This window comes from Lytechinus variegatus, chromosome 3, assembly GCF_018143015.1.
Source record: "Lytechinus variegatus isolate NC3 chromosome 3, Lvar_3.0, whole genome shotgun sequence".
NCBI lineage: Eukaryota > Metazoa > Echinodermata > Echinoidea > Temnopleuroida > Toxopneustidae > Lytechinus > Lytechinus variegatus.
The window spans coordinates 32,179,036-32,246,250 of NC_054742.1; the positions used below are offsets into that span (position 1 = coordinate 32,179,036).

Genomic DNA, 67,215 nt, shown 5'->3' on the forward strand with positions numbered 1-67,215 from the left:
AGTTTAATGAACTAGACCAATAAACTTTCAAAGTTATGATGGTAATTCAACAGATATCCCCGATTCGGCCAAAGTTCATTGACCCTAAATGACCTTTGACCTTAATCATAAGACCTGAAACTTGCACAAAATTTTCAGTGATGCTTGATTACTATTATGTCCAAGTTTCATGAATCAGATCCATAAACTTTCAAAGTTATGATGGGAATTCAACAGATATCCCCAATTCGGTCAAAGTTCATTGACCCTAAATGACCTTTGACCTTGGTCATGTGACGTGAAACTCATGCAGGATGTTAAGTGATACTTGATTAACCTTATGTCCAAGTTTCATGAACTAGGTCCATATATTTTCTAAGTTATGATGACATTTCAAAAACTTAACCTCAGGTTAAGATTTCGATGTTGATTCCTCCAACATGGTCTAAGTTCATTGACCCTAAATGACCTTTGACCTTGGTCATGTGACATGAAAGTCTAATAGGATATTTAGTAATACTTGATTAACCTTATAGCCAAGTTTTATTAACTAGGTCCATATACTTTCTAAGTTATGACGTCATTTAAAAAACTTAACCTCAGGTTAAGATTTGATGTTGACGCCGCCGCCGCCGTCGGAAAAGCGGCGCCTATAGTCTCACTTTGCTTCGCAGGTGAGACAAAAACTTGGTGAAAAATGCTGGAGATGTCTGATATAAACTTTTGTTCAGATTCAGTTATGTCCTCAGATCCTCCAGCTGGCACAAAAAGGGTAAAGGTTGTGCTTACTAAGTGTTGAAATTTAAATTCGGGTGGCAAAATTGTTACCAAATGCTTGAATGTATCCGTTTTCTTTCAACTGACTAAAAAAGCAAACAGATTTCTGCGAGCTTTACACAAATTGGACAGTGCTCACTGCACTCAAGTGTAACATTCTGTCAAAACTTTTATTTTCATTGGATTGATGAGACCCAAAACCAAGAACATAAGTGAACAAATACCCACATGTTGTATATTTTTTAATTCCCGGGGCTTTTTCAAAGTGTAAACTTTTTTTTGATACACACTCTACATCGGGGTTCTGTTGCAGATGTTTTGAATAAAAAAAATATATCAATTACAAGTCTGTAATACGAGCATGCAATTGATTGAAAATCCAAGTTGCGATTGATTTATTTAGGAGGTTTGATCACGAACCTTTCAGCAACGGCCCTATCCCCTATCACTTTCACCCTCCTTCTCTTCTCGTCTCTCTCTCTCTTGCTCTCTCCCTATCTCATCCCTGTCCAATCCAAAATGTATCTCGTCTGAATCCAGGTCAAACCTACGCTCTTACATGTATGATACAAGGCAAATCTGTTTCTGGTAACGCCCGTTGGAACTCTGCAAGACAGCATCAACAGATCATGATTTACCCCAAATAAATCATTAATAACTTTGCCTTTTTGTTTTGTTTTTATTGTTATTGGTTTGTTCAGAAGGTACGGATTTTGGGTTGTTTACTTATTTATTTTTCTAGTGGAATACGTCATGACAAATTCCTTCATACAATAAAGTAATTTCAGGACGAGGGAGGGGCAGATTATATTAACCTGATAACATTTCACTTTACTTTCACTGCTAAGCACCACCAACAACAAACATCACATAAAGACATTTATAATCTACGGTATTCTACATACATGTACTTTATTTCAATATCTTACAAAATGGGCAATTGGGGTGTCCAACAAATGATAAATGATAAGACTTGTGTCCCTTCTTCAAATAATTTCAGCAACAAACGCAAATAGAAATGAAAATATTAATGCCACATGAGAATGCTCCAGTCCCATGATTTTTATACTGTGATTATTTGTGACTATATAGGATAGCATACCTAGTTGTGTGTTCCGACAATCAATTTTAAACACCATTTGGAAAAGGTAACAGGGAAAGTTTCATCAATTTTTAGTACAAAGTGTTATCATTATAGGAAACAAAATTGAACAAGATTTTAACTTTTGAGTTCATATTTTTGTGTAATTCAAAAACTTGTGTGATTTCGAAACTGTTTCAAATCTCTAAGTATCTGACCCCCCCCCCCCCCCATCCTACAAGAAATGGTTGGATATACATCAGTGTTCCATGACAGTGACTGGTGGAAGAGCACAACTTCCTATGTTACAACCCTCTTGACACAAATAAAAATGATTAGTGAATTTGAAATCACTTTCTAGGAGCTTCATGAAGCAATACCTTGATGATAAACTATCGCTGTCTGCAATCATGAAAATAAATGCATCAGAGACTTGGTAAAATGAAGGCAAAAGAAAATATAGCGGTAACAAGACTGTGTAGCAATGTTTGAATGTTAATTTCACAAGACAAACAAAAAGGGTTTACAACAGATGTACATGTATATCTTCAGTTTGAGCTAGCTTATTTTGCACCATAAATAACATGGAAAGTTTCAATGATATTGATTTTAACACAAACAGTTATATAAGAAACAAGAATATTATTGAACAAGGCTCTTTCTAGTATCAAATAAATAGCTTTCTCTATCTACAAAACATGTTTATTAAAAAAAAAGAAAAAGAATATTCATGTCACATATATCGATTCGATAGTGATGCTGAACCCTGTAACACAAATATTTGTGATGAATTGCAAGATTAAAAGAACAATTCTGACTTGCCATTGTCATATTGTCATTGATTGCGAACCTTTGTGTTACAGGGCCAATTATCTCTGCACTTATTATACAACATTATATTTTCAATAAGTAGAGTTCAGAGCTACATTTTGAATAATCGATTGTGTACAGAACTGTCATCCTCGCTATGACTCTACCATTTTAAAAATCCCATTACCAGAAGAAAATCCTATGCTTGTCTGTTGTGTACTTTCCCACAGTATCTCAAGGATCGCAAATTTTTTTTCTTTTGTGGTAATTATTATCATTATTTCAGTATTAAAATGCTTTTAATACTAGAATTATATAATTCAGGTTAGCTGCAAAGTGCCAGGGGACTTTTTTATGCAATTGCTTCATGGTGGATCTACCTAAAATATGACTGTTTCCATGTATAGATGTCTTTTTAATAGGAAACTATATTTTACTAAGGGAAATTGTGTGGGGGTTTTTTCGCTGAAAATTTGTTACAGTTCAAAAGAACCATAGGAACCAATTCCCTTTACTATTAATCTGTGAAAATAAACTTTATCAACTTACAAAATATTTAAAAGGTGTGACTTCCTTTTCAAATGATTCTACAATTTGAGAATCATTAAAGGTAATAAGAAAAATTTTTTAATTCATTTTCATAAGAGTGTAACCGACCAGCAATCCAAGATACTGGTGACCTTAGATTCTTGCTCAAATTCAAAATGATTTCATTTTATAATCACATGAAGAATTGCCATTTTTTCTATGAACATACAAAGTTGTGCAAATCATCATTAAGCATAGTGCATTTGCAAAACACACAAGACAAACTAAAAACAAGATGTGAATTCAGAATCATATAAATTTCAGTACAAATGCCATATAAACATACACTTAATCATTTACAATATGCTAAGATTCAACAGACAGTTCTGGGAGATTTCATCCCCCCCCCCTCTCTCTCTTTCTCATTTTTAATTGTTTAAGCTTTAGTGTTACTCTATAAAGACTGCCATCACTTACAAGGACCATAACAAATCACTTAACCAGTTAACCATTCATCTGACACTTTTATCCTGATACAGGTTAGAATAATCTGCAACATTCCAAATGACTATCACATGGTTAAGCAAGCATTCATATGAAATGCAAAGAGGACTTGAAGAAGCAGGACTAGCATTTTTATGGACAATAAATCTGAGAACCAGTGGAAAGCCTAGAACGGAAACGACATGTCAGATGTTTAATCCAAAAAAAGTCTTTTTGATCCAACAGCTACCATAGAAGTGCTTCTCAGATGATCAAAATCAAGAAAAGCTGTTAGATCTGACAACTTGTCAGACAACATACTCCCTTGGTATACCTGCCCAACAATAGTTTGCAGTTATACATCCAAATAATCCCTGCAGGCATAATTTAATTTGGGTGAACCACCACATTCTATTCACAGACGTATGGATAGAACCATTGACTGGGTTTCACAAGGGTGGGCTTGAAAACTGTTGGTTGAACTCATGGTCTATGCAGATTTCATGTATGAATTTCATGTCCAATGCTGATGTGCGTTTATCACTGATGCGCCAATTTAACGCATGTTACCATAGTTGAGCATGCTATTTTGTTCATGAGTCCACTGTTCATAACAGTGAAATCAAAATAGCATGCTCAACCTTGGCAACAAGCATCAATAGCACAATGTGATAAAACATCCATCAGAAGTAAATTTTTTTAGGTACGCAGTAAATTAGACAGAATTTATACAAGAAATCTGCATGAACCATGAGTTCAACCTACGGTTTCCATAACTACCTTTGTAAATTCAGGCCAATGTGTCATGAAAATCACCAGCATGGGACACCATAGCATTCCTGCTTGTGCAGGAGGAAAATGTGATCAGGTTGGCATATATCCTTATTTACAATATTCAAGACTTGTTGCCAGTAATTTCACATGCTGCTTCATCAAGTCCTATTTAGGCAGTTTTAGATTTGCAATGCAGCTATTATGACATGGTTATTTGGCAATAACAGTTTATTCCTTGCCTTACAAATGTGCGGTATTTTGGCCAGATAAATATATTGCAGATATAGTGTCCCTAAACAATGTTTTTTTCTTTTTAAGTAGGAAAAAACAATTTTTTAATTTTTGTGACTTTTTCAAGATGCTCCTTATTCAAAATTCCTCTGAAAATGATGGATACTAATAACACTACGAATAATCATATCTGAAAAAACCCTTCATAGATGCCAGTTATTCTATAAGTGATTGTTTTTTTTGTACTGAGAAAACTAGACTAGTAAAATCTGTTTAATTAAACATAATAGGATTGAAGGTTTTAAGTGAAGTATCCCTGTATCATAAAAGAAAACAGCATGTACGACATACATGAAGTAGATCAGAAAGGAAACTTTTTTTCTTTTGAGATGAAATCAAATTTATACACTTGGGTACATGCTTCAGAAGTTACTAAAATTAGACCAAATTTTGTTCATAAATGTGATTTCATGTACAAAATAAATATAAAGCTGAGATACAAAAATGTATGATTTTATTTTTTCTTTCAAAAAGCTCTTGTGGTCTTAATATTGACAAAAATGTTGGTAAAAAACAAAAAAAAAAGGAATTAAGAAACAAAGACAGACATATAAATTGAAAGAATAATAAAATACAAGAAAATATAATAAAAAAATGCAGAACCAATATGATTTATATAGTGATTGAAACAGGGAACATACGTACCAAGTTTTATACCAAACTTGCGGTTAAAAGCCCAAGACCTACAGGAACAGATGAATAAGTCACCTCAGGAACCCCATCCATAGCTAATCCTTTGAAGTGTTTTAATATTTTAAGGTAAAAATATGGCTACATTGATATAGATAGGACTAACAAGTATTTGGTTTGACTGTTGTACCTTCAGATGGGAAAAAAAATTCTATGTAATCTACAGAACTTGTATAAATGTATAACATCGCAACTCGTGAAATGTCAACTTATTGCCTTCAAATTTGCTCTAAAAATCATGGAAGAATGTCACAAGTACATTCTTAAAAGAAATCATATCCAAATTTTTTTTTTTTGTAAATCAAAGACATGAAATGCAATTATGATGAGATCCTTTGTGATATAGGTATACTGTGCAAAATGTAAAGTCCTGTCCTGCCCCCCCCCCCCAACTTCCTAGCCAATTTACAATTGTTTCAGTGTTTGGCATGAAAATGTGATCTTACTTTTTATCTTTTGCTTTCCCACCAGTTTAGGATCAAGGAGAAAAAAATAAGTCCAGTGTCATATCATCTAGGTGCGAGGGGGGGGGTCTGGATCGAATTGTATATTAGGGTAACTTCTACAGAAATTTTGAGTTTAGTTGGCTGTTTAGCACAGCCATAATAAAGGATACTGTACCATTAATCGCAGACTTACCAATAATGTCAGATTTTATGCAACCATAGCCTTAATAGGATAGTGACAGTATAAGAAATAGGAATACTTTGACATTACAATGTCTGCATTTTTTCATGCATTCAAGTATGAATTGAAAATTAAATAGAAATAAATATCATGGATTTGAATCATATCCTTGGCAATGAGTGCTTGAATAGAGTTCATAAAACATTAATGCTATGTTAAAATGCCTATCAACTATGAAAATAAATTCTAAAATGGCTTTTGCTGTTCATTTCATTACACAAAAGTGAATTAAACAATAATTTCCTACAGATAATTAATACTGGGTATTGTCGTTGGGTGTATTGAACTCTCACATTTCCAAAGCCAAAATCTTCATCATAATAATCAACTCATCCATGAAAAAAACTACAATTCAAGTAAAAGAATTTGCATAATCACATTAAACCAGAAATGTCATCTTGTTGATGATTGCCTTGGTTTACATAAGAGATGAAGTTATGATGCTGAATGGTGTAGAATTTGCACCTTGCATTGCCTGAATGATCCTTCAACGTTGCATATTTTCTTCATGTCAACTTGGAATAGAGAAGCACTAAAACCACCTTCGATGATGTGAAGTATGGCAATCTGTTACTGCAGAGTAAGCATTCTTGGATCCTTAAAACGAATGTCATTGGTTATGGATATGTATGTACTCATCTCCTTACACGATCATCAGTTGTACTGCCAGAATACATAGTTTGGTAGTGAACAATACCGCAATCTCAACCATCATTCGGCAGCTTCTTACATTATCTTTCACTTCCATGATCCCACGCAGGCCATGGATTCAATTCAACAGGAAGTCCTTTCCACCGCAAACAAAAGTTCCAGACATACATCCTTCTTTTCATTTATCTACATATCAAAAAAATTCAAGAAGATCCTATTCACAGAGAGAGTAAATACCACAGCGTCACAAAAGTCTATATCACATGGAGTGTCTATTTTGCACAGGTATGCTGTCAGTTCTGCTTAAGTCTCTTCCGTGGCAGGCCCATGAAAGGCGGACTTTGTGAGGTGGCCAGCGCTCGGAAAGCATCAGCAACCAGCCCTGGATGACTGTGCACCATTGTTTTCCATCCATTGGTATCCATTACCTCTGTCGCATGGCTGTTGAAAGGGACAAAGAAATATGCAAGATGAAACAAGTGTGCAAGATCAAAAAATGGGAGGGGAAATAAAAAAAATCAGTAATACAGACAGTAAGCTACATGGACTTTGAAATATGAAATAGTAAGAGTTTGTTACAGAGAGAAACCAACTGAAGAGCATTGCAGATCACACTACGTATGTCCAGGCCAATAAGTTTTCCTTCTCTCAACATCAAATAGCAGATTGTCGATCATTAAAATAATGTTCATTTTATTTTCATAGTGTCATTTGTATTTCTATTTGCAATGCTGCATAAATGTAGAAGAGTTTATATAAGCCAGAGGACTACAGACAAATAATTCCACTGACCTGATTATCTTGTCATAATATGCTAACACCATTGTTATGTAGTTTGCAACATATTGAAAAGAAATGTCTTACACACTTCATAAGACCATTGAGAGTCCCAAATTTATGAGCATAGGTCAAAAACAATGTGCAAGCAATTTTCATCCTAAATATTCCCTCCCCCTGATGTATTACCAAATTATATAGTTCAAAGCTAACATGAAATTCTATAGACCACTTCAAATTTACTTACACAAACATTAATAATACAAACCTATTTGTGTAATCGATGGCTACAGCTTTAAGTTGATCTGCACTATGAAGGTCTGCTAAAACCAGGATATCTGCAACATTGTCTATCGTTAAATTGGTACATAATGCCTCTTCGCACATAACCTTCAGCCGATCTAATGCATACTGCACAAAACAAAAATAAGGTTCATGGTTAATTCCCCTTGATGGTCATAATACACATTTAAATAAATACTGTAAAAAATATTGTTGATTTGTATTTTCCTTTTCAATGTCCTTAATCAGCCATTTCATAGTGCAAATAATATTATACGGAGTACGAGTAACCATGAAATATAACACAATATTACATAGGTTATGTAGATTCGAATCAGTGATAGGTCAATACTAGTACTAGTCAATACGCCATCACGTGACCATAGCTGCGAGGATCGCATTTGTTATATTCCAGGTTTTGACGTCACCTCAGGGAATATACTGCTTGTAATTTCAATTGCGGCGTTATATTCACTAAGGTGACGTCACTCGCTGCATACAAGTTGCGTAACAAGGTAGTTTATTTGATGTACGCGCTAATGTTAATGCGTCGAGTGCATGAAGAACGCGCTTGATGTATTTTTGTTTAAATCTATTATGACGTAGATGATTCAGAGCTGTAGCAAGAATTTCAAGTTTGAGCCAGATGATAAATGCAATTTCTAATGGCGAATCCACATATACTATATAATATAACAGATATTGCCTGGTCTATCGTTTTAATAAATAACATTTCAACTCCCCTCCGAAGCTATATTTTTCCCTCGGGATAATATTTTCCCTCAGCGCTGCGCACTTCGGGCAAAATATAATCCCTTGGGAAAAATATAACTCCGTCGGGGAGAGGAAATGTTATATTCAAACTCTAGGTAGGCAATATCTGTATAATATTGTGACAGAAATTACATTTGCCTCTGCATTGGTTCACATACAATCTTTACTTTTTTTTTTCAGATATACATGTACAATGTATCCATAAAAGCATGGCATGACGGTTTTCATGCAGGCATAGTCTAAAAAATTATAGTCAATAACTTGATTCAGTTCCTGGATAGGAAATGATTTAATATATTTGGTGAGGTGTAGAAATCCAAGCAGCCTCAAGGAAATGGTCTTGATCATGTTTCTTTTGATTTGTGTTATGATCATAACCTTTATTGGTACATCATTGAACCTTCTAAAGTGGTTGAAATTCCCTATGTGAAATAGCAGTAACAGCCATCTGATTTATTTTATGAAAACCCAATTACATTGATAAATGGAGGACCATGTTCCTTACTTGCTCAAGTGGGACATTCAATAACTTTCAATTTGGACAGTTAGTTGCCTTTATGTAGGACATCTTGCCTACCTTGTCTGCTGCTGCTAGTAACTCATCAGCCATTTTCTCAAGGTTGGGAGCCTTGCCTGTGTAGATGAACCTTAAAATTTCCTTCATAACACTGTGTTCAACATCCGTGATTTCCACCCTTCCGTGTCTCTTCTCTTCCATTTCATGCTCAAACATAGCATTGAAGACTGGAGATCTCGCTGCAGTTAGAAAATGGAAAAGGAAATTTAGAATAGAGAGGCACATGTTATAGAAAATCAAAAAGTCTTAGTCTTGGAGAAACAAAATTTGAACATACATGTACATTTCTTTGGCTTCCTGGACAACCTGGAATTCTATAAAATGATCACTCAAGAGTCTGTATGTATCAATGACAAAATATGTGCCAAAGGATTCTGGAAGATATTGTGCAATTGCTGAGAAAAAAAACAAAAAAGGAAATACATTTCCCCAAATTGCCAGGTCTTTTTCCAAGGAATAATAATACACTATCCCACATGTGCTTATCTCTGTTAGCAATCTTCAGTGTGATTGTTTTTCAGCTTAGAGTTCATGCTTTCACAAATTTCAGTTTATTGAAATGTACCAGATCTAGATCTGGGATGATAGAGTAACGATTAATGTTGGTTTTCTAGACTTTCTCATGAAATCAGTCTTTACTGCAACTACTTTGTAGGAATTTCATTCATCTTTTAACAAGTCAAGGTCATACAAATAAAATGTATACATTATCAATGGGGGGCATGTAAACAAATATTTACAGGAGGGCGTTTCATAAAGCTGTTCGTAAGTTAAGAGCGACTTTACAAATGGCTGGTGAACTTCTTTCACGTGCCAAACCATCGCCAATGAATATACCATTTACCACAAGAAAGAATCACCAGTCGTTCTTAAAGTAGCTCTTCCTAAAGAGTTTTATGAAACACCCACCTGGTATTAGTGTAACAATACATATGTTGAGAACACAAGATATATTATTCACTCACATCCCCCAAAATGTGATCCCAGATATGAGAAACAGTTTGAGAGAAAACTATTGATAAATACAACATATCTACGCTATTACAACAGCAACCTTACAAACTATGTAAATTAACACTCACAGTAATCATTTGAAGGAGTTTCAGTATCAATGCCCTTAATGGAAAGGTTGGAAAATGTTAACCTTTTGCAAGTTTTCATCCAAGTGCTTGAAATATAGTCCTGAGCAGAATCTAACATCACTTTCAATGATCACGGCCATAACTTTGCAATTATGGTAACTACCATTGCAACAGGGCTCAGTAACCAATCAAAATCATGGTTTCCAGTGAATCAAAGATCTCTTCCTTTATTCACAATGTACTACGACTCTATTTGGGATCTTAATGAGCAGATCAAAATGAAAGAAGACTAGAAATTTGATGTGTCCAAGGACACAGATGCCCCCGCTTAACGTAATCAGAAATTCATTCAATATGATTGAACTTAATTCGTGCAGAACCCAATATGCATATATATATATATAATGAACAAATTTAGACCTCTGACCTTAAGACTCACCCTTTTCATAATAATCTCTGACAGAATACAGTCAGGTCACATCAAATGACCTGACTGTATTTTGATGTCATCTACCCAGACACCAAACATTTTTAATATCTGGTGAATATTTCCAAAATTATCATGCAGAAACCAACTTGCACATATGAGCTGTGACCTTTGACCTGCGGACTCGGACTCCGAATTTGAACTTGGCCTGTATTTCAGTGTCATCTACCTATACACCACAAAGTTTTTTAATCCGTTGAATAATTCATAAGTTATCATACAGAAACCAACACGCATATTTAATGAGTTGTGACCTTTGACCTGCAGACTCCGAATTCGAATTTAGCCTGCATTTTGATGTCATCTACCTACAAACCAACATTTTTTTAAATCCATGAAATATTGTTTAATATTTTTAGAGTTATCGAGCGGAAACCAAGTGGGGGACGGACGGACACGGGCAACACTTAATGCCCCCTCCGGACTTTGTCTGCAGGGGCATAAAAATCATATAATCAAGTACCAGTTTAACAATCCATAATGAATGTGTTCTTCACCAATAAAGCAACACCATTCCAGTAGCTGGTAACCTTGATTGTAACTTGCAGGAGATTATATGAAACAAGGCAGAGGGGGTATAAACAATAATTACCATACCTGCAAGAATTGCTGTGTGAGCTTTGAACTCTTGACCGTTGACACACAGAGTGACATCACTAAATGCTGCCCTCTCTAGTAACGCACTGAGGTCGTCTGCTAATCTGCATTCCGGTACCTTGAGTTGCGATTGGTTAGACTGTCCATAGACATTTACTGTATCTGCGACAACACTCACCTGAATGGTAAAGAAATAAATTAATCACAAAGATGAATGAAAATGAGACATTAAAATCTATTTCCTATCATCTGTACAAGAAAATTAAATGATATATTAATTAACAGAAAGGTGAGATATAATTTAAGCACTTTCTTAACAGATAAAATGCTAAAATCCTATGGTTTGGAGCTGCATGTACGACTACATATTCATTCGCAGCAGAAAGCCAGGAATGATTTTGTTGCTTGACAATACAAGGGAACTTTCAATAAAATATCATTATTGCTTTTCACTCACCACTATTATGATCTAATTCCTGTAACTGAATTCCTCAGAACAAATATGTCAGAGAAAATGACAGACAAAACACTTCATGAAAAAGTCAAGTAGCATGAGATTTCAATACTATAAATCTACAGAAAGTCTTCCATGCATATTTTATGGTAAATATACTGATATCAATAACAATAGTAGCAGTTAATTTCTGATTTTAATTTTTCTGTAAGTTAGCAAAGGTTGTTAAGATAGAAATATTTGAAGCTACATTGCAGAAATATAAATTATGCCTGTCATCTTGATATGAAAATGTAGACATTTCATTTTTTAAATTAAGTTCACTTTATCAACATCTTATTTTAATGAAAACAATTTACCTCACAGAAGAGGGTAAGTTTATCATCTGGAAGTAAACCGTTGGCCTCATCCATCAAGAAATCTCTCCTTATGAATTTCTTGAATCCCCAATCCTTGCCCTGGACAAATTTGTATGCTCGTTGGCTCTCTGAAAATATAATGATTAATTTCTTATTTAAAAAAGAGCTCATTTTGACATGTATGACTAAATATCCTACATGTACATAGAATGCTTCATACACTGTAGCATCAAATACAAGAATGTTTGATTTGCAAAGTGATGCGAAACTGAATGTTTCCTTTTAACCATGTTTTATTTATATTTTACAAACATATATGGTATTGGTTTAAAGTCTGCAGTTATACACTTTCCAAAATGAAAATTATGTATTCTTTGCTGTTTTGAATATCACATTTTGTTATTTAGTGGTATGTATAATATAAACCACATGATGAAACAAATTTAATTGCGATAATCTGAGACAAGGGGAATGCCTCTGGCCGTCTCACCTGCATCACGCGGTTCAATATAGCAGCAGTACTGACTTTGAACACTACTCTAACTCGCACAAGATGTTCAGTGATACATGGTTACTCTTATGTCCACTTTTTATGAACTAGACCAATAAACTTACAGAGATATGATGGTTATTCAACAAAAAAACCCAACATGGCCAAAGTTCATTGACCTTACATGACCTTTGACCTTGATAATGTGACCTGAAACTCGAACAGGATGTTCAGTGATACTTGATTACTCTTATGTACAAGTTTCATGAATCAGATCCATAAACTTTCAAAGTTATGATGGTAATTCAACAGATATACCCTATTCGGCCAAAGTTCATTGACCTTTGACCTTGGTCATGTGACCTGAAACGCGCACAGGATGTTCAGTGATACTTGATTACTCTAATGTCCAAGTTTAATGAACTAGACCAATAAACTTTCAAAGTTATGATGGTAATTCAACAGAAACCCCCGATTCGGCCAAAGTTCATTGACCCTAAATGACCTTTGACCTTAATCATGAGACCTGAAACTTGCACAAAATTTTCAGTGATGCATGATTACTATTATGTCCAAGTTTCATGAATCAGATCCATAAACTTTCAAAGTTATAATGGGAATTCAACAGATATCCCAATTCGGCCAAAGTTCATTGACCCTAAATGACCTTTGACCTTGGTCATGTGACGTGAAACTCATGCAGGATGTTTAGTGATACTTGATTAAGCTTATGTCCAAGTTTCATGAACTAGGTCCATATATTTTCTAAGTTATGATGACATTTCAAAAACTTAACCTCAGGTTAAGATTTCGATGTTGATTCCTCCAACATGGTCTAAGTTCATTGACCCTAAATGACCTTTGACCTTGGTCATGTGACATGAAACTCTAATAGGATGTTCAGTAATACTTGATTAACCTTATGGCCAAGTTTTATTAACTAGGTCCATATACTTTCTAAGTTATGACGTCATTTCAAAAACTTAACCTCAGGTTAAGATTTGATGTTGACGCCGCCGCCGCCGCCGTCGGAAAAGTGGCGCCTATAGTCTCACTTTGCTTCGCAGGTGAGACAAAAATCAGAAGTTTCCACTAAATACACTTGGCAAAAAAAGTTCTTGGACACTTATAAAAGTTAACATTCCATATAGATATTTGATTAAAGGCAAATTATTGTATGTCAACATGACCAGACAATATTCCTCTTCCAGTATGACATGAAATTTTCATGTGAACAGTCATGCATTGGTGGTTAAATGCTTTTAACAATTGCAATGTCAGTAAAAGAAAATTGCAAGAAAATGATCAGTCATTCTTTCAGTCATGAAAGTTTATGTGGCAAAAATTTCCATTAAAGGATAAAAGCAAACTTAAAGTCAAACACCACTCTAAAAGAGAAGAGAAAGTTATCCACCTTGGATGCATCACTATTCCACTGGAATTTTAAGTCATCGACTAACTCTGACTTAAAATTCCAGTGGAATAGTGATGCATCCAAGGTGGATAACTTTCTCTTATCTTTTAGAGTGATATTTGACTTTAAATTTGCTATTATCGTTTAATGGATATTCACGCCACATAAACTTTCACAACTGAAAGAATGACTGATCATTTTCTTGCAATTTTCTTTTACTGACATTGCTACTGCTTAATGCCTGTAACCAGCCATGCACTGACTGATCCATTTCTTGCAATTTTCTTTTACTGACATTGCTATTGTTTAAAGCATTTAACCAGCCATGCATGACTGTTCACATGAAAATTTCATGTCATACTGGAAGAGGAATATTGTCTGGTCATGTTGACATACAATAATTTGCCTTTAATCAAATATCTAAGTGGAATATTTTAACTTTTATAAGTGTCCAAGAAATTTTGTTGCAGAGTGTATATACACAGAAGTATGCAGACAAAGCTTTGCGAACACATGCTAAACACTGCAAACAAGTTGAAAGGCAGATTTTCCGCTTGTACAGGATTTTGTTCTTGTTGTTTATATTGGGTATTGCCACGATTTTCAATGTATTTTGGGATTTCAAATTGTTTGGTAGAAAAATTTCAAATTTTATATTCTTCATGAATGATGAATGATGTTTTGCAACTTTCTGTATTGCGGAAAACTGGGGACTTTACATTGGGTTAGTGATAGTCCATGGAATTAACAGAAAAGGATTTCTTTTTCATACAAATACCCTAATTTTTTCATATTCCTTCATATCCCAATTCTCAACATACATGTACAAACAGATGAATATCAATGATCATTCAGATTGATCACTCCAATGAACCTCCCTTTCATTATCAATTACATTGAAGTATCATTTTCTTGTTCAAAATCTGATTGACGTCCAATTTGAATTGAACCAATCTGTCTTTACCTGTCATTTTCTGTATTTTTTTAAAAGAAAACATTTTGTCAAAAAGTTGAATATACATGTACCCTACCAGCACATTAAGCTTTACTCACAGTAGAACATTAAAGGGAGCATCTGCCCTGTGGATTAAGGAAGCACAGGCATACCAGTTTGAATTCAGTACAGGTTTTATCAAATTAATGCATGCATAAAACAATGTAATGCAAAATACCTGTGATAACAGAGGATATAATCAGAGAAAGAGAAAATAATCCTGAGATTTTCCACAAATACTATTACAATAATTGTGATGGACTCACCCATGGCTTTTGTTTCTTCCCTCTTTGCATTGAGTATAGAAAACTTAAACTTGGCCCTGACTTCAGCTTTATTACAGGACACGAGGAGGAGATAGAGAGACAGATAATCCTTGCTCTCTTCATCAAGGCCCTTAGGATTCACACGCAAACACCTGCAAACAAGGAAGAGAGAAGCAGAAGTACAAAATGAGAAAACGAGATGGGTAAATGATGAGAAAAAGAGACAGAGAGGAAGAAAAGGGGGGGATCAGTAAGGATGAAGAAAGATGGACAGAGAGGAAATACACAGACACACAAAAATTGAGAAGTCGGATATCTTATTGAATTTTAGATTTAATGGTTAAAATGTACACCGAATATTGACAGTTTTGACTTCTGATTTTATTTTGATTACAAATTCTTTATTTTTCTTTCAATTTCAAATTTATACATGTAACACATGGAAGTTGGATGTGAGAGGGACAATATCATTATTAGGTGGTCTGTCTTTGACAGATCACCTCTTAATTTCGTCAGAATTTTCTTATTTCTTACTTTCTTTATTTTTACGGATTTTCTTGTCGCCAACTTTTCTCCAAATCGGCTGAATCAATTTTGCTGATTTTTTCGTCATACATAGGATCTGTCATGGACACGTCAAAATAAGCTTTTCAAGGTCATTAGGTCATGATGACGTCATCTAGGCGCCATTTTGTAAAATCACATTATCAATCATATTTCCATTATTAATTATCAAAAATCAATCAAATTAACATCACATCAACTTCAGGTCAAGGGTCATCCGGTCATGTCATCAAAGGTCACCTGAAGGTCACGACGCGCGCGTCAAAATTTCAAAATGCTCAAAATCACTTTTTGACCAAACGAGAGTATGTTTCAGGTCATTTTAAGCATTTCAAAATTTTGCGCGCGCGCTTCCTCGCGTAACGCCTTAACGCAACGCAGAAACACCGTTTTTTTTACATCATTGCATTGATAATAAAATTCTGAACAATTTGATACCTTGATCAACCTTCTACGATCATTAATAACGAAATTAACACCCGTTAAAGTTTGCAGCACGTGTGCGCGCGAGCTCTCACTATAGGCCATATATGGGCAAAAACATGCCTATTGCAAATTCACTGTAGCTCTTTAAATAGTCCGTTGACCCCATTTTTTTTTATATATATCGATAGAGTATGAGTTGTAGATTTGATTTCATGTCACCATTGTCCCTCAATTAGATCATGACGTCATCAAAATGGCGCCTAAACTAAAAATTTCATTTTTTCAAAAATGACGTCATCAAATTTATGCAAATTTGGTTGTAACTTCTCGAATATACATCATTTTTCGCCCAGATTTCGATATGTTGTAGTTTAGAATGTACTCTTTCTCCTCAGTAAACATGAATATTCGTTTTGAGAAACGCATCATTGCGTAAAACAGCGATGAAAAGAGGCATGTCATTTTTCCTCATTTTGCGTGTAATCTCTATGGGACATGACTTTTTCTCAAAACCAGATTCGACATTCCTCTATTTCGTGAGCCATATCTCCATTTTTTCTTGTCAGTTTTCTTTAAGCTTTTAGTATGTTGTAGCTGAGATTCTGGGCTATCGCAAGTGTGCCCTTCATTTTTTGATCAGATGCCGGGATCATGCCCGTATTTCACTTGCAAAATTGGACTTGTAATTCTCAAAATTGCTTACGTGTATTCTCTATGGGGAATATCGTGGCTTTGACTGCTTTCTAAAGGGCGCGGGTTCGAGTCCTGGGGTGAACAAGATGAATTTTTTTTTCACTTTTTTTTTTCTTTTTGCCACTTCTTACATGATCCTTTATGATAATTTAAAGGTATAAAAGTTTAAATTTAGCAAGATAAAACAGATTATAATTACTTTTTTTCATATCACATGTATTTTGCGTGTAATCTCTATAGGACATGACCTTTTCTCAAAACTAGATTCGACATTCCTCTATTTCGTGAGCCATATCTCCATTTTTTCTTGTCAGTTTTCCCTGAGCTTTGAGTATGTTGTAGCTGAGATTCTAAGCTTTCGCAAGTGTGCCCACCATTTTTTGATCAGATGCCAGGATCATGCCTGTATTTCGCTTGCAAAATTGGACTTGTAATTCTCAAAATTGCTTACGTGTATTCTCTATGGGGAATATCGTGGCTTTGACTGCTTTCTAAAGGGCGCGGGTTCGAGTCCTGGGGTGAACAAGATGAATTTTTTTTCACTTTTTTTTTCTTTTTGCCGCTTCTTACATGATCCTTTATGATAATTTAAAGGTATAAAAGTTTAAATTTAGCAAGATAAAACAGATTATAATTACTTTTTTCATATCACATGTATTTTGCGTGTAATCTCTATGGGACATGACCTTTTCTCAAAACTAGATTCGACATTCCTCTATTTCGTGAGCTATATCTCCATTGTTTCTTGTCAGTTTTCCCTGAGCTTTTAGTATGTTGTAGCCGAGATTCTAAGCTTTCGAAAATATGCCCTCCATTTTTTGATCAGATGCCGGGATCATGCCCGTATTTCGCTTGCAAAATTGGAATTGTAATTCTCAAATTTGCTTACGTGTAATCTCTATGTGGAATATCCTGGCTCAATGGATTACGCATTTGACTTGCTTTCTCGGGGGCGCAGGTTCGAATCCTGGGGTAAACAAGATGATTTTTTTTCCATTTTTTTTCTTTTTACCATCTCGTACAAGATCCTTTATGATAATTTAAAGGTACGAAAGTTAAAATTTAGCAAGATAAAACAGATTATAATTACTTTTTTTCATATCACATGTATTGTCATACATCAAAGAGACCCTTTTACAGTGCTTTATCATCTCCCGTCTTTCACAAGCATTCTATCCATAATCAACATTCAGTTGTCATCATGAAGATCACATTGATCTGCATGAACATGGTAATAGTGATCATGATGGCAATAATAAAGACAGACCACCTAATTCGTCCGCATGACGAATTAAATTCTAGTATTTTAATTGTAATTGTTAGCATTTCATTGATTTATTTTTCGCACCTATGTTTGTCGCCAACTTTTCTCCGAATCGGCTGAATCAATTTTGCTGAATTTTTCGTCATACATAGGATCTGTCATGGACACGTCAGAATAAGCTTTTCAAGGTCATCAGGTCATGATGACGTCATCTAGGCGCCATTTTGTAAAATCACATTATCAATCATATCTCCATTATCAATTTTCAAAAATCAATCAAATTAACATCATACCAACTTAAGGTCAAGGGTCATCAAGTCATGACATCAAAGGTCACCTGGAGGTCACGACGCGCGCGTACGCGCGCGTCAAAATTTTAAAATGCTCAAAATCACTTTTTGACCAAAGTAGAGTACGTTGTAGGTCATTCTAAGCATTTCAAAAATTTGCGCGCGCACACATGTGCGCGCGCGTTTCCGCGCGTAATGCCTTAACGCAGTGCAAAAACACCGTTTTTTTTACATCATTGCATCGATAATATAATTTTGAACAATTTGATACCCAATTTAGCTCTCTATGACCAATGATAACGAAATTAACACCCGTTAAAGTTTGCAGCACGTGTGCGCGCGAGCTCTCACTATATGCCGTATATGGGCAAAAACATGCCTATTGAAAAATCACTATAGCTCTTTAAATAGTCCATTGACCCCCAATTTTTTTTTCATATATCGATAGAGTATGAGTTGTAGATTTGATTTCATGTCATCAATGTCCCTAAATTATATCGTGACGTCATCAAAATGGCGCCTAAACTAAAAATTTCATTTTTTCAAAAATGACGTCATCAAATTTATGCAAATTTGGTTGTAACTTCTCGAATATAGATCGTTTTTCGCCCAGATTTCGATATGTTGTAGTTTAGAATGTACTCTTTCTCCTTAGTAAACATAAATATTCGTTTTGAGAAACGCATCATTGCGTAAAACAGCGATGAAAAGAGGCATGTCATTTTTCCTCATTTTGCGTGTAATCTCTATGGGACATGACTTTTTCTCAAAACCAGATTCGACATTCCTCTATTTCGTGAGCCATATCTCCATTTTTTCTTGTCAGTTTTCTTTAAGCTTTTAGTATGTTGTAGCTGAGATTCTAAGCTTTCGGAAATGTGCCCTTCATTTTTTTATCAGATGCCGAGATCATGCCCGTATTTCACTTGAAAAATTGGACTTGTAATTCTCAAAATTGCTTACGTGTATTCTCTATGGGGAATATCGTGGCTTTGACTGCTTTCTAAAGGGCGCGGGTTCGAGTCCTGGGGTGAACAAGATGAATTTTTTTTTCACTTTTTTTTTCTTTTTGCCACTTCTTACATGATCCTTTATGATAATTTAAAGGTATAAAAGTTAAAATTTAGCAAGATAAAACAGATTATAATTACTTTTTTCATATCACATGTATTGTCATACATCAAAGAGACCCTTTTACAGTGCTTTATCATCTCCCGTCTTTCACAAGCATTCTATCCATAATCAACATTCAGTTGTCATCATGAAGATCACATTGATCTGCATGAACATGGTAATAGTGATCATGATGGCAATAATAAAGACAGACCACCTAATTCGTCCGCATGACGAATTAAATTCTAGTTAGGTGGTCTGTCATTTATGACAGATCACCTCTTAATTTCGTCAGAATTTTCTTATTAGGTGGTCTGTCATTTATGACAGATCACCTCTTAATTTCGTCAGAATTTTCTTTTTATTTATTTATTTATTTTTACGGATTTTCTTGTCGCCAAGTTATCTCAAAATGGACTCAGTCAATTTCATTGAATTTCATGTCATCTATAGGATCTGTCATGGACACGTCAAAATAAGCTTTTCAAGGTCATCAGGTCATGATGACGTCATCTAGGCGCCATTTTGTAAAATCACATTATCAATCATATCTCCATTATCAATTATCAAAAATCGATCAAATTAACATCACACTAATTTCAGGTCAAGGGTCATCTAATCATGTCATCAAAGGTCACCTGAATGTCACGACGCACGCGTACGCGCGCGTCAAAATTTCAAAATGCTCAAAATCACTTTTTGACCAAACGAGAGTACGTTTCAGGTCATTCTAAGCATTTCAAAATTTTGCGGGCGCGCACGCATGCGCGCGCGTTTCCGCGCGTAACGCCTTAACGCAACGCAGAAACACCGTTTTTTTTACATCATTTCATTGATAATAAAATTCTGAACAATTTGATACCTTGATCAACCTTCTACGACCATTAATAACGAAATTAACACCCGTTAAAGTTTGCAGCACGTGTGCGCGCGAGCTCTCACTACAGGCCATATATGGGCAAAAACATGCCTATTGAAAATTCACTGTAGCTCTTTAAATAGTCCGTTGACCCCCAATTTTTTTTTGATATATCGATAGAGTATGAGTTGTAGATTTGATTTAATGTCACCATTGTCCCTAAATTATATCGTGACGTCATCAAAATGGCGCCTAAACTAAAAATTTCATTTTTTCAAAAATGACGTCATCAAATTTATGCAAATTTGGTTGTAACTTCTCGAATATAGATCATTTTTCGCCCATATTTCGATATGATGTAGTTTAGAATATACTCTTTCTCCTCAGTAAACATAAATTTTCGTTTTGAGAAACGCATCATTGCGTAAAACAGCGATGAAAAGAGGCATGTCATTTTTCCTCATTTTGCGTGTAATCTCTATGGGACATGACTTTTTCTCAAAACTAGATTCGACATTCCTCTATTTCGTGAGCCATATCTCCATTTTTTCTTGTCGGTTTTCCCTGAGCTTTTAGTATGTTGTAGCTGAGATTCTAAGCTTTCGGAAATGTGCCCTTCATTTTTTGATCAGATGCCGGGATCATGCCCGTATTTCACTTGCAAAATTGGACTTGTAATTCTCAAAATTGCTTACGTGTATTCTCTATGGGGAATATCGTGGCTTTGACTGCTTTCTAAAGGGCGCGGGTTCGAGTCCTGGGGTGAACAAGATGATTTTTTTTCAGTTTTTTTTTTCTTTTTGCCACTTCTTACATGATCCTTTATGATATTTAAAAGGTATAAATGTTTAAATTTAGCAAGATAAAACAGATTATAATTGATTTTTTTCATATCACATGTGTTTTGCGTGTAATCTGTATGGGACATGACTTTTTCTCAAAACTAGATTCGACATTCCTCTATTTCGTGAGCCATATCTCCATTGTTTCTTGTCAGTTTTCCCTGAGCTTTTAGTATGTTGTAGCCGAGATTCTAAGCTTTCGAAAATGTGCCCTCCATTTTTTGATCAGATGCCGGGATCATGCTCGTATTTCGCTTGCAAAATTGGAATTCTCAAAATTGCTTACGTGTATTCTCTATGGGGAATATCGTGGCTCAATGGATAACGCATTTGAATCGCTTTCACAGGGGCGCAGGTTCGAGTCCTGGGGTAAACAATATTTTTTTTTCATTTTTTTTCTTTTTACCACCTCGTACATGATCCTTCGTGATAATTTAATGGTATAAAATTTAAAATTTCGCAAGATAAAACAGATTATAATTACTTTGTTTCATATCACATGTATTGTCATACATGAAAGAGACCCTTTTAACAGTGCTTTATCATCTCCCGTCTTTCACAAGTATTCCATCCATAATGAATATTCCGTCGTCATCATGAAGATCATATTGATCTGCATGAATATATGTCTGTCTATCTACCTACTCTGTATATGTATCTGTCTATCTCTCTGTCTAATATAACATATTTATCTGTTTAGATATGTATATCTATCTATCGTTCTATATATCCATCAATCTATCTGCCTGTCTCTATCTATCTTTCCATATGTATGTCTGTCTGGCTATCTATCTATATCAATCTATTTGTCTCTATCTATCTATCTATTTATCTATCTATATGTCTGTCTGTCTATCTATGTTTTATTAATATAACCACCTATCATTTATCTCTCAATCGATCACTTGATCCATCCATCGCTCCATCCACCACTCCATCCACCACTCCATCCATCTATATATATAATCATCTATCTTGTATGTATCTGATTGAAGATGTATGTTTGACGATTGTCATCATCACATCAATAATCACATTTAGCAATGGTCAAAACTTATTCTTAGGATGTCTACGATCAAGATTATCAATGATATCTATATGATTTATTTCATACATCAGCCGACACTGAATGACAAATCATGACAGACCACCTAATTCGTCCGCATGACGAATTAAATTCTAGTTATTTTTATTTATTTATTTATTTTTACGGATTTTCTTGTCGCCAAGTTATCTCAAAATGGATTTATTCAATTTCATTGAATTTCATGTCATCCATAGGATCTATCATGGACACGTCAAAATAAGCTTTTCAAGGTCATCAGGTCATGATGACGTCATCTAGGCGCCATTTTGTAAAATCACATTATCAATCATATCTCCATTATCAATTATCAAAAATCAATTTAATTAACATCACATCAACTTCAGGTCAAAGGTCATCAGGTCATGTCATCAAAGGTCACCTGGAGGTCACGACGCACGCGTACGCGCGCGTCAAAATTTCAAAATGCTCAAAATCACTTTTTGACCAAACGAGAGTACGTTTCAGGTCATTTTAAGCATTTCAAAAATTTGCGCGCGCGCAAATATGCGCGCGCGTTTCCGCGCGTTACACCTTAACGAAAGTCAGAAACACCATTTTTTTTTACATCATTTCATTGATAATAAGATTCTGAACAATTTGATACCTTGATCAACCTTCTACGACCATTAATAACGAAATTAACACCCGTTAAAGTTTGCAGCACGTGTGCGCGCGAGCTCTCACTATAGGCCATATATGGGCAAAAACATGCCTATTGAAAATTCACTGTAGCTCTTTAAATAGTCCGTTGACCCCCAATTTTTTTTTCATATATCGATAGAGTATGAGTTGTAGATTTGATTTCATGTCACCATTGTCCCTAAATTATATCGTGACGTCATCAAAATGGCGCCTAAACTAAAAATTTCATTTTTTCAAAAATGACGTCATCAAATTTATGCAAATTTGGTTGTAACTTCTCGAATATAGATCATTTTTCGCCCAGATTTCGATATGTTGTAGTTTAGAATGTATTCTTTCTATTCAGTATACATGGATTTTCGTTTTGAGAAACGCATCATTGCGTAAAACAGCGATGAAAAGAGGCATGTCATTTTTCCTCATTTTGCGTGTAATCTCTATGGGACATGACTTTTTCTCAAAACTAGATTCGACATTCCTCTATTTCGTGAGCCATATCTCCATTGTTTCTTGTCAGTTTTCCCTGAGCTTTTAGTATGTTGTAGCTGAGATTCTAAGCTTTCGGAATGTGCCCACCATTTTTTGATCAGATGCCGGGATCATGCCTGTATTTCACTTGCAAAATTGGACTTGTAATTCTCAAAATTGCTTACGTGTATTCTCTATGGGGAATATCGTGGCTTTGACTGCTTTCTAAAGGGCGCGGGTTCGAGTCCTGGGGTGAACAAGATGAAAATTTTTTTTCACTTTTTTTTTCTTTTTGCCGCTTCTTACATGATCCTTTATGATAATTTAAAGGTATAAAAGTTTAAATTTAGCAAGATAAAACAGATTATAATTACTTTTTTCATATCACATGTATTTTGCGTGTAATCTCTAGGGGACATGACCTTTTCTCAAAACTAGATTCGACATTCCTCTATTTCGTGAGCTATATCTCCATTGTTTCTTGTCAGTTTTCCCTGAGCTTTTAGTATGTTGTAGCCGAGATTCTAAGCTTTCGAAAATATGCCCTCACTTTTTTGATCAGATGCCGGGATCATGCCCGTATTTCGCTTGTAAAATTGGAATTGTAATTCTCAAATTTGCTTACGTGTAATCTCTATGGGGAATATGCTAGCTCAATGGATAACGCATTTGACGTGTTCGTCCGTATTGCTGACGTGTAGGTCCGTGTTGCTGACGTGGTGGTCCGTGTAGCTGACGTGTAGGTCCGTGTTGCTGACGTATTGGTCCGTGTTGACGACGTGCTCTGCCGGCATGATCCGTGTAGATCCGTGTGAAGCTGCCGTGTTGATGCCGTGTTCACAGTCATCTGGGGCAAAACTATCCCGGACCTCCCCGGATCATGCCGGCATTGCCGTGTTGATCCGTGAGGTATAATCATCTATCTTGTATGTATCTGTTTGAAGATGTATGTCTGACGATTGTCATCACCACATCAATAATCACATTTAGTAATGGTCAAAACTTATTCTTAGGATGTCTACGATCAAGATTATCAATGATATCTAAATGATTTATTTCATACATCAGCCGACACTGAATGACAAATCATGACAGACCACCTAATTCGTCCGCATGACGAATTAAATTCTAGTATTTTAATTATTGTTAGCATTTCATTGATTTATTTTTCGCACCTATGTTGTCGCCAACTTTTCTCCGAATCGGCTGAATCAATTTTGCTGAATTTTTCGTCATTAATAGGATCTGTCATGGACACGTCAAAATAAGCTTTTCAAGGTCATCAGGTCATGATGACGTCATCTAGGCGCCATTTTGTAAAATCACATTATCAATCATATCTCCATTATCAATTATCAAAAATTAACAATATTCACATCACATCAAGTTCAGGTCAAAAGTCATCAGGTCATGTCATCAAAGGTCACCTGGAGGTCACGACGCGCGCGTACGCGCGCGTCAAAATTAAAAAATGCTCAAAATCACTTTTTGACCAAACAAGAGTACGTTTCAGGTCATTCTAAGCATTTCAAAAATTTGCGCGCGCACACGCATGCGCGCGCGTTTCCGCGCGTAATGCCCTAACGCAGTGCAAAAACACTGTTTTTTTTACATCATTGCATTGATAATATAATTTTGAACAATTTGATACCCAATTTAGCTCTCTATGACCAATAATAACGAAATTAACACCCGTTAAAGTTTGAAGCACGTGTGCGCGCGAGCTCTCACTATAGGCCATATATGGGTAAAAACATGCCTATTACAAATTCACTGTAGCTCTTTAAATAGTCCATTGACCCCCATTTTTTTTTTCATATATCAATAGAGTATGAGTTGTAGATATGATTTCATGTCACCATTGTCCCTAAATTATATCATGACGTCATCAAAATGGCGCCTAAACTAAAAATTTCATTTTCTCAAAAATGACGTTATCAAATTTATGCAAATTTGGTTGTAACTTCTCGAATATAGATCGATTTTCGCCCAGATTTTCATATGTAGTAGATTATAATGTACTCTTTCTCCTTAATACACATGAATTTTCGTTTAGAGAAATGCATCATTGCGTAAAACAGCGATGAAAAGAGGCATGTCATTTTTCCTCATTTTGCGTGTAATCTCTATGGGACATGACTTTTTCTCAAAACTAGATTCGACATTCCTCTATTTCGTGAGCCATATCTCCATTTTTTCGTGTCGGTTTTCCCTGAGATTTTAGTATGTTGTAGCTGAGATTCTAAGCTTTCGGAAGTGTGCCCTCCATTTTTTGATCAGATGCCGGGATCATGCCTGTATTTCGCTTGCAAAATTGGACTTGTAATTCTCAAATTTGCTTACGTGTAAAGTCTACGGGAAATATGCTAGCTCAATATCTGTTATAAATCTATCTATCCATATATATGTCTATCTGTCTATCTACCTACTCTGTATATGTATCTGTCTATCTATCTCTCTCTCTGTCTAATATAACATATTTATCTGTTTAGATATGTATATCTATCTATCGTTCTATATATCCATCAATCTATCTGCCTGTCTCTATCTATCTTTCCATATGTATGTCTGTCTGGCTATCTATCTATATCAATCTATTTGTCTCTATCTATCTATCTATTTATCTATCTATATGTCTGTCTGTCTGTCTATCTATGTTTTATTAATATAACCACCTATCATTTATCTCTCAATCGATCACTTGATCCATCCATCGCTCCATCCACCACTCCATCCATCTATATATATAATCATCTATCTTGTATGTATCTGTTTGAAGATGTATGTCTGACGATTGTCATCACCACATCAATAATCACATTTAGCAATGGTCAAAACTTATTCTTAGGATGTCTACGATCAAGATTATCAATGATATCTAAATGATTTATTTCATACATCAGCCGACACTGAATGACAAATCATGACAGACCACCTAATTCGTCCGCATGACGAATTAAATTCTAGTTATTACTTATTATTTGCGCTTTTCCCATTAGGCCCAAAGAGCTTACAATGAATTAATTAAATGTAATATTTCAAAAACTACGAAAAAAAAAGTACGAAAGAGTTTAGTTTTTAATGATTTTTTGAAAATTGCTAATGGAGACTGTCTAATTATTAGTGGCAGGTCGTTCGAGAATTCCACGATATAATAACAAAACAATTAAGTAGGAAATTAATCAATATGACAGGGGAGCATTCCAAGCAATATTGACTGCCACAGAGGTTTTGAACTACATGCAGACAAAATTGTCTTTCACAAAACAGCCTAATCTCTCAAAACCTGAAAAAAGTGATACTGATTAGGGTTGTCACAAGGGTATTTTTTGTAGTGGTTTAAAGGGATGGTCCAGGCTGGAGATATTTCTATCTCAATAAAAAACAGTAAAATTCAGAGCAAAATGCTGAAAATTTGATCAAATTCGGATATAACAAAGTAATTGAATTTTAAAGATTTGCATTATCCCGGTGAAACTGTTCTACATATACATGTAGGCATGTCTTTATGAATATTCTTTAATTGGGCTGATGGTGTCATATCCCCACTTTTTCTGTTGTATTTTACAACATGAAATTTTCCCACCAAGAACTAAAACAATTGGATTGGAAACTGATTATTTGTGCATTAGTTATTTATTGCCACAATTTATTTCATCATAATGGAGACACATCATTAATACACATGTATGAAAAAATGAAACATTTATGATTTCTGAAAAGGAGAGTGGGGATGTGACATCATCAGCCCACCTAATGAATATTCATGACGATGAGCATATAACTGTTTTCACAAAATATTGATGAACTTTAAAATTCAATAACTTTGTCATTTGTAATCGGGTTTTGATGAAATTTTCAGCATTTTGCTCTGCGAATTTTACTCTCTTTTTAGATATTTTCATCCCGGACTATCCCTTTAAAATCTTGATCATCTTGCCATGGGGGTTCATGGTAGTGAAATCTAGTTGTGTTTTTGTAAGGAATATCATTCTGATTCCATTTGAATGTCAATAAGGAAATTAATCAAAACCAGTCAGTTCTGTGCAATAGTCCACTGAACACTGGACAGAATTTTCTAATAGTAGACAGTTCTGACACCGACCACTATGACAAAAAATTTTTACTGTCATGCCTTCATTAAACATGGTTGTTGTTTGGTCGGATTGGTCCTAATTATATTTTTTTCAACATCGGCCTTTTTAATGGATTTTCCGGCATGCAACTAATAATAAAGTTCTTCAAGCTTTGCTTTAATGTATAAATGATAAAATGATAGTACTGCAACACTAGAGAAGATTAATTTGTTTCCTAGCTCACCATTTTAGCTTGTCATTAGCACCTGATGAAAATGTTGAACTCTTGAGCACTTCTCCCATCTCTTCTCTACAGAAGCTAAAGTTGTTAATTGTCCACATGTATGAGAACTTTACAACCTTCACCTACAGGTTAAAAAATACATATTCAAAAGGGGTGTTACATATTAGTTACATATAATGTACATGTACATGTAGTTATTGAAGACTATAAAACTTGAGGTCAGATTGGGAGAAGAGAAATGGAAATGGTGTTTAATATCAGAAACAAAAATTCACATACACCAGGCAAATATATAGCTAAATCTGCCACATCTGTCCAACATGTTGGTACTGAACAAAAGAGGATATATGTTCTATTATGTAATATGTAGGCCTACATGTGCATTTATCACTAGAAATCATAATTTTTCTGCTAAAACCCTGATATTTTGGTAAAATTTAAATGAGATTTACACCAATATTACATGTCTAAACAAGTTTTGCTCATATTTTCACATCATGAGCACAAATATTTAATTTAATGGGGTCATTTAACAAACTGAGAAATAACAAGATTCAAATTATAATATAATTCCTATTCTTTGGCATCACAAGGAAAAATTTTCATTACATCTTGAGACAATTTTGCATAAAATACATACAATTTGTCACGAAAATCACATGCGTGACCAAAAAACATGAATAAAGGACAAGTCGACCCCAACAAAAAGTTGATTTGAATAAAAACAGAAAAATCCAACAGGCATAACACTGAAAATTTCATCAAAATCAGATGTAAAATAAGATGAGTTATGACATTTTAAAGTTTTGGTTAATTTCACAAAACAGTTATATGCACATCCTGGCTGGTATGCAAATGAGGAGACTACGACATCATCCACTCACTATTTCTTTTGTATTTTATTATGTCAAATATGAAATATTCTAATTTTATCCTCATTGGCAAGTGATACAATGATTAATTCCTCCCTGAACATGTGGCATTAGTACTATATGTTTAAGTTAAGTTGCTCCTTTGTCAAATCTATAATAAATGAAATATTGTATAACTCAAACAATAAAAAACAAAATAAATAGTGAGTGATGGACATCATCGACTGACCCACCTAGTTGTGCATATCACTGTTTTGTGAAAAATAAGCTAAACTTTAAAATGTCATAACTTTCTTATTTTACATCCAATTTTGATGAAATTTCAGCACTATGCTAGTTTGATTTTTCTCTATTTATTCAAGTCAGCATTTTTCTGGGGTGTTTTTTCAGTTTTGGACGTGGGCCGCACGTGCACTCATTAAGGGTATCAAAAAACACTGATTTTCAAAAATACTGTATGGGTGGTTTTGAAAGACTGGTCAATGGTCAATCGCGGTGTCAAACATATTTAGGGTATTTTTTTCCCCTAGCTTTTTCCTACTCGTTTCTAAAGTGTTCAGGTTCTTCCCGATTGTGGTATTTTAACCCTAACTGCACTGGGGGTATGCAATACCCATGAATATAGTTTTGTCTATAGAGCAAGAAGACAAAACTTGTTTAGGGGCCAAAAGGAGTTAATGAAGGTCACAAAAACTTCTTTAGGGGGTTATTTTGCACACAGAGAAAAACTCATTTAGGGGGTGTTTGGAAATAATTTGGCAATGCATGTGTACAGTAATGCATTTGACTGCCCCCCCCCCCCCCCGGCGCTTTTACATGTACATGTACATACTAATATTTGAGTCCATTGTGATGCGAGCTAAAGAATGTACCGGTAAATAGCCTTTAAAAGGGGTAGATACATGTTTATATTACATGTATGCAAACTTTGACCTCATAATCATGTCCTCTAGAAGTAAATTCTGAATAAGCATTACAATGACCATAATACAGTAATTAGTTTTAGAATCACTAAAAAACTGTAATAACCATTAAAATCACCAAAATACAGTAGGGGAAGACGGGGTAAGTTGTGACACTTTTTGCATTTTGCATGTTAGAATTGATATGAATAATAATATTGTATAAATAAATAACCTTGCCTTTAAATTTGATTCTTGGGTAATATTTTTCATTTATATTTTCAGTTTAGGCATGTTCTGCTCTAATGAAGTGTAAATGGGAAAACTGTACTATAACCTATAAGATAGATTATCATATACGGGGGGGGGGGGGGGGTACTCAAATTCAAACATGATTCAAACATGTGCTGCGCCAACTGGACAATAGGGGGCTCTGGAACTAAATTTTGGTCTCAAAAAATTTAAGAAAATGAGGGTCTCCGGAGCAACTGTTATATCAACGATTGCTAAAAATTCAATGCTCTGGAACTGACCACATAAAAAACGGGGGTCTCCGGAACTCATTACATGTAGATCGTTGGCCTAATCGATAGCGGCTACATGTATGTAAAAAACGTGCACGCATCTTGCTACATGAAGATTCATATCGGGTCAGCGCAAGCTAGCTGCAGGAGCAGGGGGCTTTGGCGGGCCGACATACATGTAAGGGCTCCTCTCTGATTAAGCTCGCTGCTCTGACTGGCTGAGTTGATTATGAAGGGGTGCCCTCTTGAGTAAGAAATTACAAATTTGAGGGTCTCCACTCTCCAGAACATGAAAAAATGGTCTAAATCTCTGTGGCTGCCTGAATTGGTGATGCTTTGCTCTGGAACAGAAATTTAGGCTGAAAAAGGGGGTCTCCAAACGCATTTATACCGAGTCAACAAGTTATCATCTCTCCACCTCAGAATCAGGGAATACCCTGAACAATATATCTTTCCACATTTCCCTTATAATTATAATGCCTATATCTAATTTTCATGATAAATATAGCACTGAAAAAAACTTATCTGATTTTGGTTATTTTCATATATATTTCACTGCATGCGGGCACATACGTGTATTTCGTCTAGTCATGAATAACAACTCTCTTCACTTGCTTTTATTCAATAGGTAAAAAACATGATCAATGTCCATAAAAGGCAGTGGTCCTTGGGGGTAAGCCACTCTATCACATATAGGCCTTATATATTCTGTAAGCCACTATCACCGATAGGCCTTATACATTCTGCATAATACAAATGTATATAGGCCTAAATGTACATACAGCACGTACAGTACTAAATGGCTAGCCCACTTGTAAACTCAAGCAGGCGACGTCAACGTCCCTTAACATTCCCAGACATTGAGGTCTGGTGTGGTTTATTATCAAATTGCCCCATTCAAGATCAGATTCCGCAATTCCAACCAGACTATAACACCGTTCTCACTACCTTCCTAATACTGGAAACTACATGTAGTTTTAAACTAAACTAGTTTAACGTGTATTAATGAGAATGGTCGAAGCGATCTTCCAAACCGGCTCATAGAACCACCTCGCGATGTAGTTTTCAAGATCGCTTTGCCTCGTTAAACTTGTTTTAAGGTGAGGACACAAACGTTTTTCAGGAAGCGATCTTCACACATTTTAGGTGCGCTACTCTACACACTGTGTGTAGAATACCCAAGATGCCGTTTTGAATTTCACATGAGACGTGTCATCCCACTGAGAGCGTTCCTAAAGCAACAAGATTGCTTTACGTGACGTGATTTTGAAAGACATTTTGGGGTGATCAAATGGGAACACTTACAAAGCGATCTTCCAAACTGGTTTCCTGAACCGGTTTCCAGTAAATGTACACTGTACATGTAGTTTTAGAAAGCGTAATGAGAACAGGGTCTATGTTTTGATTGACTACAATAACCTGTACATACAGACAGGGTACCCACAACTACAGTAATACCCTTTTCATAAACCCATCCTCCAATTAGCCGCCTAAGAGTAATGCGGATAATTCAATAAAAATTGCGTTCACAATCCGCACTATTTTTACGAGCGCCCGTCCTGAAAAAGGTAGATAATCGTCATGACAACTGGACACGCCCCCTCCGATGCGGTGGTGTTGGAAAAGGGTGACCTTGTGCCCGCACCATGGCAATTATCCCCATTATTTGGAAATGCGTTCATAAAGTCAAAATCTGTTCCCGATTCTGCTATTATCCCGATGATGCTATTATGCGGATAATAGCAGCATCAAAATAATGCGGATAACTCTCGTCCTCCTCCGATTTTACGACCAAATTATGCTGCTATTAGCCGCATAATTGAGTTTATGAAAGGGGTATAACTGGTACAGATTTCTAGCCTACATGTACACTAAACAGTAATTACTTTTATTTCATGCAAATCAACATTGATTCATACAATGTATTTAATTAGGCCTACTTGTCAGCCTAGAATTGTACATTGTACGCACAGATTTCACTATCAGGAAGCCCTCCAAATTTAAAACATACATGTTGCCTTTAGAAGTGTTTAGTATTATTGGTAAATTGATCAAATCAGTCCTAAAAAGTAATCAGTACACTGAATTCTGGTACCATTAACGAGATCTCAATGGAGAGAATTCCAGTGATGACCCTGTATGAGTGCCATGAGTGAAAGCTCTTTTTCAACTTCTTGTGACTTTTTTCGTATTTAATTTTTAAACTACATGTACATGTACTATGTAGGTTACATTATGGGTACAATGTTGATCAAAATGACTGGAAGGGTTGAAAATTTTAGCCCAGGGCTACGTACATGTATACCCCCCTCCCCCTTCATGTGAATTTGTTTCATTTTTCTTTTTTGTTAAAGAATAACGTCTAACGTTAGGCCTACATGTACATTGCAGACCTACATACATGTATATGTATGTACAGTTCATGTACATGATTAATCTTCTTTATATTTTACTCCCAAAAGCATCCCAATCATGTACATGCATACATACGTATGTACTGCAGTATACACTACATGTAAGTGTGTATGTATGTATGTATGTATGTACTGTATGTATGTATGATTATTACAATTTTTGACTCCAATCAACACTCTAATCTACACTGATAAATTCCAACAATATACTAGTACTACATGTATCAAGCACAATACTGTCGATGAAAACATTTTTTTGCTCTGAACCCATGACAATATAGCCCTTTAACTGTACAATTTAGGACACATCTGCCAGTGTGTACAGTGTAATCACGTTTCATTCTAAACAACTCAAGCTAAGAATACCACTAGCCTCACATTGACATGAAACGTGCCTCTAAAATTGTATGCTGCACACATGTACATGTAGATGAGACTGGACAAAACTTGAACATTGCCCGAGCCCCTACATGTAAATTACACTGCATTTAATTTAAGGCAGGTCCATCAAAAGATTTGATTAGAAGAATCAAACAAGGATATTAAATGGTGAAGAAAAAAAAATCATCAAATTTGGAAGTAAAAGTTATAAAATTTACACTTTTTTATAAGTTTCACTTATTTCACAAAATAGTTACAGTATACATGTAGTCTACATAAGCACAAGTGATATGGAAATGAGAGGGAGTCTTTGATGTCACATGCTCAATATTTCTGTTGTTATATGAAATGCATGTACATAAAATTGAATTTTTTGCAGAATACCACAATATAGCATCTTCATTAAATCACAATATGTGCATTCCAGCAATGGCAGTCCCACACTGTGGAGAAATCAAACCTTGTTTCACAATATAATGGAGAAAAAACAAAATCTAGTGAGGGGGTGACATCAACCCTCCTTTGCATACTGACCAGGAAGCTTATTAAACACAACTTTAAAAAGTCATATCTTATTTCACATCAAATTTTGATGAAATTTCAGCATTTTTATTTTAATATTCATTCAAATCAACTTTTTGTTAAGTGTGAACTTGCCCTTTAATCTCAATTTTCTGCTCATCTTTGTCTGGCAGAGCATGCAAATGCATAGCAGGCTCAACGTGATTGTCAGACACATGGCAATGCATGCTAATAAGGCTCAATTACTCTATCTAGACCTTCCCACAAGTCCTTCCCACAATAAGCCAATTGAACATAATTGTTCATATAGGTTTTTAAATGGATTTTCCGGCATGCAATAAATAATAAACCGTGCCTGTTAACTGAATAGATTATACTAAACGAGACATTCATCAAATCTCAAAAGCTCATGGAAACTTTGAGTACCCAAATGCATAATATACATTAACAGTAGTACATAAATGTACGTTACTCTAAAACTTAAGTTAAAGTTCAAATTCATCCCAGAAAAAAATTGATTTGAATAAATAGAGAAAAATCAAACAAGCATAAAGCTGAAAATTTCATCAAAATCGGATGTAAGTTTCGCTTATTTTCATAAAACAGCAGTTGAATGCACATCTCAGTACATGTACATGTAGGTATTGCAATTCTTGATTTAAAAAAATAGAGTATGGCCTCAGCCTACTCATGAAAAATTGGGCAAAATGTGACCAATATTTTGAGTTAGAGTCAAATTTGCATGTAGGCCTACACCTAATGATCAAGATGATATGAGTTCCAATGCATTTTGATGACATTATAATACATACAAATTATGAGACATGAAATCATACCTACCATTCATACTTAATCAAAATATGAAAAATAATATTTTTTGTATTTCATGTACTTGAATAATTTATTAAAAAATAGAAGGAAAAAACAAACATAAAGTGCTAAGATTTGTTGACCTAAAATTTAACTTTTTCATAGTGTCCTGAAATTACACTTGTCAATTTGCTGATACCTGATAAAAAGTGAAACAAAAACATAAGAAATGAAGTACAACAACCACTCGGGTTTAGGGCCTAAATCTAAAGGCTTCCTGGGATCCATGCTAGTATCATACACACCAAATTATATGAGCCTGGGTTAAGTCAAACTGAAGTTGTCGCGTTTTCAAGGAAAAGTTAATGGACAGACGGACGGGCGAACACCGAGCCTGATACCATAATACGTCCTGTTAAGAATGGGCATATAAAAATGAGATACAGCAGAGACATCTAGGTACATGATTTTTTTGCTGCAAAAATTACAGATTCAGGAAAAAAATTTCTGTTGAAAAATTCATGAGGGTGGTACCATGGTATTCTGGAAAACTGTCATCAATATTGTCATAATTTTGTCATTTCTCTCAGAGAGGTGACACGGCTGATTGTCACAAATTGGTATTCTGAAGATTGTCTTTTCTTTTTCATATATCTGTAATTTCTTGCCCATCTTTTCACAGACAAACCAATTAAAACCACTGTTAGTTCCGAGTGGAAGCCCTTCTAACCAACAGGAAGACCCGGTCAATCATGGGGGCACAGCCGACACTGGGCTACGGCGCATATACAAATGCTTTAATTATACTAAGAGACAGAAAGTGGACAAAGATTTTTTGAAGATAGAGAGAAAAAGGGAAAAACTGAGAAAAAAAGAAGGAATTAGTATACGACTTAACTACCTGCAGTCATCGATGATGAGTGAAACTTACAAAAATCTAATCCAAACATTATCATTGTGTGCTTGACCAAGGAGGTATAAATGAGATGGAGTAACAGCAAACAAAATCCCTTTGAACAAGCTTCGTAGCCGCCAGCAGAAAGTATGTCAGGCATGCACTTTGCTCAACATCTCTTGCAATAGTGTAGACACGTCCCGCGTGACTCTGCAGCTATAGGTCATATATAAAGGGAAATATGCTATTGTGATGATAATTACTTTTTCGCCGCATCTGGTCTGGTTTATGTGTAGTACATAATTCGGAGGCATGCAAAAATAAACTATGCAAAATGTCCTGAAGTATGACTCAAATTTCCTTGATTGGGCATGTGCGGGCACTCATCTGGCATATACAATAATGAATAGCAATATTCCGTCGACCACATTTGAAATTTTCATTTGCCGCAAACGATCGGAAAAGTGTTAAAATCTGGTTTCAGTAAAGGTCAAATTCTTACTTTTTCCACTAATTAAAGGTAAATTGATATAATCTGGGCAAATATCTCAGCGTAATAGTGCTTGGTTATTGATGTCTTGTCATGCATACAAATTTCTGTTTGTTTTTTAATTCAAAAGATGGAAAATTGATCCAAATGGATATTCGTAAAATTTCACTTTGCATTTCTTCACTGAAACTGGCGGCTTCGATGGCCTTAACTGCTGTTCTTTCTTTTGTGCTTCTTTAGAAATGAACAGCTGCTTGATAAAATTTGTTGCCTGTTGGAACTCCAGTCATAGAAACTTCTTGGCTTGACACACAAGTCGGCATATTGGGATATTATGGTTGAAATTACAAAGTTTATGACTGCTAGGCCCTGTCATAAAAATGTTTTTTGCTCGGAATGGGATTATGCACACTTATGAACTTGCAACTTGTTAGCACCCTGTAGAGAAGAGACAAAGTTTCTGACAATTTTGATGACAAGTTATGATATCCACCAGAATACCAATCCTGTCTTTGAGAAAAACAATTGAGAAAAGAAAACATTCAGAAAACCGCCCCTGCAGTACATGTCAAATAATGTGCCTTACCTGGGTATAACACCAGTTCTCTGCCACGGGACAGGACATGACGTCTGACGGAGGGGGGCTTGGTACCCGTGACGTCGCCAGTTTGGTACACGATTTGCTTTGTGCTGGCAGATCTAAATAAGGTGAGACTGGCCAATTTCACATCAATCTCACGGTCTGAAGAAAATCAAAGAGAAATAATTCATTAAGACATGTCATCTATTTAAAAATCCACACAGTATGTCAGCAAATTCGACAAAAAACTTGAATATTTTGAAAAATTTGAATTTAAATGTGTACAATTACAATATCGTGCCCTACTACATGTACTTACATGTATATAATGAATCACGATTTATCTACAGATTTCTGCACAAGAATACAAGGTAGGTGTGTTGTGTTCATTTTTTATGTCCAATATTCAATAGTTTGTGTTTTCCATTCTTTTTGGGGGTAGGGGTTTTCGCGTTAGTTGTTTATATTTCCTCAAGAAATAAGTCATAACGCATGATAAATATGCTTCAATGATCACAGCAAATCAAGGTATGAAAATATATTGCATATTGTGATTCATAATCATTGCATGCGCGACCGATCACGAGCAACTGGGTGCAAAAAAAAGGATGTACTTCTCTATTTCATATGATACATGTACATCACCTTTTATGTTTCTACAAATTTTCTTTTTTATTACTTTATTATTCATATTTTTCTTTTTCCCCCCTTTTCCTCTTTCTTTTTTTTAACATCAAAATATCAAAAGTCCTTCATCAAATTTCAAAATATTATTAGTTATGCAGACTTATCATATGCAGATTTATCATGCGATGTGTACAAAACAAGTTCAAGGTCAAGGTCATCAAAAATTAAACTTACATCACATCAACTAAATGTCAAGGGTCAACAATACATGTCATAAAATGTCATGTACAGGTAACAAAGTGCACGTTCCCTCGATCGGGGCCAAGAACGATCGGGTCGGCGTGCACTGCCAGGTAAGGGGGTATTGTGCTGTCGGATGGTTCGCATCCAGAAATCGGGCCCCGATCGAGGGACCGCTCAGCTAGTCAACCCCCGCCCACGGAAACTAGCGAGCCCGCCAATTTTGGTCTCATTTGCATATTGCCGACCCACGGCGTATTTGCATATACCCCCGGCTTATTTGCATAACTCCTGACCAATCACACAACGGATCAGTGCCCACCTATTGTTCTCGCGTACGGTCTTGGAGATTAGTATAAATAGAGTACGATATCGGACAATTTTCGTCACTTGATAAAGAGTTGCAGCGGCACTCAAAAGCTCGTGAACTTGTAAGCTAGTGAACACTTTTTGCGAGAGTGATCACGAATTTCCTAGAAAGCCAATGAACACTTTTTGCGAGAGTGATCACGAATTTCCTTGTTGACCATAGTAGATTGCGAGACAAATGAATACCCTCTAGCGATTAAAGTAGAGGTTGTTTTAAGCATATTTATCAGGAATTTACGCGCTCACACGTAATGCAATTACTCAATATAAATTCACTGTTTCTTTTAATCCAATGCATTGATTATGAAATTCTGATTAATTTTATACCTTGATCAACCTTCTACAACCAGTAATAAAGAAATTACCTTCCATCAAAGTTTTCATCATATGTGCAGGCTCACAATAGGCCAAATATGGGCAAAAACATGCCTATACAAATTCATATATCTCCTCAAATGATCCATTGACCCCCAATTTTTCTTTCATATTCAGACTAGAGATGCTCGGCGGGTCGCGCAGCCGAGCACATGTATCCCCTGAACCCACCGCGTCATCCGCCATTGCGATATCTAGAGCTCACACAGAAATTTGACAAAAAAATACAATCATCATGGCGACAATAACCCTAGCATGCAAGTCCCCCAAGTCCATCTACCATCCAAGTGTGGCAGAAAAGTGACTTATGGTTGCGGAGAGAGTCTTGCATGTTAACTTCAACGTTGACCTGAAAATGACCTTTGACCTTACCATGTGACCTCTGACTGCAGCATAACATGCAGGTACCCCAAATCCATCTACCATCCAAGTTTGGTTGAAAAGTGACTTACGGTTGCAGAGTTAGGTATCATAAGAGAGTCTTGCATGTAAACTTTAACATTGACCTGAAAATGACCTTTGACCTTACCATGTGACCTCTGACTGCAGCATGACCATGCAGGTACCCCAAATCCATCCTCCAAGTTTGGTTGAAAAGTGACTTACTGTTGCAGAGTTAGGTGTCATAAGAGAGTCTTGCATGTAAACTTTAACGTTGACCTGAAAATGACCTTTGACCTTACTATGTGACCTCCGACTGCAGCATGACATGCAGGTACCCCAAATCCATCTACCATCCCAGTTTGGTTGAAAAGTGACTTACGGTTGCAGAGTTAGGTGTCATAAGAGAGTCCTCCATTTAAACTTTAATGTTGACCTGAAAATGACCTTTGACCTTACCATGTGACCTCCGACTGCAGCATGACATGCAGGTACCCCAAATCCATCTACCATCCCAGTTTGGTTGAAAAGTGACTTACGGCTGCAGAGTTAGGTGTCATAAGATAGTCCTCCATGTAAACTTTAATGTTGACCTGAAAATGACCTTTGACCTTACCATGTGACCTCCGACTGCAGCATGACATGCAGGTACCCCAAATCCATCTACCATCCCAGTTTGGTTGAAAAGTGACTTACGGCTGCAGAGTTAGGTGTCATAAGATAGTCCTCCATGTAAACTTTAATGTTGACCTGAAAATGACCTTTGACCTTACCATGTGACCTCTGACTGCAGCATAAGATGAAGGTTCCCCAAGTCCATCTATCATCAAAGTTTAGTTGAAAAGTGACTTACGGTTGCGGAGTTAGGTGTCATAAGAGAGTCCTCCATGTAATCTTTAATGTTGACCTGAAAATGACCTTTGACCTTACCATGTGACCTCTGTCCACACCAAAATCGATAGGCTTCTTTGCTATACCATACTCAACCTTCATGCCAAATTTGAAGACGATCGGAGAAGAAATGCAGCTGATAGAGCGCTCACAAGGAAATCTCTGCGGCGGACGAAGCCAAATCCATAGTATCCTCCGAACTCTGTTCGGGGATACAATAAAGTATGAAACATACATGTAGATATGATTTCATGTCTCATTTGACCCTCAATTTTATCATGACATCATCAAAATGGCATTGGAAATAGACATTTCCATTTTTGTTTTATTATGTTTTCATAATTTTGCAAATATGACTATAACTGTATACTGGTCGTTTTTCGCCAGGTTTTTGATATATTGCAGCTACATATACAGTAAGATTGATTGTATCTTTACTTCTCATTTTGAGAAATAGATCTATGAAAATGACAATCTATAGAGGTATATCATTATGTAATTATGCACTTGGAAATTTCAATTCGAGGTTATGTTTAATCTCTGCCTTTTACGAGTATGAAATTATTGTGTTTGAATGGACAGAACGTCTGCCTTGTAAAATGAGGGTCCCTGGTTCGAAACTCACCAGATTCTTTTTCTTTACTTTTGCTAATTACATGTATCATAGATGTACATGTACATGTATTACCATGTATTACCTGTACCTTTCTCACAGAACTTCTTATTTCCGACTTTCAAGAGAATTCAACATTTTCTTTCCATTATAAAAGTTCAGTTTTCCTTATGATGGTCATAACATGGTGATCGTTATCAAAAATGATCACGATCATGATCGTGATCAAGAGAATCAGACAGATCACCTAATTCGTCCTCGTGAAGAATCAAAATTCTAGTTCATTTTATTCTATGATGGCCAAATTAGGAATTTTGGGTTCGGACATAGATCATCTTCTCATTTTGCATTTTGTAATGTATACAAGTGTACAAATACATGTAATTCTTGTAGACACTGTAAATGTACTATGGGTCTACATGTACCTGTACGGGTGAAAATTTTATTTGACATTGGCAACTCTTTCTCATTAATACAGAAGCTAGTTTAAAGGGATGGTCCAGGCTAGAGATATTTCTATCTCAATTAATAGAGTAAAATTCACAAAGCAAAATGCTGAAAATTTAATCAAATTCGGATAACAAATAACAAAGTTATTGAATTTGAAAGATTTACATTATTCCGATGAAACAGTTCTAGGCATGCATGTCTTTATTAATATTAATCAGGTGGGCTGATGATGTCATATCCCCACTTGTTCTTTTGTATCTTATTATGAAATGACGTTTATTCAATTTATTCTACCAAGAACTAAAACAATTGGATTGACAACTGATTAAGTGCATTAGTTATTTATTGCCGCAACCTATTTCATCATAATGGAGACATCATTTTATACACGTGCATGAACAAAATGAAACATTTATGATTTCATGTAATAACATAAGAAAAAGGAAAGTGGGGATGTGACATCATCAGCCCACCTAATGAATATTCATGACAATGTGCATATAACTGTTTTCACAAAATACTGATAAACTTTAAAATTCAATAACTTTGTTATTTGTCATCTGATTTTGATGAAATTTCAGCATTTTGCTCTGTGAATTTTACTTGATTTATTTCAGATATAAAAATATTTTCAACCCGGACCATCCCTTTAAGATCCCTTTTTTAATACTGCCCTCCCACTTTATTTCCCCAAGTGCTGCTGAGAGAGTAATAAGTGAAATGCCTCTGCCACTCTCGCCTGAAAGTATCTTTTGAAAAAAACTATTGATGATTAATAATTTTTCACAAAAAACACAGGTCTTTATTTGATAATGAAATACTAAGTTCATTGACCTTAAGTCCTTAAGTGACCATTGACCATCATCCTGTGACCTAAACCTCATGCAAGATGATAAAGGGATATTTCATTACACATATTAGTTATGTCCAAGTTTCATGAAATAAATCCATTTGAGCAATTCCACGAGATGGGTGCCATGGGGTGGAAATATGAATTTATATTTTTTGGAACTTTTCACCCACCTAATTTTGTTCAGTATAGTTCTGGCCTCTGGGCATACGGAACAGTAATTTTTATCCCAAAATTCCATCAAGAATTGCAAATATTGAACTTTGAACTCAACTTACAACTTTATTGAGAATAAAACAAAAAACCTTTGAGAACAAGTGGAATGCCTCTGGCCGTCTCACCTGCATCACGCAGTTCAATATAGCAGCAGTGCTGACTTTGAATACTACTCTAACTCGCACAAGATGTTCAGTGATACATGGTTACTCTTATGTCCACTTTTTATGAACTAGACCAATAAACTTACAGAGATATGATGGTTATTCAACAAAAAACCCCAACATGGCCAAAGTTCATTGACCTTACATGACCTTTGACCTTGATCATGTGACCTGAAACTCGAACAGGATGTTCAGTGATACTTGATTACTCTTATGTACAAGTTTCATGAATCAGATCCATAAACTTTCAAAGTTTTGATGGTAATTCAACTGATACACCCAATTCGGCCAAAGTTCATTGACCTTTGACCTTGGTCATGTGACCTGAAATGCGCACAGGATGTTCAGTGATATTTGATTACTCATATGTCCAAGTTTAATGAACTAGACCAATAAAGTTTCAAAGTTATGATGGTAATTCAACAGATACCCCCGATTCGGCCAGAGTTCATTGACCCTAAATGACCTTTGACCTTAATCATTAGGCCTGAAACTTGCACAAAATATTCAGTGATGCTTGATTACTATTATGTCCAAGTTTCATGAATCAGATCCATAAACTTTCAAAGTTATGATGGGAATTCAACAGATATCCCCAATTCGGCCAAAGTTCATTGACCCTAAATGACCTTTGACCTTGGTCATGTGACGTGAAACTCATGCAGGATGTTCAGTGATACTTGATTGACCTTATGTCCAAGTTTCATGAACTAGGTCCATATATTTTCTAAGTTATGATGACATTTCAAAAACTTAACCTCAGGTTAAGATTTCAATGTTGATTCCTCCAACATGGTCTAAGTTCATTGACCCTAAATGACCTTTGACCTTGGTCATGTGACATGAAACTTTAATAGGATGTTCAGTTATACTTGATTAACCTTATGGCCAAGTTTCATGAACTAGGTCCATATACTTTCTAAGTTATGATGTCATTTCAAAAACTTAACCTCAGGTTAAGATTTGATGTTGACGCCGCCGCCGCCGTCGGAAAAGCGGCGCCTATAGTCTCACTCAGCTTCGCAGGTGAGACAAAAACAGTAAAAATTTACCAAAAGAATTCATTTGAATTAAAAAATAAAGAATGATCAGCAGTTGTTAAGTTGATTTTTAGAATGTACATACTTTGCCAAAGACTCAAACAAGTCTTTCAATCCAATGAGTGGGTAAAAAGCATGCCACCCCACCACTTAAACCAATGTAACGTGAGTAACAAAAAAACTGAAAAAGTTTGATTTTTCTAATTTTCCCTTCCATTCAAAATTTGCCAATGGAAATTCTCTTCAAAATTTGCCAATGGAAATTGTCTTCATACTCCTTGTACCTGATAAGAAAATAAAGTAGGAGCGGAATACATGTCATGGTATTACATTAAATGAGGCCTAAAAAAATGTAACAATGTACAGTAGACTAAAGTAACGATGGTGTAACATGAGTAACAACATAACGACATCATACGATTCACATTTATCGGCTGATGCAAGTATTTTACGATTCATATTTATTGGCCGATGCAAGTATTTTTAAAATCTAAGTTGGCGCTGCTCATGATATTGACACGTCTCTATGTATATGCGTCTTGTAGCTACATGTAGGCTACGATAACAAAGATGGCAAGAGGGCAATAATAACAGACTGTGAGTAAACGCTCTTGCTCTTAATCATTATTCTTATTTTTTCCGATTTATTTGGACCCTCTCGCGCATGCGATGTTTTGAAATCGGCAGCGAATTGTTTAGACGTGTGAGGAACTCGATTTTGGCTCTAAATCACCAATTTTGAGGCTAACCGGAGGATGGATATGGAGTGAAATTAGGATGAAAAGTAAGAGATTACACGTAAGCTTCTTATGTATGTTAAGCTAGTTTCAGTGTAGGATTTTTACAATTTAGTCAATAGATCTAGGGTCTATGCATTTTTTCCCCACCTTTGGTTTGCCACTCGGAGTATCAGCGAATTCTTCTTCCTATATAAGAATTTTTGGGCTTGATGTACGGGTAGGTGGAGAGTAGTGTAGCGGTAGTGAAAGTTAAATTAAGAAGGGGGTGAGTTTCCATAAATATGGGTTCCACACACAATATATAGTATCAGTTGTTCAAACAGATAGCATGTCACAAAAATCCTCTGCCTTCTCAATATTTTGCTTTGAAAGTCTAGGAAATTAGCCACCTGTCAGAGCCCGAGAGAACAGTGTACAGAAAATTACTGACCTCACGGCCGGGAATTTAGTATAAGAGGTGCCCGGATGTAATACAGAATGCTATGCAGAGAGAGATGATTTTACAATTTTTATCAAAGCAACTCAAATCAAACAAATAGGAATCATATGTACAAATCATTACTTTCCCCGTATAAAAAATATACACAACAAAAAAAGTAAGTCCCCCTTGAACAAACATCAATAATTTCCGAACCAATGCGAGTTTTTGATATATTTTTACATGAGCTTGTAGGTAATTTTATAAGCTACCATCTGAGTGAATGTCATGGACGTATTTTACGTCATGCTTCAGTGAGCACACAATATTCGAAAATCATGCAAATGAGAAGAAAGTTCAAGGCCTTGGCCCCACTCTGTGCCGTATCGAATTGTTATTTTGGTGTACGCACCTTTTGGATAGTGTTAGTATGAAGCCATGTGCGAAGTTTCATGAAATAACTGTTGGCAGAAGTAACAAAAACCGTCCATGAAACAAACCCTTTATTTCATATTTGTTGAAATTTTGACTTCCTCTCTCATAGACTTGTGTACATTATTAAGTTATCCCAAATTCAAGAATTAATTTTCATTGATTAAAATTAATCTCATCAAAAAAAAATTATCATAATGAAAATCAATAAAAATAAATAAATGATTTAGCATGTTTAACATCTTAGTTTTGTATGTTTTTTTTTCTTTGTTTTTTGCTTAACGTTATAAACATGTTTTTTTTTCCTTACATAATTTCTTTTAAAGAAGTTTGTTTTCATATTGTTTAATTAATAATTATCTATAATGAGAAAGCATGAGGGGTCAGAGAGATAGTGCGTTAGTTCAAGTTTATTTTCTTTTATACTATGGAAAAGGGTGGGGATAGGACGGAGTGAGTAAACATATTTTTAAAAAATATTTGGGCCTACATTACCCCGGAGAAGTTAAAATGACATCCGTTTTTTGTTGTCTTGTTGATGTGAAATTGATGACAACTAGCCCCCATATAAAAAATAACTTGGCACCATCCCAGATAAAATGCATCATCAACCCCCTAAAAAATATGTTTAAGGTGATATGTCAGTGTGGCTTGCCATAAACGCATTTTCTCTCAATGCCGACAGTGGCGGACGGTGGGCAAAGAAGATCATGCCTATGTAGGACATGTCTGGATGTGTCTTTCCAAGGACCATTCTTCGTATCGCCCAAATCGGCTCTGTGAAACAGTTGAGCGATATCTCCTTCTTACGTACATTATGTAGAATGGTTCTACGAAAGACCATTTCATGCAACAGGCCCCAGTGCTTTGGATCATTTCCATTCATTCCACAGAACAATCGTGAATCAATCCTACTATTCTTCTCGGCCTTCCGAGTTGTTTTTATTATTTATGCTAGAGATCTGCGAGAGCCGTCACATCTACAAGCACAAGGGAGTTGAAGACAACAAGCAAGTACATAAGGTATACGGTACGGTAGCTCGACAGGTGACAGCTAGCTGCGCCATCACGGGCGGCCGGTCAGTACAGAGCAATTCCGCAACCAACTGTTGCCGTATCACACGTGGATAAATATGTTATAATAACACATCTGCTATGTTATCGACTGGTGAGAATATCTCGATCAAATTTCATTTTATTCGCCTTGAAATTATTCCTTTAGGGTTTATGGTATCATTTTGAAGGAATTTACATATTTGGGATAACAGTACGGCCATAAATATACTTTTAATCATTTCCTCTTTGCAAGTTCTCCGGCTCGCAGATACAACTTCAACTGCAGTTCATTAGATCCATTAAGACTTGTTTCACCACGGACACAGTCCCGAACGAAAACAAGGCATTAAAAATGTCTAAAATCACTACAAAGAACAAAAAGTTTAACAATGTAGGGACATTAATTAATGATTACTTCCTTTCAAAATCGTTCACATAAAATCTATACTCCAATAGCGATAAAATGAAGTTTTGACAAAATATGAAGGCATAGGTGCATAGTACACAAAACGACACTGCCTTGTTTACTACACCGGGACCGAATACCCGTCCATGATGTCACAGTCATAGAACATCTGTCTCGGGGGAAAATGGGACTATGGGTAGGGATAAATCGTTCAAATTCACTATTTTGAAAAAAAAAATTGGGGGGTCGAATCACCTCTTAATGTTTTGGGGGGTTGTAACTTAGGCATGTATGGTTGCTATAGTATTAATGTGGCCAAATCGTGGTTTTGGGAACCACTCGTCGATTTGCATATATGCGCACTTGTGTACAAAGTGAATGGAGGTGGAAATAGGGAACCATGCATGTGACTGAATAAAGCGCTGCTGTATGAAGTGAACGGTGGTTCCCAATATCACAATAACGCCATTAATGTAAATATCTCAACATGAAGTGGAGTGGAGCCTGCACGACCATCGCTTGAGGTACATGTAGTTAATAGGTGGTTTCAAACAGCCTCGATCATAAGAATCCCCGTTGAATTACAAAGACTTTTTTAGGCTAAAAAATACCCACTAATTATTCCTGCATTCACACCGCCCCGAAACATACCCTTCATGATAAGTTCCTGAAGTTACGAGCATGCGCAGTATGGTCTGATAAGCAGGCAAGGCGCGAGATTCAAAATCACTAGCCCAGCAGCCACCCACGGCGCCTGCGCCCAACGACACGCTGGACTAAAACTTAAGTTCCCATAAATTGCTTTCACATTGCTTGCCAAAATACCTGCAACCTTGGAAAAATCCCCGCGAAAGTTCTCGTAATTTTTCCAAGTACGTACTATTTAGCGGGTATTTTCTTTCGGGGAAATTACACGTAGTTTGCTCAGTTTGAGTTTCACATTATTAGGCCTAGGCCCACTTGTTCACTGCTACCATCCTGCCTGTGGGGAATCTACAGGTAGGACTATGGTATGCCAATGTTGTACAGAGCACACACTTTAAAAAATCATTAAAATATCACTTTTGTGACCAAAATTACTCATTTCCATACAGTTGCAATTTATTTTTCATTAGTAACTTGGGAATAATTTTTGTATTCACCAGAGCGCTCAAAAACTTGAATTTTGGGCATATTTTTGTGTACGCCCTCTATTGGTGGAAAGTAATATGGCAAGAAAATTTTCATTTTTTTATCTCTATTTTTAATTAAGAAAAAAATGCTTTTTAAAGAATCAAATTGAAATAAGAGCCAAGTTGTATGAATAATAGGTGTAATGAAAACTGTCAGTGTAAAAAAATCAAGCATTTGCCCCAAAGGAAAAGGGGAAATAAGCCAAACATTGCCACCCTTATTTTGTCACACATGGAGATATAACTGAGAACAAGGTTATATCATAACCTTGTTCATTGAATGAGTGCCTAGGCCTAGATCTAGGCCTACCATTGATTACCAGGTAGGCCTACCGGTATTTTCTGATCGGGGTAAATTTCCAGATCAGAAAATACCTGAAACTGATGAACTTTGAGGCGGTCTGAAAGTTCTGAAACCACCTAGATCTAGTAATGTATGACATTAATCCCAGGAGCCTCCTGTCTAGACCAAAAGCTTCAGTCTCTGTATTTTGGTTGTTCCGCTGAACTACGTTGGCTCCACTCACCATACATGACTAAAGAGTTAGGGGCCCATGGGCTACAGACAACGTATAGTGAACTAGCACTTATAGATCGCGATTTTTAACTGTTTTTTTGAGCAAAATTTCTAGTTTAATTATCAGGGAAATATGAATAACTTAAGTAATTGCATACCTTGGACCGGAGTTATTGAAAAAAAATCCACTGGATGATTGATAAATCTGTCATCTAAGACATTTTCTCCTGACCTGACGGTTTTTCTTGCAAGTTGCCATCTTGAATGACGTCATTATCGTTAATGTCTCGATATATCGCGATTATAACTATTATCGTTTGTCTTCGTGTAGTGTATCGTATCGTATTATTGCCTTGGAGGTCTGTTGGTGGAATGCAATATCGATATCACATTCGTAAATTGTTGACGCCCTCTCCGTTCGTTTGTAAATATTTCATAGTTTGGCTGCCTTAATTTGGATCGATTTACCTGTGCTTTTCCCAACTAAACATCGGTAAAGTATAATTTTCATGCATTTTCAACTATATGGTTAGACAGGAATAACCGTCGTTTCTGGGGATTTATTCAACAATTTCTGACATTTTACTGTAATCCCCATTTACCGACGGTAAAGTGTCCGTGTGGGCTCCCATTCGTTATAACACCAGCACCTTTGTCCGACCAGAGTCCAAACTTTGGTGTAATATTTCACATCGAAGTTACAATCTAAGGATGTGAAAACTACACATGCAAAATATTTGATTCTTCAATTTTCAGATTATTTAAACGATATAGATGAAAATGCATGAAAATGATACTTTACCGATGTTTAGTTGAGTACGACCCAGGAAAACAGGTCAAAATGGCAGCCAAACTATGAAATATTTACAAACGAACGGAGAGGGCGTCAACAATGTACGAATGTGATATCGATATTGCATTCCACCAGCACACCTACAAGGCAATAATACGATACGATACACTCACGAAGACAAACGATAATAGTTATAATCGCGATATATCGAGACATTAACGATAATGACGTCATTCAAGATGGCAACTTGCAAGATAAACCGTCAGGTCAGGAGAAAATGGCTTAGATGACAGATTTCTCAATCATCCAGTGGATTTTTTTTTATATCTCCGGTCCAAGGTATGCAATTACTTAAATTGTTTGTATTTCCCTGATAATGTATGTCATTATATTATAATTTTCACTCAAAAAACAGTTTTAAATCGCGATCTATAAAACGCTAGTTCACTATACGTTGTCTGTAGCCACGGACCCCGCAGCTTTTCAGTCTATGTATGGTGAGTGGAGCCAACGCAGTTCAGCGGAACAACCAAAATACAGAGACTGAAGCTTTTGGTCTAGATATTGTTTAAAGTATTTTAAAATTTAATAATTAAATATTTTTAATTTGAAGTTTACATATCCTTAGATTGTAACCTCGATGTGTTATAGATCTATAACCCCAAACTTTGGACTCTGGTTGGACAAAAGTGCTGGTGTTATAACTAAGGCAGTGTATACAGCCACACGCGTGTGTCTTTACCATCCAGCCACACGCGTGTGGTTATATCCAGAACACCTATCTGTGGATACCGCCACACGCCGCCAGTAATAACAGTAAAACGCGTATGTAGGTCTGACCGTCTATATCACGATCAAAATAACCTCATTTCTTCATTAAATTCTTACATTCTAAACCACTCTGATTTCTTTAAATCGTTTCAATTTCATTCTCACCGTCTTCTCTCCTTGCTTTTCTTGTCTTGTTACAAAAGGCCACCTGTTAAATAGCAAATTCACTTTTTCTACTTGTGTCGATTCTGGCTTCCTTCGCGGTGGCAGACCCATACAGCGTTAGCGCAGCGCAGTAGTTGACATACACAGTTTGGGTTTACGTTTGGTACGAATTATGAATATTCATAACTTAGTAGTACGTCTTGGTAGTGCTTGCATGAATATGCATGATTTCATTTTTACGATCTCCTGCTAACGATATCGATAGCCTCAGGAGATGAAATGAAAACGAATACTTAGTAGATGGATAGACAGATAAAATTTAGATAAACAGGAAACAGATAGAGTGATAGACATATAGATAGATAGATAGAAAGATAGATAGATAGATAGATAGACAGAGACACCGGGGATAGTGGACAGATAGATCTGACAGAAAGACAGAATATATAGGCCTGGCATTAGAATGAAATATGAAGAAAATAAATGAATCTATAAGTATTAGATTTATGGGTACCTACATTACTACTAAAACAAATGATTGGAAAATAAATGAAGAAGTAGACCTAGGTAAACTTAGACTTCTGGTGATGGGAGAGGGTCATAATGTATACATCATAACCACTGGCGTAGCCAGGAATTTTGAATTTACATTCTCCTTGCCCCCCCCCCCTCCTGTTGAAAATTCCTGGCTACGCCAGTGGTTATGATATATACATTATGACCCTCTCCCATCACCAGAAGTCTAAGTTTACCTAGGTCTACTTCTTCATTTATTTATTTATCCAATCATTTGTTTTAGTAGTAATGTAGGTACCCATAAATCTAATACTTATAGATTCATTTATTTTCTTCATATTTCATTCTAATGCCAGGCCTATATTAGGGCAAGTCCAAGAATTTGCGCGCGTTACGTATGGGACATTTCAGAGGCTTTAATAACCTGAAAAATAGTGTTAATTGACTTTGATAAGATTGAATACCCTCATGATGGTAAACAGCTAGGAGAAGAATAATCATGCAAAAAATTGTGACATATGACCTTGATCTTGACCTTTTAGAGCGAAAAGTTGCGCCGTTACGTATGGGACGCAGAGAAAAGACAATTTTTAATACATTTTTTTCAAGTTGAGAATTCTCTGAAAGTATTTCACTTGACAACTTGAAACTTAGTGTGATAGAAGTCTCAATACTATAGTATATTCATGGTAAATTTCATGTCATAAGCCAAATCCCTCTAATTACAGACTCTAATTAAAGTAATTAATAACATGTTACGTATGGGACAGTTACGTATGGGACATTTTGTCCCCATAGAGAACGTACACAATTTTCCCCATAATTCAAAAAATTGAAATAAATTAAAATATGGAAATAACAAAGAGTTTCTTTCTTTTTAAATGTTCTACTGAGACATATTTGATATGACTGAATGGGAAATTATCCATTTCAACCTTTTTATTCCTTGTTTTTCATGGTTTTATGAATTTCTTATGTACCTCTATTGTTTTTATTTTTTCATATTTTTCCATGTTCACATTTTTTTTTGCTTTGATTGTATTCATTAATCAGTATTCATAACAAATCAGTGTTTAAAAACTAAAGAATAGGTAAATAATCACTTTTTAGAGCACTCTTGAAATTTGTTTTTCTCCATTCACTTTGTACACAAATCTCCCCATTGACATTGTGTGTAAATGTCCCATACGTAACATGTTGTCCCATACGTAACAATTTTTTAATTAACTTTTAATTAAAAAGTAAACTCCATTTTTGAAACTTTTTGTGGTATAACATTTTCATACTTAATAAATTAGAACTTCCCAGAGATGCAACAATACAAGTATTGTATTATGAGAAATAACTTAAAAAAACATCCTCAAAATGTTACGTATGGGACATTCCATCCTTGGACAAGACCTAATTTGCATAATTAATTAGATGACACCACTTTTTTCTGCCAAAAGTAATAAGATGTTAGGGGGTCCATGTCCCACCTATGACTAAATCTCAGAAGTTTTGTTTTCATTTTCTATGAGTTTTTATAATTGTCCCATACGTAACGCCCATTTTACTGATTATGCAAATTAGGTGCCCCAAATTAGCATACATATGCACATTATCAAATTTTTCTTAATGAAATTTTAAAATTCAACATTTGGGCTTTCTTACCCCACCAAAGATAACTTCTTAAAATCAAGATGAAATTTTGCCTTCCAGGGTCACTCACACATTGTACGAGGTTAGTATGTACTAACCTCGTACAATAGACCGTGTTTGACCCTGGATTTCGAAGTAGTCGGCAAACATCGCTTCATTGCTGAAGTAATATTTGCCGAAGCTCCTTCTCGCTATGCACCGGGGCTCTTGCCGGTAAGTAGCAATAGTTTCTTGAATATGAAAATAATAATAAAATAATAATCCGATAAAAAAAGCACATTTTGCTTACCTCGGCCTCGAAAGTGACTTCGCTTGTCTCTTCCACGGAAATACAAGGAAGCCCGTTGGTGGCGCTAATGATTTCACAACCTTGATTCAGCTCCTCGGTAATTTTATAACTGTATCTAAATTCTTTGAATGCGCAATCCTCATGATTAATTTACTAATTATGGGCACCAATTAATGAAATGCCTTCAAAAAACATAATTAATGATTATTATTGGTGATGATAACACTCATTTGCATTAATTTAAAAAGATGACTGATAAAAAAAAAATGAAAATAATATACGTGCCTGGAAAGAAACCAGCAGTACAAGCTTTGACGAACGTCAATAATACATATACGGTATACCAAAGTCTATACAATGAAAAGATTGGACACTTCACGGACTTTGCGTAATGCCTTGCGTCGATATGCGTGTAAAATAGTGTAGGTGCCTATTCTTTCCCTTGTCGTGTCTTTGATATGAATATAAATCGCGCGCCCTCTTCAGGAGAAAATTGATATCAACGACAACGCTGACTGATTTCTATCTCCGTAAAATCTTCACTAAAGATCAAGAAAATATACATATTTTTAGAAAGAAACTTCAAGGAGAAGTCACGGAAGGATCTAAATGATTCGGTAAGTGTCATAGCAGGATGTGGAATATTTATTTATACATATTTTATGTGGGCAAAAGCCCACTGTATTTTGGAAGTGTAGTTCAGTTGTGTGTCGCGTGCGTATGACTGATAATCCTTCGCTCGCGAGACGATATGAACCCATGGGTGTTCCAGGGTGACCTTTTCTTGGACTTGCCCATATTCTGTCTTTCTGTCAGATCTATCTGTCCACTATCCCCGGTGTCTCTGTCTATCTATCTATCTATCTATCTTTCTATCTATCTATCTTTCTTTCTATCTATCTATCTATCTATCTATATGTCTATCACTCTATCTGTTTCCTGTTTATCTAAATTTTATCTGTCTATCCATCTACTAAGTATTCGTTTTCATTTCATCTCCTGAGGCTATCGATATCGTTAGCAGGAGATCATAAAAATGAAATCATGCATATTCATGCAAGCACTACCAAGACGTACTACTAAGTTATGAATATTCATAATTCGTACCAAACGTAAACCCAAACTGTGTATGTCTACTACTGTGACTGCGCTGCGCTAACGCTGTATATGGGTCTGCCACCGCGAAAACAAATGGGAGCCCACACGGACACTTTACCGTCGGTGAATGGGGATTACAGTAAAATGTCGGCCAAATCGTGGTTTTGGGAACCACTCGTAGATTTGTGTACGCGCACTTATGTACAAAGTGAATGGAGGTGGAAATAGGGAACCGTCATGACCGTGCGTGTGACTGAATAAAGCGCTGCTGTATGAAGTGAACGGTGGTTCCCTATATCACGATAATGCCAAAATGTCAGAAATTGTTGAATAAATCCCCAGAAACGACGGTTATTCCTGTCTACCTCCTGTCGAGCTGTCTGGACTGAGACGCCAGACGGGCTGGCCGTATTTTCTTTGGTAGGACTTGGCAGTCTACGCGGTCATGGCGGTACGGTCGCCTACGGCTTCGGCCTAAACACACTCACTCACTGACTCAGTCACTTCAGTCTAACAATATTTCCCGCAATATTTTACGTTGAGATTTAATTTTCTATTGACTTACTCGATTTCTCTTGTCTCCTTCGCCATAGGAAAGGTATCAATAAATATTCAGATAATTTTTCTCAGTCCTGAAGAATCTTATTTCCCATTTTAGGCCTAAATTGATAGGAAATTCCTAAGCTTTCACCGGGGTTAGCGAAGATCGGGACGAGCAGCAAAGAGCGTATCATTCGAGAGAGAGCCAATTCTTTGTCAGATGATCCGGCGCGGCGCGGCCGGAGCGTAGCTAGCTATAGCTATAGCCGCGCCGAGATTTTACTGGCCAGAGATGGGGCGCGGCCAGATCGAGGGAAGGAGGGGGGGGGGGCTACCGGGTGGCGGGGAGGTGTTGAGGTATTACTACTACTAGAAGTACTAAATATCCCAAGGACTTTAATAAATTTTACTACTTTGTTTCAAATAATATTTTGAGATAACCAAAATTACAATATGCCAATGCATTTTTTGTCATGAACAGGATAGTGCGCTTATCCTTTTCCTTATATTTCAGTTTAATTTAGTTTCTACTCCAACGATGTTGTAGGACTAAGGCTAAGCCTGTTCATCGATCAAAGTAGAGAATGCAGTGCATCCACTTTTCAAAAAGGAACCATCTGGAATTTACTCTGAAAGTTCTTGGAATTTTACAAAATATCCTGGAATTTTCTGAACGGTTCTCCAGTCTTCCATAAGTTATAATTATCCACACACACAAAAATGAAATATAGGGCCCAGTGCCGGTATTGAGCCCTGAGCCAAAAATTTTGAGGGGGCAAAACATTTAAATTCACTTTATTCACTTCCATTAAAAAAAGGTACAAAACACACAATAATTACATAAACAATGATAAAAATAAATCAATACATAATCAAAAATCACTATGACAAAAGAAAAGGGTAAAACCAATACGCAGTGGATGTAGGGGAACATGATGTAACTGGAAAAGTTTATAAAGAGTCGCGGAGCGAGCGAGCAAAAATTTTGACATTTTAATTAAAATGATCCAACTTTGTGATAGATTTTGACATAATATTCAGATAATTTAATATCATTCTCGAAAATGATATACTTCCTGGAAAACTTCCTGGAATTCCTCACTTCCTGGAAAACTTTTTGGAATAATCCTGGAAAATAGCAAAACTTCCTGGAATTTCCTGGATTCCAGGAAGAGTGGAAGCAGTGATAGAATGTCAACTGCTGCTCTCCTTCAGACAAAATTAGATGTGCTACCTATGTTGGCAGGGAGGGGTGGCAGGGGTTGAGGCAGAGGCGTCTATCCTTGGGCGACAGGGGGGGGGGGCGATCGCCCCACCAATGAAAATATTGGGGGCAAACATATCGTTTTGCCCCCCCCCAATAATTCCACATGTGCAACTAATAAATAAAATAAGATTGTAATGATACACTGATTCTGTACCAAAAACCCATACTTTTCATGATTAAATAGGTAAAGAGAATGTCCCGTTTTCAGTTCTAAACCTCAAAAGAACTCCCGCTGCGATTTGCAATAATCTTTTGTTGGATATATATCTTGTACTTTATTAAAAACGTCCATTAAACTGTCTTTTTTTCAGATCACATCTATTGTTCTAATTCTAGATACCCATCTTAATCATTGGTATTGGTGAGTGTGAGATATGTGTCTCTTTCTCATGAGTATATATATATATATAAGCATACGTGTATGGGGGTGTAGGGGTGTGTGTGGGTGAGTTTGTTCGTTTTGTGTGATCGAGCGCCTTTGGAACGTTGATTCATGATTTTGCCCCCCCCCCCCAATCTGAAAAATGGATCGACGCCCCTGGGTTGAGGGGTATCGTAGACAGCAAAAAATTCTATGAAAACACACGAGAATCGAAAATCACTCAAAGTCATTGGCAATCATCTCCCAATGCTTATCCAGTCTATTCTTAATTGCAATCACTGAACAAGCAGTAACTACATCTTCTCTATCACTCGGTTAGCAACGAAAAACTTACGCACATCCCAGCGCACATCAAGACGCGAATATCTTTTCTCTATAGCTTTAAAGGTCAAGTCCACCTCAGAAAAAAATTGATTTGAATCAATAGAGAAAAATCAGACAAGCACAATGCTGAAAATTTCATCAAAATCGGATGTAAAATAAGAAAGTAGTGACATTTCAAAGTTTCGCTTATTTTTGACAAAATAGTTATATGAACGAGCCAGTTACATCCAAATGAGAGAGTCGATGATGTCACCCACTCACTATTTCTTTTGTTTTTTATTGTTTGAATTATATAATATTTCAATTTTTACGAATTTGACGATTAGGACCTCCTTGCCTGAAGCACAAAATGTTAAAATAATGGAATTCCACGTGTTCAGGGAGGAATGAAACTTCATTTCACATGACAATGACGAGAAAATCAAAATATTTCATATAATAAAATACAAAAGAAATAGTGAGTGATGTCATCAGTTCCCTCTTTTGCATACCGACCGAGATGTGCTTATAACTGTTTTGTGAAATGAAGCAAAACTTTAAAGTGTCATAACTTTCTTATTTTACATCTGATTTTGGTGAAATTTTCAGTGTTATGCTTGTTCAATTTTTCTCTTTTTATTCAAATCAAGTTTTTCTTGGGGTGGACTTGTCCTTTAAGGAATGACCCACGTGTTTTATACCAACATGTCTCAGACAGTTTAGTTCATACTTCAAGATCATGCATGCATTCTTTGCAAAAATAACTGGCCCCCGCCTACACGTGTGATTATGATATGCAGATTAAAAATGATCACAAAATTCTAATCATATCTAAATGGTGGGACAACCGCCCGGACAACCGTCAATCGGAACCAGTTTCCTTTTGGGTATCCCTGGCCATCGGTCAATTTTCTATTTGTATTTTTTTTTCTCCGGCTTGCCAAAAATGAACGGGGGAGGCGAGGGTAGTTATTGCCCGGAGGGGCCACTTACATTGACGAGTGGATACCATGCGCGACCAAAAAAACACGTAAAAAGGATGTCTTTTTCACGATAGGGCACGTTACGTACGTAACGTGATAAGGGTGTCAAAAACACAAAAATAATGAAAAAAGGGTATCTATTTCGCTAGGAACATTACGTGTTTAGGGTCGAATTTGCGGGGATGTTAAAACAAAATTAAAATGTTTTATAAAGGATGTCCTTTTTGCCCCAACACTTCGTGTTTAGAGTCCGATTTGCGCGAGGTGTAGAAGGTGGGGTCTTACCATGGAGCTAACAGAGAAGCTCTATGGTCTTACTAAACCAAATTAGGTAAAGCAGACGACCGAAGGACCCGTTACAATAAAACATTCCTGTACTTGTTTAGGGGTTCATTTTAGGGAATATTTGCCAAGAGTATCGTTTTGTTTCCAATACTTGTTAAGGGTAGGGTTTCACACGCCAATACTTGTTAAGGGGTGCATTTTCAGAATATGGAAATTACGTGTTTGGGGTGCTTTTCGAGACCCCATGGTCGCGCATGGTATCCACTCGTGAATGGAAGTGGCCCCCCCGGGAGTTATTGGAAACTCTGAAACTTTCCACGGCTAAAATGAACGACTTTCCCCCTTCCTTTTTCTTCTCGATCTGTATATTTTTTCCAAAAAATACATTATAATTTCTTTGTTGAATCGATGAGTTAGAAAAAGTAAAGGAAAGAGAGCTGGAAATCGTGCAATTAAAGACCTCTTTACTGCCCCGGCCTGCATAGCACGTTATCCTGACAATGCCGCAAGCCCGCTTGTCAGTGCCGGGGTCAGTGACGGTGTGTGTGTATTTGAGTTTTGTCAGACCAAGGAGCTCCTTGGTCTGCAGACGTGTGTGGGACCAACCCTTAATAATGTCACCATCCGATAGACATGACCAATTAAGGCTCGAACCCCGAACCTGCATGGCTTCCCCACAGCTTGGATTACAGGCGCACGCCACAACGCCCAGGGATACCGGCCCCCGGGCCTCATGATTTCAGGCGGCGGAAGCGGGGGACAGGTCCCCAAAAAAATTTGAGGTGGGGGGACGCCCCCCCTAAATTTTTAGCTGATTACCCTTTTTAACCTTTTTTTTAAATTCATTTTTTTTGCTTGTCAAGACCCACAGTCAGCAAAGTATCTGGGGTCCGTGTGGGTTATATATGGGCTCATCTGGGCTTGGATTAATGGGCCCCATTATTATGGGCAGCTCATATGGGGCCCATAAGTATGCACCATCCAAACCATCAGGGGCCAATATGGGCCATGTGGGTTTCATATGGGAAAAATCTGGTCAAGCCCATATGAAGACGATACTGTGTTTTATATCGGGTCCCATGTGGGCCCCATGTAGGTTCACGATGTTTTAATCAATTAAAAAAAATATATTAATTTGTGTCATTGAGGTGCATGACTTTACATCCCAATATTCTAATCTCTATCATTTTATCATATCCTATAATCGTACGTGTAACCCTAATTCGCAATCCTATCCTAATTCTTTCCTATACACCTTGGCCACTAAATCTTGGTATTGACTTCTATAATTATAGAGCGAGTTTGCTATACTTGGCAGGCTATGGTTAATAACAATTTTCAATATTTAACCTTGAAAATTTTCTCGAGTGTTAATTTTACAGTAATAAATTACATACTTTTCTGAAACTTTTCATGTGGAATCCTTCCATAATCATAAACATATTAATTGTTGTAGCTGTATTAGCTAAAATTTTGGTAATTTACTGTTGTATTAAGTTGAATATTCATGAGTGCAGTCCAGATCGATCGATACTAATGATGCCATGCACATGGCCCATATATATTCCATATGGGGCCCTGATGATTTTAGCCAGCATATGGGTTTCAAGTGGGCCAGCCCATATGGGGATTATATGGGACATTATGGGCCTCATATGGCCCACATGAAATCCATATGGGGCCCATATTGGCCCAGATACTTTGCTGACTGGGAATTTTGTTTCCTGCGTCCCCCTAATTAAAATTCTGGTGGACCCCTTTAAAATGTCTCTTGTCCCCCCCTAAAATTTAGGTTGATAACCTTTTTTTTTTTGCTTGTCAAATTTGTTTACATGTGTCCATCACAAAATTTCAGGTAGACCCCCCCCCCTAATTTTTTGGGCTTCCGCCGCCAATGCTCATGATCGAAGGAAGCTAGTGCCTTGTTTTCTTACTGAGTTACTTCATTGTTTGCTGTCATTTATTTTTGTACGACGAGCGAGCCCGGTGAGCGAGGCTTGCCCTTTTATATATGTGAACAATTCAGGAATAAACGACAAATGAATTGCCTTTCTATAATAATTAAAATCATATAGAGTTCTAAGGCGACGATCCAGAGGGCGCGTTTTCCAAAACTTTTGACTTGATAGAAATTATGAAGTTCCGTTTGCCATGGCCCTGCTGGCGGGGCCCTGGGAAGCGGGGCGTAAAGCACATCTCCCACAATGATCCGGAGGGGCCACTTCCATCGACGAGTGGATAGCATGCGCCCATGGGGTCTCAAAAGCACCCTAAACACGTATTTTCCACATTCTGAAAATGCACCACTTAGTGGCGTGTGAAACCCTACCCTTAACAAGTATTGGAAAGAAAACGATCCCGGAAAACGATACTGTATTGGCAAGTATTCCCTAAACAACCCCTAAACACTGTACAGCGATATTTCAATATATTATATGTCACGGACGTCGGTCGTCGGTTTTACCTTAACCTAGATCATTACAGCCCCACTACCTCCCAAACCTCGCGCAAATATGGGGCAAAATCAGGGGAGAGATCAGTGGGCAAAATACGGTAGTCTTAATTTTTTATACCCTCGCAAATTTGACCCTAAACACGTAGCCTTCGTAGCAAAAATGGATACCTTTTTCTTCATTGTTTTAGTGTTTTTGACACCCTTATTACGTTACGTACGTAACGTGTCCTATCTTGAAAAAGACAAATTTTTACTTGTTTTTTTTTAGTCGCGCATATCAATGTAAATGCCCCCCGGGCGGGCCCCATGCAAGATTTACCTAGGCAGTATAGGTGCCGGGTATTCACCATGCATGCATTGGCAGCACGTACCCCTTGAACTCTGGTACGTGTGTATAAATTGAAGAATAAATATTTAACCAAGACTATATAAGATCGTGCACCTTCATCTTGCTGTGAAAACTTTTTATTTATTTTTATTTTTTTGCTTGTCAAATCTAAACCAGCACCCGGGCCCTGTAAAAAAAAATCGTTCCAAGGGCCCTGATCGCCGGGAGATGTTACAGAATTTTCCCCTGTAAATAGCATACCACTATCCAAAAGAAATTATATATCATGCTACGCTTGTGCTTTTGAGATGTCTCTCTGTGAAATATAGGCTCTCTGCATGCAGAATTACGAACAACCATCGAGATCCGGGTTACTGAACAGAGGTCAAGCCCTGAAAAAAGGAATAGATAATGACCCTCAGATGTGAAGGCCTCGCTGACTTTCAACTTCCCGCATTTCTCTTACGCGTGCGCGAAAGCGAAGTGGAAGCTGAATTTATACTGACCTGAATTAGGGACCTGTTGAAGGTTGATTTGCAGTGATTCAAATTGCGGGCGCGAAGCGCAAGATGAACGTTAGTTCTGAACTGAAAGATTGACATTCTAAGAACTTTTTTGCAACCATGCATGCGCCAATATGTTTGTTTGTGTAATGTCGCCATCTGCGACGGATTGTTGTTAAATCGCCCCTTGTTCGGCCGGCGCTGTTCTGTGAGGTAAAGCTCAATGATGTTGGCTTAATAAACTGTATTATTACTGTAACTGGTTACTCATCCTTTGTTTAATTTATTGTCGTGGTGACAGCTGGGATTCGGACCTTTGCCTACCCCACACAACGATGAGTTTCATGCAATCCTTGCAGCCAGTTGGTCGACAAATCCTTTGTCGTGATAGGTATAATAAGTTTGCCCACAGCAAGTCACAGTGTCGTAACTAGTCCCACGTATAGCCGTTCATGGCTGCTTCCCTATTGTTGAGGATCAATTTCCATCCTCGCCCCCAGGCCCGAGAGAGAGGCCACCTTAGACTAAGTACAGAAAAGACATGTTTGTCGTTTTCAGAATCACATGCTACTTGTCCAGCTTAAACTTTTAATTCACATACTAGTAATCATTTGAAATTGAATCACAGTTTGACTGGAATGTTTAGGATATATGAATCAACCAGTGCCAGTCCAGATTGTAGTTATGAGGATGAGAATTTTGATGAATATAGTTGTGATAATGATGACTTTGAGCTGTTAGATATTGATAATGAAGATGCTTATCGATCCCAGGACCAAAATCCAGTTGAAACCAATTAGAGCAAAACCAATTGAAACCAGTTGGCCAACTGGTTTCAATAGGGAAATTGGAACAACTGGTTCCAATTGAAAACCAGTTGCCAACTGGTTCCAGTTAAAACCAATTGGGCAACTGGAACCAGTTGGCTATTGGTTTCAATTGGTTTTCAATTGGTTCCAGTTGTTCCAATTTCCCTATTAAAACCAGTTGAATCCAATTGGAGGCAACTGGTTTCAATTGGTTCCAGTTGAAACCAATTGGAGGCAACTGGTTTTCAACTGGAACCAGTTGAAACCAATTGGTTTCCAACTGGATCCAATTGGAACTTCCAGTTGGAATGAACTTAATTAGTTACAAATTAATTAGCATTTGCACTAACTATTGCTCATGCCAACACAGAAGCAGTGTTATTTGTCTATTAATACCAATGTAAAGGGCATTGATAAAATACAGACTTTCATAGGTATATATTCATATTGGAGTTCTTCAAATATATGTATTATTATTGTAATTTGGTAACAGTTAGTGGTGTACTAATTATCTTTGAATCTGTTTTAATTATAATCTATAATATTTATGAACATGGTTTTCACTGCTAAGTATTGGAAACACTTATCTGAAAAAAGTGTGGAACTTCAAATTGAAAAAAAAATAAATAGATACATTGTAAATTGTGATGAATCTCATAAAACATTAATCTGTGCACACTGGCAGAAAATATGCAAATTAACTGGTTTCAATTGGATCCAGTTGGGTAACTGGAAAATTTCCAATTGGAAACCAATTGGAAATCATTTCCAGTTACCCAACTGGATCCAGTTAGGATTTCCAGTTACCCAACTGGTTCCAATTAGAATTCAGTTACCCATCTTTCCAGTTAGAAGTCATCTCCAGTTACCCAACTGGTTCCAGTTAGAAATCATTTCCAGTTGGAAGTCATTTCCAGTTACCCAACTGGTTCCAGTTAGGAATTCCAGTTACCCAACTGGTTCCAGTTAGAAATCATTTCCAGTTGGAAGTCATTTCCAGTTACCCAACTGGTTCCAGTTAGGATTTCCAGTTGCCCAACTGGTTCCAGTTAGGATTTCCAGTTACCTAACTGGTTCCAGTTAGAAATCATTTCCAGTTGGAAGTCATTTCCAGTTACCCAACTGGTTCCAGTTAGGATTTCCAGTTGCCCAACTGGTTCCAGTTAGGATTTCCAGTTACCCAACTGGTTCCAGTTAGCCAACTGGTTCCAGTTAGAAATCATTTCCAGTTGGAAGTCATATCCATTTACCCAACTGGTTCCAGTTAGGATTTCCAGTTGCCCAACTGGTTCCAGTTAGGATTTCCAGTTGCCCAACTGGTTTCAATTGGTTTCAACTGGAAATTATTAAATTCCAGTTAAAACCAATTGAAACCAGTTGAAACCAATTGAAATCAGTTGGAAATCCAACTGGTTTCAATTGGATTTTGGTCCTGGGATGTCATGTTCTTGGAAGGAATGAAAATGATGAATCAGTCAGTGCTGGTGTTGATTGGAATCATGAAGATGGTTGTGATTTTGACCAATGTGAGTATATGGGAAAGGATATGCCTCACAAAATACATGTCTGTCCCCAGAGTCAGATCCCAAGTAGAATCTTGCATAGATACAGTAGGCCCATCTTACGAGTAGGTAAAGAACATATGCAACATGACAATACAAGTCTTAGATATGATAAATGTGAGGGTTATGTTTCAGAAGACGAGTATGAGTGTTGTAATATTACATCAAAAGTTCATCCAAAGAAAGATGCAGAGCTAGATTCATTTGATCAGTCTCACGACAGGCCTATTCAGGTATTACACGCTACCATAATATCACCTGACCATAAGCATAGATTTATTGATAGTCCCACTGTTTATAGTAGACAGTCTGAACCTCCTTCATTCCAACATAAGAGTTTAGATCGTAAGTGCCCTCTATGTCTTGAGGCTTGTCTCAGTAGTTATCACCATATAGGCGATTGCCCCTTCCTTCCCATACATGAGAAACGCATTATATCCCAAGCTCGAAATGCCGCTAACATTCTTGGCTATTCTAATAATTTCCAGAGTTGCAGTGATTCTTGTGATGATTTTGTCTATCATGACCTTGGTCATGATATGGTTCCCAGCTGTATTCCTGCAGAGTGTGTTGACCATGCATCAAGTGCTGTGGATCGCTCTGAACAGGGATATGCAACAACATATCCCTGCTCTGAAGATCCTAGTGTGAGTTTTGGTTGTTTTGATGACTCAGAGTCAGTTATTCATGAAGATACTCTCTGTTATGAAAGCTCATCAGAGTCAGATGAGACCCAAGATAATACGCCACATTGTGCTGTGGCTAGTGAATTTGTTGTGCCTAATCAGGCCCTAACTCCTTACGTAGATCTTTTTCATGGTGACCACTGTGTCCATGTTGATCTTGACAGTGGGTCTGCAGAGAATTTGATCAGTCATTCATTGGTTAAGTGTCTTAGAGGTGACATTATTGCCTCTTCCCACTCTGCTTACCCAACCGGCCATTCACCGTCACCTTTTGTCATTGTAGGCGAGACTTGTCTCACATTTTCTCGAGATGGCAGGGACTTCCTTTTTAAAGGGTTTGTTGTTGAGTCTTCGAGCCTCGGTGTGCGAGCTGGTATTCCATTCATGGAATTGTACGATGTGTTCGTTCGTCCCGCTAGGCGCGTCGTCACGTTTAGTGAGGGACCATCGTATGTATACGGTCCTTCGCTTCAGATTAGTACTATCATTGTCAACACGCCTGCTGCGTGCTCACCTGCTTCGTCTTACTATGTCTTCAAACAGGAATCTTACACCCCGGCATCCCCAGACTTAGGTACACCTGGCCATCCTTCGACAATCTCGAGCCTGCGATCTGCGGTCGAATGCCCTGGCGACGACACCACACTTGCTACATGCTCGGAGTTGTATCCCTTGGACAATGAGGTGCTTGAGTCTCAACAAACCCAGTTTCTCAGTCTAGAGAGACATCCTGTCGGCCACGTTGAGGACAGCCATCAATCGCTTCATCTTCAGTCTCAGTCACATGAGTCCTTGCATAGGCCACCCGTGTTTGAGAACACCAAGTGCTCTTGTGATGCTCTCCCAGTTGCACCTCCCATGGCTGATGCTGACTGTACCAGTCCCAACAGCTCCACTGAGGATATCCTGTTTTATGATGTGGTTCACCACCCTTACACCCTGGAGATTGAAGACCCCCCTGGTCGACCCCCGGAATCATCTCTCGGGACTCTTACCAGTCATCAGAGCTTGTCACATGATTCCCCTTCGAGGTTGACTGTTTCTTCGCATTTGCAGAGTCACCTCTTCCATCCTAGTGGTGATCGCACTGGACTGCCTCCAGGTCGTCCCCCAGACCGAACTCACTGTATCATCTCTCCTAACAGGATGAAATGCTCACTTGATGACGTCACTTCACTAGCAGATAAAGACTGTGTGACGAAATTGAGAAAAAGGACTCATTTCTAGTATTTCATCGTTCATATGTACTATTGAACTTCCCTATAGCAGATACAGACTGTTTTACTAAGCTGAGAAAAAAGGACCATCATGTGCACTATTGTGACAAGTGATCTGCCTAGTGTGGAATGCATGCACCTTCATGTACAGCTTCTGTGTGACCATATTGGACTTCACTGATTTTTCAATAATCTTTTTAAAATATATTATGCTCTGTTTTGCGATGTCTTTTTGACTTTTCCCTCCACTTTCTTTCTACTTTACCATCATTTTTCCTTTCCTTTCAATGTTTCATACATGGTTTTTATGCTGATATATGACTTATTGCTTTGTATGTCAGATATTTTGTAGTAATATATATATATATGTATTTACCTTTTTACAGCTATTTAAAGTAGTTGATATTTTGTATTTAACAGTATTTTGTGTATACATGACTTTATTATTGAGTATTTCTAAATGTCGATCCATGTAATTGTTTTGGTTATTGATTTTCACTGGTATCTATTGCAGGTTGTCGAAGTCTGTGCACTCCTTTATCAGTCTATGTTTCATACATAGCTTTTTGGTTAGCCTGTTTGCTAATGGTGCGTTTGCAGGTAAGGTGTTAAAGGTTATACCTGAACCTGATTAGCCTTTAGAACAGTGTGGATACATGTGTATTATACAGATATTGGAGCATATTTTGTTTGTTTACCTATTACTGATTTGAGCAAGTTTAGATTTTTACACAATGCAAACCTTTTTATTAATCCAAACTTAGCACCCCTCCCACCTTGATAGCCTATTGGTTTTGTTCTGCAGGTTATTCATGCTTTTAATTTATGATTATCAACTTGTTAACATGAGACTGCTTGATATGTAGTGTAATTTCGTTTCGGTTAATTATTGTAATGCCCTTATACTTTATTTCGATGCTTTACGGTTTTTGGTGTGTTCAGTTAGTTTTCATTTACCTGTTTTTTATGTGCATATTTTTTTTACTGTGTGTGCTACAGCCTCCACTATGTATTTATATAGCGGTACGTTTCCGGTGATTTATGTATTTTGTTATATTTTTAGCCCCCGATTGCAAAATATTTGGTAATGTGCTTTGTGTATGACAGACATTGATTTATATTTTGAATGATACGGTATGGATTGAGCAATTGCGTGGTCTGGTATATTTTCCAGGCTGTTTTCTTTATGGTTTGTTCAATTGCCTTTTAAAGGACTTACGATAGGTTTTTCCTTTCTTTACAGTTGTAAGGGAGGAAAAATAGAAAATACGATTATGTTGATAATTGCTATTTATTAGTTTTATGTACTGATATGTCAATCTCTTGGTAATAGCAGGTTATCATATTTTGTATTGATATGTCGATGTTTGCAGTTTGTTATTTTAATGTTTTGGCTTGGATATGCTAAGGGTGTTTCTGTTTTCGAGTTAGTAATTCATTTTTGCTATTTACACATTTTTGTTACTTTAATACATTGTATGCACTGGTATACAATGTCTATGACAGTGATAGGCTTGTTATGTGAGAGTACAAGTCATGCATTTATATGGCGTTATCTTGGCAAATGTTTTAATTATATGCTTACTAAGGATTTTTATATTGTCAGATATGTTTGTTCTGAGGATATAACTTGAATTGGATATTATTGGTTATTTAGGGTTTTGTTACAAAACAAGAGAAGAAGAAAAGTGGTTGCGCCAATATGTTTGTTTGTGTAATGTCGCCATCTGCGACGGATTGTTGTTAAATCGCCCCTTGTTCGGCCGGCGCTGTTCTGTGAGGTAAAGCTCAATGATGTTGGCTTAATAAACTGTATTATTACTGTAACTGGTTACTCATCCTTTGTTTAATTTATTGTCGATGAGTAGAATGCGTACCAAACTAAACAATAATGATCGGTGATAATAATAATACTCAAGTTTTATATAGCGCAAATTGCAGTGTGCTTAAAGAAAGAGAGTGATAATGCAAAGAAAAAGCAATAATAAATTATTGAACCTAAATACAAGAAAACGCAGGCAAATCTTGAAAACAATTACGAATGAGAAGCGAGAGCTTAAATTGATAGAGCCTATTAGAACTAAAAACGGGATATATATGCACTTTTTGAAATTACGAAAATGATGGGTATATAGGCCTATCCAATGCCGGTCCAGGGGGCGCATCCAGGCCGTGCCCCCTTTAAAAAAATAGCTGAGGAAGAGTAGTACATAGAGGCGCAGAAAAAGAAGTGATAAAATGATAGAGAAATAAGAGAAGAAAAATTAATAAGGAAAAAAATAGAGAGAAGAAAAGGAAGGATAAAGAGAGAAAGAGAAAGTAGAAAAGGGAGGAGGAAAGAAATTTTTAAAGGAGTGCCTCTGTTCTTGGGCGTAGAAGTTGATTGAACATGGCTCACTGAGCTTTTTTTTTAAAGATCCCTTTTTTCCCTCTCTTTTAATTAGTCATATACTATAATTTCCACAAAGGAATCAGAGAAAAAAAAATAGGAATTAAAAGTGTGAATTGGTTTGGCTGCTTATCTAGGGGACCATTTCCCTCAGGCTCTTTCTAGCAACAAAAAGGGAAAGTAAGAATTTAGAAAAACCGCGGGAAATTAAAGGAAAGGGGAAAAAATAACGAGGCGGGGGGGGGGGAACTAAGAAAGAGACCGCCGGGAAAGACCATAAATCTGACTGAGGGCCTTATAATAATTGCACCCCTTCCCCGATGAAAGAAATACATTTAAGGAAGATGGGGGGATGTGTATAGGGAACAGAAAAAAATGCAGTTGTTGATTTTTGTCACGAAATTGTAAATCTAGGGGCCTATATCTTGCTTCCTATAAGAATGAGTGGATAACGATACTGGTGGACCCTGATGGTACGCAGCTGCTATCAGGCCCTCTATTTGTGGTGCATATAGCCCGGCTACAGGGGGACCCGGGAGGAAAAAAGAGAGAGAAAAAGGGGGAGAAGACGAAGAAGAAAGAGGAAAAGGAGCAGAACTATTTTAAGACAGGAAGAATAAACAATATGTAGGAAAAAGTGAAGCAAGTGAGAGGTGAAACAGCATTCATTCCATTCCTATTTGGCAATAAGTCATGATTGACTATTTTTGCCACCGTATGCACACTGTATGAAAAGTATGGTAACAATTTTCTTTAGTAGGCCTATTCAATTTGTTATTTTTTTTAAAAATTCTTTTATTTCCTTTTTCTATGAAAGAAAAAAATAACCCATATTTAAATACATACGAAACAAAATACTGAGGAATAAGTCACTGTTAGCTCATCAACTTTTCTCAAATGACCTTTGTAATTTTTCATTAGGATATATAGGCCTATAAGCACTATCATTTTCAAATGTAGATGTTACGAAAGCTTTACCGGTAGAGTATCAAATTTCTAAGAACAAATGGCATT

At 36.6% G+C, this 67,215-nt stretch overlaps 1 protein-coding gene across 1 annotated transcript; it reads right to left on the minus strand.

Moving 5' to 3' along the window:
* Positions 1-1,644: 1,644 nt before the first annotated feature.
* Positions 1,645-53,249, minus strand: LOC121410786 (speckle-type POZ protein-like). Its single transcript, XM_041603098.1, has 9 exons — positions 53,058-53,249; positions 36,269-36,424; positions 27,873-27,994; positions 15,305-15,456; positions 12,141-12,268; positions 11,328-11,505; positions 9,162-9,340; positions 7,797-7,939; positions 1,645-7,192 (listed from the first exon to the last, which is right to left on the minus strand). The coding sequence occupies exons 2-9, from the start codon at positions 36,305-36,307 to the stop codon at positions 7,045-7,047; spliced, it is 1,089 nt and encodes a 362-aa protein (XP_041459032.1). The 5' UTR covers positions 36,308-36,424; positions 53,058-53,249; the 3' UTR covers positions 1,645-7,044.
* Between the last annotated feature and the right edge of the window lie 13,966 nt (positions 53,250-67,215).

Excerpts from the sequence above, each read along its gene's own strand:
- LOC121410786 (XM_041603098.1), bottom strand. The coding sequence starts at position 36,307 with ATGTCCTGTCCCGTGGCAGAGAACTGGTGTTATACCCAG. Across the intron at positions 15,457-27,872 it reads GCTAATGACAAGCTAAAATG|GTGTTTGCGTGTGAATCCTA; the intron begins GTGAGCTAGGAA and ends CCTTGTTTGCAG. Across the intron at positions 7,193-7,796 it reads GCCATCGATTACACAAATAG|CCATGCGACAGAGGTAATGG; the intron begins GTTTGTATTATT and ends CCCTTTCAACAG.